Source organism: Papaver somniferum, chromosome 8, assembly GCF_003573695.1.
Source record: "Papaver somniferum cultivar HN1 chromosome 8, ASM357369v1, whole genome shotgun sequence".
Lineage (NCBI taxonomy): Eukaryota > Viridiplantae > Streptophyta > Magnoliopsida > Ranunculales > Papaveraceae > Papaver > Papaver somniferum.
In genome coordinates this window covers 79,773,989-79,846,077 of record NC_039365.1, presented here as the reverse complement: position 1 = coordinate 79,846,077, position 72,089 = coordinate 79,773,989, and the positions used below count along the sequence as shown (strand labels likewise).

The 72,089-nt window shown below is 36.3% G+C and overlaps 3 protein-coding genes and 1 long non-coding RNA gene across 8 annotated transcripts; 1 reads left to right on the top strand and 3 right to left on the bottom strand.

The window, feature by feature from the left end:
- Positions 1–23,298: 23,298 nt before the first annotated feature.
- LOC113305692 lies at positions 23,299–25,698 on the bottom strand. Its single transcript, XM_026554707.1, has 4 exons — positions 25,143–25,698; positions 24,910–25,047; positions 24,030–24,486; positions 23,299–23,627 (listed from the first exon to the last, which is right to left on the bottom strand). Exons 1-4 carry the CDS (start codon positions 25,659–25,661, stop codon positions 23,299–23,301), a joined length of 1,443 nt encoding a protein of 480 aa, XP_026410492.1. The 5' UTR covers positions 25,662–25,698.
- Positions 25,699–25,847: 149 nt separating this feature from the next.
- On the bottom strand, positions 25,848–27,299 carry LOC113301551. Its single transcript, XR_003336370.1, has 4 exons — positions 27,253–27,299; positions 27,088–27,153; positions 26,877–26,955; positions 25,848–25,876 (listed from the first exon to the last, which is right to left on the bottom strand). It is a non-coding gene; the product is annotated as an uncharacterized LOC113301551 (long non-coding RNA).
- Positions 27,300–29,813: 2,514 nt separating this feature from the next.
- Positions 29,814–38,371, top strand: LOC113301728 (phytochrome-interacting ankyrin-repeat protein 2-like). Of its 5 annotated transcripts, XM_026550526.1 has the most exons (5): positions 29,814–30,511; positions 31,620–31,655; positions 31,762–31,878; positions 31,970–32,267; positions 32,381–34,166. In XM_026550526.1, exons 3-5 carry the CDS (start codon positions 31,790–31,792, stop codon positions 32,516–32,518), a joined length of 525 nt encoding a protein of 174 aa, XP_026406311.1. In that variant the 5' UTR covers positions 29,814–30,511; positions 31,620–31,655; positions 31,762–31,789; the 3' UTR covers positions 32,519–34,166. The 5 variants fall into 5 exon arrangements, with proteins under 5 accessions (XP_026406311.1, XP_026406310.1, XP_026406309.1 ...); XM_026550525.1 differs by lacking the exon at positions 31,620–31,655; XM_026550524.1 differs by lacking the exons at positions 31,620–31,655; positions 31,762–31,878; positions 31,970–32,267; positions 32,381–34,166 and adding exons at positions 36,505–36,676; positions 37,904–38,371 and having other exon boundaries at positions 29,875–30,511.
- Positions 38,372–41,083: 2,712 nt separating this feature from the next.
- On the bottom strand, positions 41,084–45,231 carry LOC113301727 (mediator of RNA polymerase II transcription subunit 15-like). The gene is made up of 2 exons (XM_026550523.1): positions 44,762–45,231; positions 41,084–42,145 (listed from the first exon to the last, which is right to left on the bottom strand). The coding sequence occupies exons 1-2, from the start codon at positions 45,229–45,231 to the stop codon at positions 41,500–41,502; spliced, it is 1,116 nt and encodes a 371-aa protein (XP_026406308.1). The 3' UTR covers positions 41,084–41,499.
- Between the last annotated feature and the right edge of the window lie 26,858 nt (positions 45,232–72,089).

Here is a 72,089-nt window from a genome sequence, read left to right as displayed (position 1 = left end):
TTGCTATCTCAGGCTTGTTTGTCAAGTTTAGGTGATCAAAACTATAAGTCTTGATTTCTAGTCTACTTATAGCTATGTCTCTGGATTAGGATAGAATGTGTTGTTGAGCTTTAGACTTCACGGAGTTCATCAATTGAAGACAAAGATCTACTGAGGAGAGCTCGGAGGAACTTCATCAACAAAAGATACGTGGAGACTAAAACTTATCTATCACTCAGAAGTCTATTCTATTTTATCTCCTATTGAGACTAAGTCGTATAGTTGTATAGACTTTTACATTATACACATTTGATATTTCGAGCCGAGTTTAACTCGCTTATCTATTTCTCGAAATATGTGTTGGAAGATTTTTGCTTTATCTGCGTTCATCACTATTCTTGACGAGTTTAGTTGGAAACATTTTATTTGTTGGAAACTAAATAATAAGTCAAAAGATAATTATGTAAAAATTGCCTTGAAACATCCTACATGATTTGTGTGAGATAGTCATTTGATGTAGATTCGGAATGTTTCGTATTTTTTATTCGACCACTTGAAAATTACTTATAAGCTAATAGTTTGTGTGAGACAGTTATTTTCGTCTTCTAAGGATGTTCCAATGATTGAAATGAGAGTTTAGAACAATTAACCATTGTATGGATATAGCACAGTATGCATACCAGTATGCAAACTGTAGTGGTATTATTCAGGTCCAGGAACCAAGTTTGCGTACCAGTATACGAACGGTTTCACCTGAGTTAGATCTGGGACGAAAATATGCATACCAGTTTACGGAACTTAAGTTTGTGTACCCGTTTGCAAACTGAGTTGGTTAAAGTTCTAAAATCAGTTCAGTATGATTTTATACCCATGAACAAATATATTTATAAATTAAGGAATGCAATCTTTGCAAACCGTGGCTAAATGTTCATGAATTGATTATCTTGAATCAATCCGATTTTGTTTCAATTGTGTCTTGTATACTTCTATGAGAATATAAACAATTTAACAACTCTATGAGTAACACAATTAGATTCATTTGATTATAATTTGATCTATAAGTGTTAGATGAATGTGGTTAATACAAAAGTGTTCATATGGCTAACTTCGGTTAACTATTGTTGATCCAACTCAATATACATGTTTAGGTACGGTAAACCGTATCTAAATGAAGGTATATTTCGTTTGTGTGTAACAAGCTAAGACTATCTAACGATGGAGAGATATTTATTTGGTTTTAAGCAAACTTAGCTTGAATCTTAAATCAAGTTTTCATATAACGGTGAATATTGATTGCTTTGTTTCTAAGCTATCAAACCCTGATTTAAGGACTATATAAGGGAGAACTCTAGCAACTGGAAAACCTAATCCCCACACTTCTGTGTGATACTAGTTGCGTACTAGAGTCGATTCTCCTTTAACCTAGGTTTTTCCTAAAATAATTATAGGTTAACGACTTGAAGACTTCATTGGTATTCTGAAGCCAGACCCAATTATTTTCTATGTAGTTGCGTGTTCTGATCTTACTTGTTCTATCGCATTGAGTTCTATCTTCTCTAAGATTTTCTTGAGATTTATCTCCGATAGGTAAGATATAAAAAGTAATCACAAAGCTCTTCGTCTCATTCTTTGTGATTCCACAATAACTTGTTCTACTAATATATAGTTAAGTTATAGTGAGGTGATTGATATTTCTAGGTTGTTCTTCGGGAATATAAGACTGAATTATCAATTGGTTCATGTTCACCTTGATTTATCAAAAGACGGAACAAAACTTCATAGGTATTTCCGTGGGAGACAGATTTATCTATCAGAATAGACTTTTATGAGTGAGACATATTTTTTTATAAAGTCTTCGACTTTGGGTCTTAGCAACTCTTATTTGTGGGTGAGATCAGCTAAGGGAATTAAGTGCGTAGAGTCCTGCTGGGATTCATAGGCGTAAGGAACACGACTGTAACTTAATCGGTGTCAGACTTGGTCAGGGCTCAACTACATTCCAGTCTGAAGTTAACTTGTAGTAGGCTAGTGTCTGTAGCGGATTAATACAATGTGGTGTTCAAATCTGGACTAGGTCCCGAGGTTTTTATGCATTTGCAGTTTCCTCGTTAACAAAACTTCTGGCGTCTGTGTTATTTCTTTTCCGCATTATATTTGTTTATATAATTGAAATATCACAGGTTGTGCGTAGTTCAATCAATTGGTAAATCCAAACTTTGGTTGATGATTGAAATTGATTGGCACTTAAACATTTGTCTTTGGTACCATTCAAGTTATTTATCATATCAATCAGTCTCACAGATCTCTATCTGTTCGATTGCAGATTGTATCGAGAAATTGAGATATAACTCTTGGATATATTTCCTTGATTGATTCTGAATATCTAGTTGATTCTCTTGGAATATATTGGAGTTAGTCCATAAAGATTGCCGAAAGAAATATTGGGCGTGGTTGTTAGACCCCCGTTATTAAATCCTTATGACTATTTCTCGATTACGTTTTTTTTGTCTATTAAGAGAGATAAGTCAATAAATATACAAGGATTGATTCGCGAAATCAAAAAAAAAAAGGGGAGGGGAGTAGAAAAAAAAATCTTATTGCTCAGTAAATAGATATAGGTGCGTGATAATGTCTTGTGAATTGAGAAGGAGGCACAAAGTAAAGAGAGGAGAAGGAAGAACTTCTATTAATATGTAGAATACAAGGAATTATATCTCTGTTTATATAGGAAACATGGAAACCCTAATGTAAGACACAAGGGCATCGTAATAAATAAACATGGTTTATAACAATTTCGAATTATTACATTTCATTATGTCATTGTAGTTTTAACATGGCTGAGTTCGTAGAAAACCAACAAGTAGCTAAAAAATAAAGATCAGTTATCCAAGAAATCATGATAATGAGCTTTAAAATAGTCGTTTTTTTTTGATAACTCTTCCAGTAGTCGAGACAATCATAAAATTCTTAAAGCGAACAGTGAAACAATGTTCCGCAACAAGCTAAAGAAATCAATGAAAGATGTAATAGTTACAATTAGTGTAATTTAAATATAATTATTAGTTATGTTAAATTTAATGAAATGTATAACCAGTTTGGATTTGAGTATATCAAACTAAGATAATTTCCATCAATAATAAATAAAAGAACAATTACATCAAATATTTAAATCAAATTACATGTATTATACTACTGATTTTTCGTACTTCCAAAAATCCATTTCTTTAGGTTTTCTGGTTCATGAGTAGTTTTCAACATAACAAAGAACTCACCAGTTTAAGTCTGAGGTGATGGTAGAAAACAATAAGAATCATCTCCAAACCTTTGAAAAGGAATCCGAGCTACAAATGGTTGAAATACTGATGCAATTATAGCAAACAGGATATAAAAAATAGATTGCCTAAATGTTTTAATGTTCAAGCCACCACCAGGAGTTTGTACCTGAGCTTCTGACATGTTCAAGAAACTAACATGAGTTTGTATCTCACTTATTTTCATGTCGATGCCTCAATCACTTGGTGCTAGTTGAGTCTCTTGCACTATATTTGGAGTAGTTAGACAACTTCGTTGACTCCATAACTTCTTTGAGTGCCAATATCAGAGTTGAAACCTCCACCTCCATGACTTGAACCTACACCACCATGGCTTGCAACTACAAACCAAGACTTGTACATATCACACTTTTGTACTCGTCAATGGATTAATACGACATTGACAGGTGTTTACTTATTCAACACAGTGATTGAATCCTCTGAACCACGATACATTTTTACCATCATCATTCTGACCAGGCTTTCAATTATCGGATCATACTTATAAATGATTGGAAAAATAACGGTGTTATTGTGAAGTTCAGGTTTACAAACATTAAAGTACCTATACCACCAATACCGAAAACAATAACATTGTTGCTTTATTATATTTACCATTTCAAAAACTAAATTGAAAATAAATAAAATAATGAAAATGATTTTATGGTTCTTACCTCCAACATCCCCAAAATCCATAATTCAGGCTTGTTTCAGAGCCTAAGCATTTACCGAGGGTGATGTAAAGGTCAACCAAAATTGCAGACCCAGTCATATTTTGATGCTCGCACTAAATTTTCTACTGTCGAAGAAAACCAAGCAATGTCCTGGAGATAACATTTGGAAACAAGCATTGGCCTGGTAAGTACAACATAAGGACACGTTCAAGCTCATCATAATGCTCAGGGAATAAGTAATCTCTATTCGGTTCCATGTTTTCTTCTACTTTCGTAAAATAACGTCGGATTGGGGTATAGTAAAACTAATCGGGGGTAAGGCAATAAAACAAAATAGGATCATTTAGAAGTAAAACCCAAACCTTCTTAACAATATAATTTTTGAAATGACTAATTCAGCCTTATTTTAAGACCAATCTTACTTAATTATAATTAATCTTGTTTAATTACGAGATGATAATTGTTATTTTTTATTTTTATTTTATTTAGCTTTTTATTTAATATATATTTTTTTTAATTTAGCAACCGTCATGATCCTAAGATATTGACCATGACGATTGATTTGGTGTATTGTTGTTGACCATGACAATTGTTTTGGTGTCATCATGGTATTGTTGTTGGCCATAACGAATATTATAAAAGTCATCATGGTTGAAATAACAAACTTTTAAGCATCAAATTCTCTAAAAAAATATATCATAAAAAGTCTACATGGTTGAAATTTAGGACCTTAACGACTGTTAAGAAAAAAACTTTACCCATTCTAGTTGAAATATTAAAAGAGTCGTCCTAGTTCTAAGAAATCCATCATGACAATTGTTCTTGTGTCGTCATGATATTGCTACTAGACAATGATGATTGTTCCAAAATAGTCAAGGTTAACTTATAAACCATGACGAATTCTCAAGCATCAAATCTTTAGGGAAAAAATTGTAAAAGATACATGATTGAAATTTATAACCATGATGATAGTTGTGGTAAAAACTTGAACCATTCAACTTGATATATTGAAAGAGTCGCCATGGTTCTTAAATATTGACCATGACGATTGTTTTCATGTCGTTATAATATTATTATTAAATCGTGATGACTATTGCAAAAATCGTTACGCTAAACTAATATACAGTGACGACTTTTTACTAGAAAAGAGGAAATGTTTTAAAAAAGTAAAACAAAATTTAAAATAAATAAATAAAATATAAAATAAAATAATGAACGAAACATGTTGCAAACTTAGGATAGAGGAGTACTGAACTAACTCTATCACTTTTAGACACCTCTTAGCGCACCATTTTGGTTGGGAATAAAATTCATTGCCCACAATTGGTTTTAGTATATCCCAATCCTCCTGGTGTAGAACTCAAAGTAAACAACAACACATAACAAACCCTTAGTGCATTACATGAAGGGGAAGGATCGGCTCACAGCCCCTAGTATGACAGAGTCATCATAAAATGATACAACTATTGGATTTCTCCACTACTAAATTAAACAAAACACACACGGGTTAGAATTAAACAAAACACACACGGGTTAATTAACTTTATCCATGACCTGTTTTCAATGGTGAATTATCTTCTCTCTTCTACTACTAAATCATTTGCCCGACTTTTCCTCTCTCGATTTATCCTTCTTCTTTGTTGCGTTCTAATCAAATCTGCGAAGCAGGTTTGGATCTATGCTAGTGATATAATTTTCGCTGGATTAAGAGAATATATATACCTGATGAAGCGAGATTTTGAAAGCTTGTGCTGGATTACCTTAGCATACTGATAGACATATTTTTGTGTCTGAATTGTCCTCAATGTCTCTATTGTTAGTGCTCGATTTTTGTACTAATTATGGTGTTTTATGTGTGTGCAGGTATTTTTACCCGATAAACATTTTTGGAAAAATCGGCTCGAAAAATTATGCGGAACACCCCCCGGAGGATATTTTCTATGCGGACTCTCAGATTGGATAAGGGGCACCCAGTTACTAAGGGGCATCCCAGGGCGCCACCTGCTATTCGCACCCCAGGTCTCGGATAAGGGGCACTCATCTTCAACATTTGAAACCAGATTTTGGCGGGAAAAGCGCACAGTTTACTACCAGAGTAGGGTTCGAGTTTTGGGCCATTTCTGAAGAGATTCAATCGCTCTTTTTGATTTGGATTAACTTCTTAGGCCTATACAGAGAAGGTATGTCCGAGAAATCTGGGTTGAATAATCGGGTTTTGGATTAAACAGGGAAGAGAGATACTCGGGGTTGGTTGGTGGTATTTCTGGCAATTGGGAGAAGATAATTCTCGCAGGATTTGCATCCATCAGGTTTGGAAAAAATGGGAAACATTTGACATGTTTGAGAGCTACAAAAGGAACCAAAATCTTCATATTTTTGGTCATTATTCAAAACAGAGAAGGCAATATTCTCGGGATTTTCTCGAGTTGTTTTGTGGAAGTTACGTGGATATTTATTCCCTGCAAGAGTTCTACTCATTCTAGGAAGTGTATGACACGTGTTTGAAGAGTTTTTGATGCATGGGAATCACCAGCAGATGCGTGCAGAGAAAAAAAGAAGGAAATATTTCACATAAATGGCAGGGGAGTAAAAGAGGATTATTCTTGAGTTAACTACGAGATTCGACGGTGCTACTGGGTATAAAAAGGATCCTGAGGAGTCATAGATGGCCACAGAGAGTTTGGGGAGATTATAGAGCATCACAGAGTCGAGAAAATCAAGTTGCAGAATCACCATTTCTGCTGCTGTGAAGAACACGAAGAACAAAAGACCCACAGAGACAGTCGTTTATCAACAGTGACAACGACAGAGGGGTGAGGGTCGTATGTTACATCATCAGTGACAGTTTACATATATCGTTCTCTGTAACAGTTCGGTTTGTAACACTTATAACTGTTACAAACCCGGTTTTTAATAGTTTTTCTCCATTTCATCTTTGTAAACACCCTTTGATCAATAAAAATGAATTTTGAGTGTGTTTCCAACATGATGATGAGCTAATTCTCCCACAACCAAGGCAAAGAGGAAGTTATTCACGCATGAATAGGGTAACTATTTCATTTTCTCTAATTTTTAATTATAATTCACTTAATCACTGCTTTTGCAGAGTTTTCAAATGTTTATATAATTTTCTTAATTACCTGTGATTCAATTTGATAGATTATACTTTGTTTAATCAATTGATAGTCCATGCTTGGGGAATACAATTAATATTTGAGAATATGTTTGATTATTTGTGAATTAAGAAATAAGGGACTTGAAAGATAATTAGAGTTTTGGATTATTTGCCATAATTTATTCATGTGTGATAGTGGAATCAGTGTCTTGGTTATTCCTAATAATCTTGAATTAAGTTTTGTTTGTTTTTAAATTTCATTAAATCTAAAATCTTTTGCTTTCACAAGTCTCAACGAACTTTTTACTACAACTCAATTGAAAATCACATCAACTTTTGGCGCCGCCGACGTGGATTTGTCTTTAGACTAGAGTTTTTAGATTTATTTTTTTTTAGTTTTTTTTATTTATTTTTGTTCTACTTTACGTTTTTGGGTTTTTGTCTTTTTACTACAGATTCTGGAATTTGGAGCGAAAGAAAAATTTTCCAAAGCTTTTGGTGAATACTTAAAGATTTAGAGTTAAAGACAAAGCGAAAAGAGCGAAATAAATAAAAAATAAATAAAAAAGAGAGAGAGAGACATTTTTTTTAGATTATCTTTTTCTTTCGCACTATATTTTTGGACTGTGGACTTTGGGACTTTATTTTTTTTATTTTTTAAACCCTACGGAAGGGTGGTTTAATTATAAACTGTTTGCAGAGAAGGACGACGATTACGATATCGCCTCGGCCCCTCGGGTTCGTACATGACATAGGAGTCGTGACCCGAGTCGACTTCAGCGGTTCATCCCCCGTCTGGTACGGGAGGTAAGTTTGTCGAAACACTCGCGAATACTCTGTCAGCGAGTTACTGTATTCCTCGCGTTTGCATATATGCCGAGGATTTGAAAACGGATGCTTTAATTTCCTAGTAAAGGGCAAGGACTGGCCATACAAGATAAGGGTTCAGATTTCTTCACCGTTCCCTTCTTGCCCGTCTTAGGAAAACGAAACCAAACGCGAACCTAAGCCTAAAATTTGACTAAAACGAGACCTATAGGGTAACGAGCTTAATAGGAAAGTCATTCAAAAAATATTGGTTATTCTTTTAAGCATGCTTAAAAGTTCATGATGGTTTCTGTGAGTTGAATACGCCGCCTTGTAACGCCGGTAAGGCCTTGGGTATCAAAGCTCCAATGAGATTCCCTCGTCTCGATTCAACTTACTTAAACTCAGATTGATTCCATAGGGGTTCGCTTAAATTGTAACGAATTCCTTTTCGAAGTATTAGAAGCTGATCTAGAAACAATCTAAGTGGAGCCATCATGCTTCTTGTTTGCTATGGTGGAGCCAGCCTTGTTTGTGTTTGCATAGAACTTCCCTTCCTTTTAGGATTTCTTTTTTTTTCTTTTTTTTTTCTAGTGTATGTCCAAGGTTATTAAAGAGCGGGCTTGGAAAAGAAACACTCTAGGTCGTTTGATTAGTAGTTCTTCTTGTGAAGGCGGGGAGCTCAAAGACTCTTCTTTTGAGAGCCCTGTCTTTGGAAATTTCAGCTTTGAAAACTTGACAATTAGTGAAGAAAGTACTCCTAGTCCTTTGGTAGTGCCAGAAATGGCAACTTTGAAAGCTTTATTAAACCCAAATAGGACCTCTCGTCCATCTTTTATCAAGTTAGCTGAAACCGAGGAAAATTATGAACTCAAACCTGGGACTTTACAGATGCTCCCAATATTTTTAGGAAAAGAGAATGAGAATCCCTATTTTCATGTTAGGTAATTTGAGAAAGTTTGTAGCACTCTGAAAATTAAAAACCTTAGTGATGATGCATTGAAACTTAGGTTATTCCTCCTTTCTTTAAAAGATAAAGCCAAATCTTTGCTGTATAGTTTGGCTTCTGAGTCAATTGAAACCTATGACCAACTTACATCTGCCTTTATACATAAGTTTTTCTCAAGGCACAAAACATCGTCTATTAGGAAACAAATCTGTACTTTTGCTCAACAAGAGGAAGAATATTTATATAGGTATTTAGAAAGGTTCAATGACTTAATATCTCAATGTCCTCATCATGGTTTAGAGATGGTTAGGTTAGTTCAGATCCACTACGAGGGTTTAGATTATTCAACAACAACCATGGTTGAGTCTTTATGCACAAGTGGGTTTGAGAATAAAACTATTGATGAGGCAATGACATTTTTGAATGAAATCGCCGATAAGACCCAACAATGGGAAAATAGTAGGGAACCACAGAAAACAATTCTTCTAAGTAGAGGAAATGTCAACAAGGTAGAAGGATTTTATGAGTCAGATGCTAAAATAGCATCCATAGCCAAAAGGTTAGAATCCTTAGAATTAGGTCATTCTAGTGGTAATAATGGTAGAATAGAGCATTCTTGGGAAGGCCATACTGTTGAGGAGCAATCCAACGTTCTTTATAACAACACTAGATTCGGTAACCGTCAGAAGTTTGACCTACATTCAGAAACCTATAACCCTGGCTGGAGAAACCATCCCAACCTTTCTTGGTCTGAGGGCCAGAATCAAGGTCAGTCTAGTAACTCTCAGGTTCCCCAAGGTTTTGGCTATACTAAGAATCCTTCAGCTCCGACACAGTTTCAGAACCCTTACGATAAGAAGATTATGAGTTTAGAAGAGTTTCTTGCTTTGTTAACTCGTAACATTGTGCAGTTTCAGCAATCTGTCGCTCAAGGTTTAGAAGAAAATAAGAGAATATGTCAGGCTAACTCTCAGGCTATTTCCGAGTTGAAAACCCAGGTTAGTCAGATAAATGAGTCTTTAAGATAAAGAGGTAAGTTTCCTATTCAAACTCAACCCAACTATAGAGGAATTAATGAAATAGGTGAAAGACCGTCTGAACATGTATGCTATTAAAACCCTTAGGAGTGGTAGAGTGATAGACAACAAGGTTTCCATGCCTGATAGTGAACATGTTGTAGTTCACCCTTCTGAACCAGAAACTGAGGAGACTGATAGAGTCTCTAAAGAGACCAATGAGGGTCATATTGAGCCCGGCTTTGTTCCTAGAGCCATGTTCCCCCAGCTGCTAGTTCCAACTAAGAGGGAGTCCAAATTTAATGATATATTGGAGGTTTTTAAGCAGGTTACTATCAACCTCCCATTGTTAGATGCGATTAAGCAGATTCCCGCTTATGCTAAGTTTCTTAAGGATATATGTAAGCGAAAGCGAAAACTTAGTGTCCAGAAGAAAGCCTTCCTAGATAGTCATGTGAGTTCTATTATTCAGAATACCACTACTCTTAAGTATAAAGACCCAGGGTCCCCTACTATTTCTTGCACAATAGGTAAATACCGTGTCGAGAAATATTTGCTTGACTTAGGAGCCAGTGTGAACTTACTTCCATACCATGTGTACCTTAAGCTAGGACTTGGTGAGATGAAACCTACCCAGATGACACTTCAGTTAGCTGATAGGTCCGTTAAAATTCCTCGTGGTGTGATCGAGGATGTTTTTATAGAGGTCGACAAGTTTATATATCCTATGGATTTTGTTATCCTAGATACCCAACCTTTCCCTGACCCAGAGAACCACATACCAGTGATTTTAGGTCGCCCGTTTTTAGCTATATCCAATGCGATCATAAACTATCGAAACGGTATTATGAATTTGTCTTTTGGTAATATGACTATTGAGCTGAACATTTTTAATATTAGTAAGCTACCCTCTGAATTATATGACTCGAACATAGAAGAGGTGAACATGATGGGAACATTAGTCGAGGAGTCATTACCAAACACTTTGTTAGAAGATCCATTAGAAAAATGCCTAGCTCACTTTGGGATTGATTTTGATGATGATAATGTGATTAATGAGGTGAATGCTTTGTTAGACTCAACCCCTTTGTTAGACACTAATAATGGATGGAAACCTAAGTTCGAACCACTACCAGTTTTTAAGTCTACCCTAGTTCATTCGTTAGAAGAGCCTCCTAAGTTGGACCTAAAACCATTACCAGATACCCTGAAATATGTGTTTTTAGGCCCTTCTGAGACTTTACCTGTGATTGTAGCATCCGACTTGGATAGTGATCAGGAAAGTAGGCTAGTAACCGTCCTTCAGAACAACAAGGAAGCGTTAGGGTGGACCATAGCAAACATTAAGGGTATAAACCCTACTGATTGTATGCATCATACCTATTTAGAGAGTGACATCAAACCTTATAGGGAGATGCAACGTCGACTGAACCCTAATATGAAAGAAGTAGTTCGAACCGAGGTTCTTAAGATGTTAGATGCATGCATTATCTACCCCATTTCAGACATTAAGTGGGTCATCCCCGTTCAGGTTGTTCCCAAGAAATCCGGTATCACTGTAGTCCAGAATGAGAATAATGAGTTAATCCCAACCCGGGTGACCACGGGTTGGCGTGTCTGTATTGACTATAGAAAATTGAAAAAGGTCACTAGGAAGGACCACTTTCCCCTTCCCTTCATCGACCAAATGCTAGAGAGATTAGCTGGACATAGCCATTATTGCTTTTTAGATGGATACTTCGGTTATAATCAGGTTGTTATTACCCCAGAAGACCAAGAGAAAACCACTTTTACCTGTCCCTTTGGTACCTTTGCGTATAGACGCATGCCTTTCGGGCTATGTAATGCCCCTGCGACCTTTCAGCGTTGTATGTTGAGCATATTTTCTGAAATGGTATAACGGTTCTTAGAGGTCTTTATGGATGATTTTTCAATGTTTGGTTCGTCTTTCGATGAGTGCTTGCATCATTTGTCACTAGTTTTGACTATGTGTAAGGAAAAGAATTTAGTGCTTAATTGGGAGAAATGTCATTTCATGGTTCGTTCAGGAATTTTTCTAGGGCATATCGTATCTTCGAAGGGTATAGAGGTAGATAGAGCCAAAGTTGACCTTATTAAAACTTTACAGGTCCCAAAAACCGTAAGAGATATTAGGTCATTCTTAGGGCATACAGGTTTTTATCGTCGATTCATTAAGGATTTTAGCTTGATTTATAGACCTCTTTGCAATTTGCTTGCAAAAGACGTTAAGTTTGTCTTCAATGATGCTTGTTTAGAGGATTTTGAGAAGCTTAAGACTTTACTCACTACCGCCCCCCATAGTCCAGGCACCCAACTGGAACCTACCCTTTGAGATCATGTGTGATGCTTCAGATTATGCTATTGGTGTTGTGCTAGGTCAGCGAGAAAATAAGTTACTTCATGTGATTTACTATGCTAGCAAAACTTTGAATGATGCCCAGTTGAACTATACCACTACGGAGAAGGAACTATTAGCCATTGTGTTTTCCTTATACAAGTTTAGACCTTATCTCTTAGGTTCTAAGATCGTAATATATACTGATCATGCTGCTTTGAAATATCTTCTGTCTAAGAAGGATACGAAACCTAGATTGATCAGGTGGATCCTTTTGTTGCAAGAGTTTTCTCCAGACATTAGAGACAAAAAGGGTGCCGAAAATGTAGTAGCAGACCACTTGTCTAGGCTAGTTGTTGATTCCCCTGATGATCCCCTTCCTATAAGGGAAAACTTTCCTGATGAAAAACTGTTGTTTGTTACCCAATTATCTTGGTATGCGAATATAGTGAATTATCTTGCTACTGGTTGAATGCCCCATCTTGGGGTAAACAAGATCGTTCTAGGTTTTTAGCCGAGGTTAAGCACTTCTTTTGGGATGATCCTTATTTATTTAAGTATTGTCCCGACCAGATTATTAGGAGATGTATACCTGAGAGTGACCAGTCCAGTATTATTTCCTTTTGTCATGATCATGCTTGTGGGGGTCACTTTAGTGCTAAGAAGACTGTTGTTAAGATATTGCATTGTGGATTCTATTGGCCTTCGTTGTTTAAAGACTCCCACAGTTACTATGTTACTTGTGAACGTTGCCAGAAATTAGGAACCATTTCCCATAGGAACATGATGTCCTTGAACCCTATTTTAGTTGTTGAGGTCTTTGATGTGTGGGGTATTGACTTTATGGGTCCATTTCCTAATTCTTTTGGTAACTTATACATCCTTGTCACTGTAGACTATGTCTCTAAGTGGATTGAGGCAGTTGCGTGTAAGACTAATGACCATAGGGTTGTGATTGATTTCTTGAAAGATAATATACTTACACGTTTTGGTACACCGCGAGCTATAATTAGTGATGTAGGTTCGCACTTTTGTAATGGACCTTTTAGGATTTTGATGAAGAAATATGGTATTACACATAAGCTAGCTACCCCATATCATCCACAGACTAGTGGTCAGGTAGAGGTTTCCAACAGGGAGATAAAACGTATATTAGAGAAAACAGTTAATCCTAATCGGAAAGACTGGTCGTCTAGGCTTACTGATGCCTTATGGGCTTATCGTACTGCGTTTAAGACCCCCATTGGAATGTCACCTTATCGAATTCTGTATGGAAAAGCATGTCACTTACCTGTTGAGTTAGAACATAGAGCATATTGGGCTGTTAAGCAGCTAAATTTTTCACTAGACAAGGCAGGAGCCCATAGGAAACTCCAGCTCAATGAGTTGGAAGAAATTCGTAGAGACGCATACGGTAGTGCTAAGGAGTATAAGAACAAAATTAAACTTGTGCATGATAAGAATATTTTAAGAAAGTCATTTTCTTCAGGTCAAAAAGTTCTTTTGTATGATACCCGCTTGCATCTTTTTCCCGGGAAGTTACGTTCTCAGTGGGCGGGTTCTTTTATTGTTTGCATTGTCTTTCCTCATGGAGCTGTTGAGATCGAGACACCAAATGGTAGTAGTTCTTCGAAGGTTAACGGTCAGAGATTGAAACCCTTTTTAGAGCCCTTTCCTACAGGTGATGTTGAGGAGGTCCCTCTGGAGGACCCTGTTTACCCTTGATTGAAAATCGAGGCGATTGTATGTTGTATATTAGTTTTTGATTTCTTTCTTCACCCAGGTACTATCTTTCCGACTTCTCTCTTTACTGATTCCTCATGTTACCTTACTTTTTTGTATTGCTCTTTCATTAGAAACATTGAGGACAATGTTAGATTTAAGTTTGGGGGTGGGGAAGAAACTTTTTGTTAGCTTTTAGTTGCATAAATAAACTTATGTGTGTGTAGGTATTTTTGGATAAACATTTTTGGAAAAATCGGCTCGAAAAATTATGCGGAACACCCCACGAAGGATATTTCCTATGCGGACTCTCAGATTGGATAAGTGGCACCCAGTTACTAAGGGGCATCCCAGGGTGCCACCTGCTATTCGCACCCCAGGTCTCGGATAAGGGGCACTCATCTTCAACATTTGAAACCAGATTTTGGCAGGAAAAGTGCACAGTTTACTACCAGAGTAGGGTTCGAGTTTTGGGCCATTTCTGAAGAGATTCAATCGTTGTTTTTGATTTGGATTAACTTCTTAGGCCTATACAGAGAAGGTATGTTCGTTGGATTCGAGAAATCTGGGTTGAATAATCGAGTTTTGGATTAAACAGGGAAGAGAGATACTCGGGGTTGGTTGGTGGTATTTCTGGCAATTGGGAGAAGATAATTCTCGCAGGATTTGCATCCATCAGGTTTGGAAAGAATGGGAAACAGTTGACGTGTTTGAGAGCTAAAAAAGGAACCAAAATCTTCATATTTTCGGTCATTATTCAAAACAGAGAAGGCAATATTCTCGGGATTTTCTCGAGTTGTTTTGTGGAAGTTACGTGGATATTTATTCCCTGCAAGAGTTCTACTCATTCTAGGAAGTGTATGACACGTGTTTGAAGAGTTTTTGATGCATGGGAATCACCAGCAGATGCGTGCAGAGAAAAAAAGAAGGAAATATTTCACATAAATGGCAGGGGAGTAAAAGAGGATTATTCTTGAGTTAACTACGAGATTCGATGTGTGCTACTGGGTATAAAAAGGATCTGAGGAGTCATAGATGGCCACAGAGAGTTTGGGGGGAGATTATAGAGCATCACAGAGTCGAGAAAATCAAGTTGCAGAATCACCATTTCTGCTGCTGTGAAGAACACGAAGAACAAAGACCCACAGAGACAGTCGTTTATCAACAGTGACAACGACAGAGGGGTGAGGGTCGTATGTTACATCTCAGTGACAGTTTACATATATCGTTCTCTGTAACAGTTCGGTTTGTAACACTTATAACTGTTACAAACCCGGTTTTTAATAGTTTTTCTCCATTTCATCTTTGTAAACACCCTTTGATCAATAAAAATGAATTTTGAGTGTGTTTCCAACATGATGATGAGCTAATTCTCCCACAACCAAGGCAAAGAGGAAGCTATTCACGCATGAATAGGGTAACTATTTCATTTTCTCTAATTTTTAATTATAATTCACTCAATCACTGCTTTTGCAGAGTTTTTAAATGTTTACATAATTTTCTTAATTACCTGTGATTCAATTTGATAGATTATACTTTGTTTAATCAATTGATAGTCTATGCTTGGGGAATACAATTAATATTTGAGAATATGTTTGATTATTTGTGAATTAAGAAATAAGGGACTTGAAAGATAATTAGAGTTTTGGATTATTTTCCATAATTTATTCATGTGTGATAGTGGAATCAGTGTCTTGGTTATTCCTAATAATCTTGAATTAAGTTTTGTTTGTTTTTAAATTTCATTAAATCTAAAATATTTTGCTTTCACAAGTCTCAACGAACTTTTTACTACAACTCAATTGAAAATCACATCACATGCTAGACCAAATAAGGAATTTGGTGTAATTGATGATTGAAGATGCTGTTTCTGGTAATGATTACATCGAATTTGAAGAAAATTAAGGTATAAAATTTGACCGGCATACCCGTGCAATTAGGAACTCCCAAATGCTGGATTTCTATAAACACAAAAATAGGGAAGACCAGTAAATCAAAAAATAAAAGTTGCAACAAACTAATTGAAGATCGGGGTAGTAAAGTGTTGATGATTATGAACCAAATTGTTTATCTGAGACATTATACTCTCAAATCACAAAAACCTACAATGACAATCCCTAAAATGAAACCTAGAAAAGAAACTGAAACCAAAGATCTTGAATGCAAAATAATTAACTCAAATTAATTTCTTCTGGGTTTTGTTATCTTTTGTTGTTAAAAAGTGGAAGAAACCACGAGAATGAGATCAGGCAAAGTAAAAAATAATCAACATGTAGAACGGGTCATGATAAAGTTGATAAATCTAAATTTTTTATGTTTAGATCTCAGCCATTCGTAATGGAGAAATCCAATGGTTATACGACTTTGTGATGACTGTCCTACAAGAGGATGTGAGCCGATCCTACCCCTACATGAAACTCGGAAGTTTTGTGGCATAAACTTGCGATAATTAAAACACAAAAAAAGAAAAGTGAAAAATACTAGAACCCCCTACTATATGGGTTCAACCATATACAAGCCCCACAAAATGGATCTTACACCCTCAACTCCACACTTTCCGTTTTTGATATTTCTAGGCCCAGAATTTTTTTTTTTGGGGCCTGGTTTTCAATTTTCCCGGATTGCTGACGTCATCAGGATTTTTAATAAAAGTAGTTAGAAATACCGAAATTAACCTTCCCTATTTATAGACGTTTTATACCTACCAGAAACTGAAAAACCAAATCAGATTCAGCTCTTTCTTCTCCGCTCTCGTTCAGAGAAACAGAATTGGAGATTTTTCTTCAGACGAATTCGTGAATTTTATAGTTTCATACTGATTTTCGTTAATTTGATAGAAGAAAACAGAAGAAAAGAAGAAGAACAACCAACAAGAAGAGAAGAAGAAGAAAACGAATTTCTCTCAATCGTTGAGGTGTACTCGTCTGTTTTTCAGATCTGACGAGGATAGTGAGCTGCATTGCATGAACAACAATAGGTTGTTCGTTTTTAGCTTTTCTGTTGCTTGATTACATAGTTTTCTCATCGATTTTTGAATCTCGATCTTCTACTGATTACGATTTTTGTTCTGTTCGAATTGTTGAGTCTGAGAAGAGGGAAGAAGACAGACGTTGGAATACTAAATCAAAATAGGTACGAATTGTGATTTTGATTTAGTTTCAAATTCAATTGATTTGATTTTACCGTTTCGATCTATTTTTGTCACTTTTGATATACACATGTTTTGTTATTGCTACACATGTTGTTTGATACTGAGAGAGGAACAAAATAAACATTGTTTCAGAAGAAAGAAAAAACAAAATCTAGGTAAGAATTTTATGTTGTTTTTGATTTCAGATCTGTTTTCAATTTTTTTTTTTGAATATTTTGTTGTTTTCATGTGCGATCTGTTAATTTGTTGTTTTATTTTTTGTTGATATGAGAGAAGTATGAAGAAACAATTTTGTTTCAAAAAAACAACTTCAAATTGATTTGTATACATGCTGTTTTTTTTTGTTACAGTATGTGTAACTTGAGGTTACACATATATATCATGTTGTATTTTAAGCATGCTTAAAGAAGATGCAGATGTTTTTTAGTTGCAGCATGTGTAAATTTATTTTACACATATATATCCTCTTTGTATTTTTAAGCATGTGTGAGGAAGATGCAGATGTTTTTTTAGTTACAACATGTGTAATTTTAGTTTACACATATATATCCTGTTGTATTTTAAGAATGTGTAAGTTGAAGTTACATATATATGTCCTGTAACATGTTTTATTTGTAAACAATTGTATCATCTGTATCTTTTACTTATATTTAGCTTGCCGCATAGAATATACTTCTCACGAGGGGGCAACGCCCCCGAGTGAATTGCGTTCGTTTTCAAATTTTGATATTCTTATTGTGTATTTGATATTTTCAGGTTGTCATGGCTGTTGTTAGTTGCGCTGCTGTTAGTTGCATTGCTGTTGTTCGCTACTTTTCTGATTTCATTACCCTGCGTGTTAATACTGATATCAAACTTGATGAGTTTAAGGAACAAGTTTGCAAGGAATGGAAGCAGTATACTCCACTTGGTATTACTTTCTTCTTTCGAGAAAGTGGGAAAGATTTTCCGCTTGACTGTGATTTTTCTTTGCAAGCTCTTATATCTATCACAAATAGTAAACAGAAGACCAGTGTTGATATTTTCTTGCAAAATGTTCCTCGTGTGGCCTCTTCCTCTAGCTCTAGGGCAGATTCTTCTATTTCTAATGGGTCTAGTAGTACGTCTTCGTCCACAAACAATCTTACTGTTGCAATGTATTTGGAAGATAAAAGTAAGCCAGCGAAACCTTTGTTATCGGATGGTTGGCCCAAGGTTCTTGGTGATATTGGCCATGTGTTTGTTGAAGGAGTTAAGCAAGTCAGGGTTGCTTTTACCAAGTATCGTCTTCGCACTGGTTTCCAAATGATTGTAACTCACAATGAGCGTTCTAGGTTCACGGCTAAGTGTGCAGATCAAAAATGCGGCTGGAAATTCCATGCAGCTTCTATCGATGAAAGGAACGAAATGTTTCAGGTAGGTTTTCCGTGTTCTGTCATCTAATGCTTAGCATATGTTATGTTTTGTTACAGTATGTGTAACTTTGGTTTACACATGATGTTTTTGGCACCATATTGTGTTTTGGTTGAATTGTTTATATTTTGTATGAATCTCTTCAGGTCAGGTCTTATAACCCTGAGCACATTTGTGGTGCTGGTGGACGCAACTTGAACCAAACTTACTCCACCAGCTTCTCGTCTAGTTTGATTGAGGAAGAAGTTCGCAAAAATCCTCACAAGAAGCCCAAGCAAATTGCTGCTGATTTCCAGACCAACTATGGGATCAACATGGAGTACTACCAGGCATATAATGCTAGGGAAAAGGTTTATGATACGATTTATGGCGACGATGTCAAGTCCTACTCGCACTTGGTATGGTATATTGATGCTATAAGGGAAACCAACCCTGGTAGTGTGATAAAGTTTGAACGTGAAAATAAACAGTTCCAGCGGATTTTCATCGCATTTGCTGCATGCATCAAAGGGTACCGGTTTTGTCGTCCAATGGTATACTTGGATACTACTTTCCTGACTGGTACATTCAAAGGTTGCTTGATGGCAGCTACTGGGATCAATGGTGGTAAAGGTATGTTTTTTCTATGTGTTTTTTTTTTATGAACAACTTCAGTTGACAAATAACTAACAGTTACACATGTGTAACTCTCAGTTACACATTACTTTACTCAGTGTGTAACTAAGAAAACAGCATCTGTAACCTTAAGTTACAAATTTGTTTTAGCATGTGTAACCTTAAGTTACATATTTGTTTTAGCATGTGTGAAACTTATTATTCTTTCGATTCTGCACAATTTTTTTGTAGGATTTTCCCCCTTGCTTTTGCACTAGTCGATTCTGAGACGATCGACAACTGGGAGTGGTTTTTAAGGAATTTGAAAGAAGTTGTTGGTGATGGGAGGCCAATCACCTTCCTTTCGGATCGCCATGAAGGACTCTTGCAAGGTGTTCCACTTGTTTATCCAGATGGGTTCCACAGCTTCTGCTACTATCATTTGACGAAGAATATACCCATCACTGCAACAGATCCTAGGTACTCACTTGTGATGGACCATTTCCGAGAGGCGACATACGCACTCTCACCTGAAAACCATGCGAAAGCCATACAGAAGATTAGAGATTTGAACTGCGATTGGGTGGCTGATTACATCGAGACAATCCCACCTGAAGCATATGCGAATGCCTATTTCAAAGGTTGTCGGTATGGACGAACATCTAGTACTCTAGCAGAATCAGTCAATAGCTGGGTTCTGGTTCACAAGAAGATGCCTGCATCTGCTCTTCTTGATCAGGTTAATTGAGTGTGTGTGTGTTTTGTTGTTTTGTTGTCTTTTTATTTCATGTTTTGTCACTTTATGCATTGATGAGTTTTTTTCTCCTTTTCAGATTAGGAGGAAAATAATGTGTTTGATGGCGGAGCGTCGTGAAATTGGTGCTAATATGATGACTCCATTAACCCCTGAGTATGAAGAAAAGCTTGTGGCTCTTCAAGATGAAGGTTTGGCTTGGGAAGTATTGGTTGCTAGTCCTACCGTGTTTGAAGTTATTAGTGAAAGGTCTCACATGGTGGACCTCGAACACGAGACTTGCACCTGTCAAAGGTTTGGTTTCTTATGCTTTTTTCTTCTCTTTGTATGTTCTTTTTTTTAAGAATGTGTATATCCACTTTACATTAGATATATGCATGTGTTAATAATAGTTACAAATTTATTTTATATGTGTAACTTAAAGATACACATCCTGTACATGCACCTGTAGCTAGCTAATTTTGAGTGTTTTATGATTTGTATGTGCAACTAACTGATTTTTGATTTGTTTTTTGTTTTCTTCCAGGTGGCGCGTATATGGTTTTCCTTGTGCTCATGCTCTTGCAGCCATACGCAAGATTAAACGTGAGGCTATTGATTTCATTTCACCGTATTTTACAAGCGACTATTTTAGGAAGACTTATATGCATGCCATCCAGCCGATTCCCAACTACAACAGGCCTGTTGAATATCATCCAGACGACACCGTCAACCCACCTACCGTGAAGAAGCATCCAGGTAGACCACCAGGGAAAAGGATTATAAGTAAACACGAGAAGAAGGTGAAGAGGAAAGTTCATTGCAGCAACTGCAAGGAAACAGGTCACAACAAGGCAGGTTGCAGGAATCCTCGGAAGTTCACACCCCACTAGCTTGAACCAAATCAGATTCATTTCTGCAACTAATGATTTGATTGTTATTTATCTTTGATTATTTGTTTTTTTAATTTTCTTCATGTTGGTTTTCATGGACCAAACGTTTTTATTTTTCTTCAACGTTGATTATGTGTAAGGATGATTCATTCAGATTTTGTCAGTTCACAGTTGAAATGCGTTTTATTCTATTTTTGATTTATTGTATACGTCTGATCAGTGGTCAAATGCTTTCGTAACTTTTGTTTACACTCAAATATATGGATGTGTAACCGGAAGTCACACTGCTGTGATTGCATGTGTAACATTAGCTTACACATGATAAATGCTGGTGTAACTTTATTTTGATTTATTGGACAATCCGATCAATGGCTTGTGTAACTTCAGTTTACACTCAAATATATGGATGTGTAACATTAGCTTACACATGATAAATGTATATGTAAACTCAGGTTACACTTTCTGCATCAAATTAAGATGTGTAGTTACTTAACCTGTTGCATACTTTCTGAAACCTGTACACACAGCAGTAGTAGTTCTAACAAGATAAAAGTTTTTAATTCAAAGAATTTCAACCCAAAAATATTTTTCAAAACTAAGAACTGCTAAAATCTACTAACTGACGAAATTTAAAAGTTTCTAACAACATATTTTCCAAGTCTAACATCTGTTTGTGGCTAACAACATATTTGCGAGTATAGAATTTTTTCTAATCCTAATGACTGCTTTACACATCTCTAGATGGATCCGAAAGAATCTTGTATAGCATGCTTCCTCTCATGCGGTTCAGCTTGTCAGTCCACCATAGCATCATAGTTGAGGTTAATTTTTTGTCAAGTGGTTTATTCTTCATCCTGATCTTCATGTAATTGCATACACATGGAAGACAGTCAGGAATTGTACCTTGTGGGGGCGCATTGAGATTCTTGGCATTTTCATTCATCCCAAGAGCAAAAGGACAGCGGAGTCTGAGTTCTGTAGTAATTGCAAATGCATATTTCTTGGCTTGAAGAAGGTGTTCACCCTTGAGTTCCTTAACGTTTGACGAGTTCATGTAGGACCAAGGATTAGAGCTCCTCAAGTCATACTCCAGCAGTGTGTAGTGTGTGTTGTTGTTGCACATTGGGGCGAAAAGTCTGATTGCATCGTTCTTGTACTTGACATACTCCTTCGCAAGCTTCGGAATCCAAAATTTCTTGAATTCTTCGTAATCCTTCAAGTAAGAGATCTGCAAAAACCATTTGGAATGTCAAACTCACATTTTTAATCAAAAGTTACAAATGAACAAGTGATTATGTAAACAGAAGTTACACACAAGGCCTTGGGTTTTACACTGGAAAAAAAATCTTGAGTATGTTATCATAATCTTACAACATATACTACACATTATAAATGCAATAAGATTTTAAATATATCGAAGTACTTACGTATGCTTTTGGCGACAGGAATATCGCCTTGTCATACTTGCTGTTAGAGTTCATCTTCGTCCTCAATCTGCTAATGTAGAAGTTGATGAATTCTGACTACAAGAAGGATTCTTTCTTTGTAAGCTGTATCATTAGTTCTCCAGATATATCAAACAGCTCGCTACCATCTTCTTTGAGTTCCATCCAAGTAATGTCTCTGCATTACAAAGAAGTAAACTATTATCAATCAAGATAACAGAATCAAGTAGTAAAATACAACAATCAATAACAGAATCAAGCCTACTTGGAGTCAAGATACTTACGTTTTCGGATGAGTATTGAAATATTCAAGCACTTTATTCTTTTTCTCGCCTTCCAGCCTTTCGATAACTTCTGAACCTTTCACATCGTTTCTCATTGTTCCATCATCTTCTTCAGCAACCTCAGCCATTCTATCTTCTTCTACTTCTGGAACTGCGGCCATTTCTTCTTCATTAGCTGTCTTCTTAATCCTCTTTGAATTTCTTTGATATTGTTTCAGATCTTGTGTTGGGATTTTTCTATTCCTCAACACACGTTGTTGTATTAATGATGGTTGCCTTTCTCTTATTGTATTCGCAGCTTCCTTTAGTAACTCTCCTGCAGGTTTTGGAGTTTTTTCTAATCCAAGGCTAAAAACGTTTTCCTGCGTTGTAGCTGCGCAAACAAATATAGGCAGAATCTCAGTAAAATTAGCACATGTATGTAACTTAAAGTTACACAAGCCAAAATAATAATGTACTGTATGTAACCTCAAGCTACACATGCCTTTTACAATGTGTAACTTGAAGTTACACTTCCATTACAAACAAAACACACTGTATGTAACCCCAAGCTACACATGCCTTTTACAATGTGTAACTTGAAGTTACACTTCCATTACAAACAAAACATAGAACGGAAGAGTGGTTACCAGTTGAGGTAGGTTCTGCATTCTCCGTCACTGCGGGTCCATGTTCAGTTTTGTTAATGTTGCTGACGATCTCATCTATCATTTCACTCACTTCAACATTCGTCATATCATCAGGGTTAGCTCCTAGTTGCACCAACCTGTAGGTCTGAGCATTGTCAGGCTGTGTTTGCGGTGTTGTAGCAGTTATCACCATGGAGTCCTCAAACTGTGTTGAAGCAGAACTGTCATCAAAAGTTCCAGGTGTATCCTCATTGACTTTGCTGAGTAACATCATCACCTACGGCTTTTGCAGCTACATCATCACCTGCCCCATCCACAACTCCACCATCTGCAGCTTTCTTCTGTGCCTCATCCGTAACAGGTGTCTCTTCAACATCTTTCTTCTGCTCCTCATCAACATTATTTGTAGGAGTGGGCTTTTGCTTTGCGACAGGCCTTTTCTTTGGTGGAGTCTTGCAAGTTGTCACACTCTTCATACTCGAACTATATGTCCTGAGTGGTCTTTTGTGCCCCTCTGCAGCAGTTTGAGCTTGCAGAATTGTTGGCGTATTTCCAGCTGCAAGGCTCATACATGGAACTGCACAAGTATTGAAACGAGAATTAGGATGATGATGATGTTAAATTTTTTTAATAAAATTTCAAGAAGAATATATCATGTGTAATCGACTGGCTTGGATAACTAATATGTGTAACTTCATGTTACACATGAATATGGCATGGATACCTAGTGTAACATGGAGTTACACATGCATCTAACTAGTGTAACCAGAAGTTACACATGCATGTGGCATGTGTAACTAGGGATTACACATCCATATGATCAGTTTACTCAACATTTATTAAGTCTAATCAAGTTAAACAAGCAAGTTAAAAATGAACAAGTAAAATATGAAATTAAAAAGGTTCAAAGACCTTAGTGTCAACTAATTGGGTACCTCATCAAGTTAAAGAAGCATATTAAAAATGAACAACTACTTACATTCTTCATTGAAGGAAGTTTCCGCATCATCTTTCTCTTTCTCTTGCTCAGTACTTCCATCTCCTTGTTGCTCTGTCTCAACTAATTGTAACTCTTCTTCTTCATGCTCAGTAGCTCCATGCTCAGTACCTCCATGTACATCATCTTCATGTTGCATAAACTCTTCCTGGGTCACTTTGTAAGGATCAATACCCATTGCTTGCATAATTTGGCAACTAAATTTGTGAACCTTGAATTCCGCTGTTCCTGAAAGGTCCCCTTCTGATATCCCTTCTCTTGCAATTGCATACACTGCTTTAAGCATTGCTTGCTTTTCTTGCAGTTGCTCTTTCAGATGGCTATTCTCAATAGTTTGCGCTTTCAGCCAACTTTGCAGGTCGTCCTTGCTGGGTACCACGGTTGATATACCCAGCTGCTTCTCAAGCTGTGAAAACTCAGCCACAAAGCTAGGAGTTGGCTGCAATTAACAGATGAACATTCTAAATATACATTTTTCGGTTGTATGTGTAACTTAAAGTTACATAAGCACATTTTATATGTGTAACCTATAGTTACATAAGCACATTAGCTATATCTAATGTAAAGTGGATATGTGTAACTAAAGGTTACACATATATCTAATGTAAAGTGGATATACATATAAAATGTGTAACCTATAGTTACATAAGCACAGGATATATATACAAACAGGATATATGTTACATAACCTATAGTTGCATTCACTTGTGTTATCTTTTGCATGTGTAAGTATAAATTACACAAGCACATTTAAATGTGTAACTTATAGCTACACATGACAATTTTGATTACATCAAAGTTTTATCTAAATTACATTACCATAAATTTACAAAACCTAAACCAACTGACATATAACACTTACCGAAAACTGTGTCATGTCTGTTTTCCAAATGTAATCAGAAATCTGGTATATATCCCATCTCCCAACCCTCGGGATATCTTCCTCGTGGTTCTCAACTTTCGGGATTAATCCTGCTGGCGTGTGTTCAGCAAACAATAACTGCAACATATAAATTTTAATTAGTCGATTGAACAAAAATATCCATCACGTAACACTAAAACTGCTGGAATAGAAATTACACACAAGCTTTTTACCAGTAGGTATTGCACACAAGCCTTCACATTTGACAAACAACTAAGATTAGTATGAATCTCTTCAAACAAGTGCTCGTGTATTAAATCAGGCCACGACACCTTGAGCACCGTATCATAAGTTTCAACGATACTAAGATATTTCGCGTTCACTCCATTGGCATTTTTGTCGCCAAAAAACAATACACAGCAAAGATAAAGACCTATCAGGCAAACTAGATCCTTTTCATCAACTTTCTTTCTTTTCCCACTTTTTCTCCTTTTTGCCATAAGTTGTTTTATCTTCTCTAAAATGTTCGTCTTAGTCACCGTCGTCTGATGCTTTGTAGATTTGATATCGGTGAAGTATTTGCTGTATAAAACATTGTCAGTCAAATCACTAGGACAATAGTACTTTAACAGCTTCTGACCCTTTCTGCTTCCAATCCTCTGCATGCAAAATATACCAGCCAGCTTTGCCGGTGTAGACTCTATAATCTTATCATCAGCAAACTTGAATGAACATGGTGTCTCACAATCCATGTCAAAGCAGTTCAAGAGCTTCAAGACGCCGTGTTTGTTGGTAGTTATCTGTCTTGTTGTAGTTGGTACAGTTGTATCATAGTCATCGTAATACATCATTACGAGTTCTCCGTAAGCAGCTCTCCTAAGATATCTACGAGCCCTATCAGTCAGTCCTATAGGCTTTATCACCTTTACTAAATCCTTTACTGCATTCAACGACTGCCTTAGGTTTCCTGTACACAAAAATAGCATGAGTCAGTATGTTGTGTACTTATCAAATACACTCGTTTTTAACTACAAAATGAAAATCATGTTACAAACTATGTGTATTTGCCAAGTACACAAACTGAATCATTCTATTCTGTGTTGTGTAACCTTAACTTACATGCATATGAAGGTTTAAAGGGGTCATTTTTTTATGTCCAACTATAATTTACAAACACAATACAGTCATAGGTTATATTTTTGCATGTGTAACTTTTAGTTATCTAGGCAATTGCCAAATCAGTTATGTTATTATGCATGTGTAACTTAAGGTTACACAGTCAATTGGCAAGTCAGTGATTAGATTTTCAATGTGTATCTTATAGTTACACAGCCACTTTGCAAGTCATTGGTAACATCTTGAATGTGTAACTCACAGTTAAGATGTGCAACTACAAGTTACACAGCCACTTCTGCAAGGCTCATTTGTATGTGTAACTACAAGTTACACACTCAATATACAAACCACAACATAGTGGTGAGATTTTGAATGTGTAACTTAAAGTTACACATGCCCTTGTTTGCGTAGTTATACATTCAAAAGCATCACTTACATTAGAAACTTTTAAATTTCTTCAGTTAGTAGATTTTAACTACAAGTTACACACTCAATCCTAGACATTCTACAAGGTGTAACTTTAACTTACACATGCATATTAATGAGTAACTTTAATTTACACAACCAATTTTCTATGTGTAACTACAAGTTACACATCCTAAACACAACCAATTTTTTATGTGCAACTACTAGTTACACATCCCTAGGCAAGTCAGTGGTGACAAGCTCACTTGGTATGTGTAACTATAAGTTACACAATCAATATACAAACCACAACACAGTCAGTGGTTACATTTTGAGTGTGTAACTTATAGTTACACATGTCCTTGTCTGTGTAATTACATATTCACAAGCATTATATGAGAAATAAACATGAGACCATGACAACAATAGTTTTCACAACTTAGTACCTGTAATTGTATCATCTTTTCTAGGGGGATTCATTTTTCCTTTCACCATTTTTATTCCAAAAGAAATTTGATTCTGAATCTGCAGTTGATGTAGTAATAAAATCAAGTTAGTTGATTGCAATTCAACTTAGAGTTTCTAGGGTTTTCAAACAGTAACATCTCAGAAATGAAATCCACTAAATCAATCAGTTATATCACATCCATGACTTACCTTTGTTTCTATTTAATCAGTTATTTCATGGATTTTATGCACAAACGATTGTTCTCCTTCTCCGATCTGTAAAATTATCAGTCAGAATGAGTTAGTTCAGAAATTTTCGACCCACGAATCAGTAACAACAGGAATCAAAACTAACAGCTTCAAATCAAAACTTACCTAGTGATTAATCGTCGGAGTATTTCATCAACAGGAAAGTAACAACGACGATTTAGGTTTTGAATCTGAAACTGAATCTGAAACTGTTTCTTTTGATTTTTTTTGGTTTTTGAATCTGAAACTTTTTCGATCTGTTTCTCTGATTTAGGGGTTAGCAAATGATGAATAGTTTTTGATCTCGATCTTTGTTTTGGAACAGATTTCAGGAAGATTTCTTGATTTTTTCGGTTTTTTTCTAGATTTCTTTCTGTTTCAGGTGAGTGAGATTTGTTTTCTCTCTCCTTGGAAATGAAATAATGGCGTCTGAACGAGAGAAAGGTAGGTGACGCCTCTTATATACTTGAGGCTAATTTAGTCTTTTCGCTTTTATTAAATTTATTTTTTAATTCAGGGCCTACTAATAAAACTCTTTTATCTAGGGGCCTCATATTATGGGTTATCCATGGGTTGGGCCTGAGCCTAATTTTCCCAAAAGAAAATTTATCGAAAAGCAACCAACTATACCAAGACGGAGCAAGCATAAAGCAAACAAAGTAATTAACCTTAAAACAAGCAACTATACCAGGGGAGGAGCAAGCATAGTGAATATGGGTCTGTAGTGTACCATGTCTAGCTGGCTCCCAAACTCAATTGTTGTTGCGTTAGGCGTGTTTTTGGCAGGAAAATAAAAAGGTTTCAAAGCTTGCAGGGCTTAATTGGGGCCCAAAAAAATAATTAGGGGTCCCTAGTTACAGGACGAAAAAGGTCATGAAATAGTAATTGATGGTTATCCCTTATCCCAAATTTTTTTAAATGGCTAAATTACCCCAAATCATTAATGGTAATTAAGTTAATTAATTATTAATTAGTTTAGTTAAATTAAAATCAGATTTAGGGATAAAATTTTGATACAAGAAAAATTGTGTTTTTGTTTGTGGAGAGGAATAAGTTGAGTTTTTGGGGGGAAAATTTAGGCTTATTTGAAATGAGTGATTCCAGTGGAGGAATCATATTGCTCAAAATGAAGGAACCAATCCTCAAAATGAAGAACCCGAAGCTCAAAACAATCAGGTAAACTTCCTATACTCTTCAAATTGTATGAATGATGCTCCAAGTGGTCGATTCATGTACACTATGCAACTACTCAAAGTGAGGGTCGTTAAGTCGAGAGGGTAATAAACGAACGACTCTAAGGAGTCGTCAATTACTTGACACAACCTTTGACGACTCAAACCTGCAACTTTTGCAGGCTATGAAAAATCGTCAACCAAGTGTGATATAATTGACGACTCCAGCTAGTTAGGTCACATAGAGTTGTTAACTTAATATGTTTAGAACCCAAACGACTGTAAAACTTTTTACTCTCTGAAGATGTTACTCTTAGGGTCGTTAATTTGGCATTCCTATATACTGACGACCCTAGCGAGCCATTTCATAGATTAATGAGAGTCGTCATTTCCCACATGTATAAATAGTAACCACTCTTTCACTTAAACGACTTCAAAATTTTATAAATCTCATAGTATAGTCGTCATTTCATAGATCAAGGGTCGGCGGGCAAAATTTATAAAACCAAACGGCCCTTCAACATCGTTAGCGACTTCAAAAATTTGAAATGACGACCCTTCAACATAGTTAACGATTACAACCATTTGACATGACGATCCTTCCTATTTTTTGAACAAAGAACAAATTTTGTATCCTATAGAGTCGTTAGTTTCATAAAGGGGTCGTCAAACAAAGAATCGTTAATGCTTTAGAAATATATTGACTACCCTATCACTATTTGGGACAGAGAGGTGGTTCTGCATAAGACAGAGTCGCTCTATTTAAAAAGGGTCGTCGAGAAGAATCGTTAGCGATTTAGAAATTCCTGTACGACACTATACTAGGGCAGAAAACCAGGTTTTGGGTCGTTATCTACTACACTCTAATGGTTAACGATTTTTCATCAATTCAACATGCATATCAAAAATCGTTAAGTAATAAAAAATCGTGGTTAACGACCCTGGAATTGTAACTGCAATTTTGCAGTTGAAAACCTAATTTTTCAATCAACAAATCAAATTAAACGCAAACCCAGATTAGAGTAGGGGGTTTTAGTTCTCGTACGATGATGAATCAGTGAGAATTTTTTTTCTCAGAAGTCGTTAATGGAATGAGAGACAGAGGGAGGGAGGGAGCGGAGGAGAAGAAGAAGAATGGGAGGAGAAGAAGTTTTGATTGAAATGAAGATTGGGGGCCTAGGTTAGCGGTTAATGAGATTTTTAGGGTAGTTATTAGAGAAGGCTAAATTGGTATTTTCACCAACATTTTGAAAGCCCTCTATCTTTAATGGGGTGGGTATAAATTAGATGAGGCCCCTAATTATTTTCCATGGCCCCAATTAAGCCATGTTATTTTGTACCCCTAGCATGTAGAGGAAATTCTTCCGCACCTGATCTATACTCGTAATAACTTGTGTGGAGCATATGATGGCCGCATAAACTTGGGCAGAGTTGGGTATGTTCGATACTTCAATTCTCAAATGACTTCTTGGATCGGTTATGATTAACCAATTCATTTCGCTGGGTTCTGGAATCTGGACCGAACTATTGTCTATCAATACGGGCTTGATTTTTGGCCCGCTGAGTCGACTCGCGAGTATTATATCCTACATAAGAAGTTGCCGCCCGTATTGATAGAGAGGATTGGTTTCATCAAATTTAGGGTTTCATTTTTCATTTTCCATGTTCCCTTCAATATCTTCCCCAATTCTTTCTGAAAATCCGCCAATTTAGGGTTTTTTTCGCGGTGTCAGCTCCTTTTTCATCTAGGGTTTCTCTCGTACTATTATTGCTGTAATTTTCTTTCAATTATGATTATATTTTATCAATTCTCCTGCCTTTTTGTTCATTCAATTTCTCAAAATCTCCGTGCTTTTGGTCCTGGTTTGAATCCTGTTGCACCTTACGGCATGGGCAACCATTCTTTTGGTTCCCGTTAAATTTCTTTTTTTCATTTTGAAATTTGATATTTTAGTTTCGTTGTCTGAAGAAAATATTGTCTTCTGTTTTCTCGGATTGTTTAGTTTGTACCGTTTTTTTTCTTTTTTTTTCTTTTTGCTGAAACTAAAGCTTGGTTTATAAGACCCTGGATGGAAATGATGCTGAGTGAACCGCTAGATCGTTCACTTCGGCGAAACTTGTCGTTTAGACGTTCTTTTAAATCTGCTGTTGGTAGGGATGATAGAGGTTGGACTTTGCTTCACATTGGTGCTCGAAAAGGTGATCTAAAGGAGGTAGCTTTTTATTTTCTCTCTCTAACTTGAGTTTTCTGGAATATTTGTTTTATCCAGTCATTCTACTGGACGATTTATGATTTAATGTACAACCTATACTTCAATAAAAATACCCCAAATACTGGAATTTTGTCTAATGAAATCTAATATCTCTGGTTTTGGAGCTGCATTAAGGTTACTAGAACACTTATTTCTTAGATGGATGTTTAATAGTGGACAACTTAATCTTCTTCTCTTTGCCTCTATTCGTCTTAAGATACTTGTTTAATCTACCAGATGACCGTGCAGTGCTGGAGAAAGGGACCTAATCAAAATGTCAAACCTTTACAGTTCTACCTAATGAAAATAATTGGAAAATTGTTGGTTTACAAGATAGATTAAGGATCCTGGATTCCTGGTAATGGTGAATACTAATAAGTGACACATCCTACAAGGCGCCCGATTAATTTATATTGAACACTGTCGCATTGAAACTTTTAGTTCTATTAACTAAACTAATTCAGCTTATTCCGACTGAACTTTTAGGACCGTATCATCAAAGTATCTTGGCATCCACGTTTTGCAAGATACTCACTCGTTACTGCCACTCACAGATTATGTTAAGAGGAGACCATTTTAACCAATTTTCACAAACAATGCTTGTACCTTCTTTTTTTTTCTTTTGGATTATATGCAGAAGTAGGCCTGGTCTGGACACTCACTTTCATTTTTAGGCCACTTTTTTATTTCTTGCAAAACTAGTCAAGTTAAACGGATTCCATCCACTTTAACCATCTCGGTCAATTTATCGCGTTGACTTGTCAATATCTCGCCAAAATATCATATAGGGATATCTCATGGATGTGGTAAGATTACTGAAATAACCTTTTTGTACGTGCGTCACTGCTTTAGTGATTCTCGTCCATTTCTTCCTTCTTCTCTCTGGTTCTTCTAAATCAATTTTTTCTTCTGCTAAAATCAAGAGATAACTTAGGGGTTTTTTTTTCTAATCAAACCTAATTAACATTAATGGTGGATGTTTAGAAGAGATTTACATTTATTCCACCTGCAATGGTGTTTTCACAATAGGGAAATTCTTATACGGAATTCGTCTTCCTATCAATTTCAGTCTCCTCGTATCTTTCTTCTTCCTTGTATTAACTGGGTATGTAAATCAGTCAAAACCCCTTTTCTTCAAATTTGTCAAATTTCATGAATTGATTGTGATTTCAGCAAAACCCATTATTCAATTTTGTTAATTTCATGACCAGGGTATTTGGGAACCAGCTGTTGTTCTTAATGGGGATTGGATATACAAATCCAACATATGCTGCTGTTGTTCAACCTGCAATCCCTGTGTTTACTTTTGTTTTAGTAGCTTTCATGGGGTACTCTCAAATTTCATCCTCCATTTGTTCATTTCAACTTTTTTCCTCTTTTCCTTGCATTTGGGTGACTGGGGAGATTGAATTTTTGCAGCACCGAAAAAGTGAATCTGATGAAAATTGGAGGTCAACTCAAGGTTGGGGGCACAATAGTATGTGTTTCTGGAGCTATACTAATGGTTTTGTTCAAGGGACCATCTATATTTGGAGAGGATGTCACTGAATTGTTGCACGGAGCAGCGACGGCGAATGATTTAATTGCCGGGGCACAACCAGAACCTGCTGGAGGGTTGATTTCGGGTTTGTTGGGTATTGGTCTTACCAAGTTTCACATTGGGATGCTCTGCTTGATTGGGAACTGCTTTTGTATGGCTGTTTATCTATCCTTCCAGGTATTTAGATGTTTCACAATGGGATGTTCTGTTTGATTGTGGTAATGGTTTGCTTAGATGAACTAGTAGGTGGTATTCTCACGAACTGAAAATGGAACACAACTTGTTCACAGAATTTCCTGAATGACGAGAACACAGAATGGAACAGGAGAGTGGATGGAGACATCTGTTGTATACTTGAGAGCAGCAGGTGGTATTCGCGTTCAATTGGGGGAGGCATTTCTATGGGAATTCGAATAGGAGGAAGATAAGAAGTTTTGGAGGTAATTAAAGGAGATCTGTGGCATGAAAATAAATGGGTTCTTGCATTTGAATGAACATGGAATTTGGTGTTTGTGTGGTGAAAATTGTGTTAGAAGGCAGCAGAGAAGTGAGAGTTTTGTGGTTATGTTGATGAATAAGAAGATGGGTTGCTCTAATTGAGTTTGAAACCATAAGACTTGTTGATTTCAGAAGGATGTTTGATTGATTGTTAGTGCAGAGAAAGATAGCGTTCGCTGCAGAAAGGGTGGTTCATGTCGAATACAAGCTGAGAAAGGGGTTTCAATTGTGGTTGTTATGAATTTATTACAGAATTAGAGTGAAATGGTTGTTGTGGAGGTTGAGATCGATGGGATCTGTGTTGCGGAGGTTGAGATTCAGAAGAGGTTGTGTAATTTAAGAACCAAAATTGAGACAGAGATGAAGAAGTGGAAGTTGGGTTTCAATTGAATTGAGAGATCGAAAAGGTGTTGGTTGTTTGACCTTGAAGTTAAGAGAAGGATGTGCTGTAAGAGAGCTGTAATGATGTTGATGTGAAATAGGTGATGGTAGAATTGATTTGAGTCCGTTGTTGTTGTTCCGAGCAGTATCTGAGAGAGGGTTATGTTGCTCAGAAATGTGGAGAGCTGATGGTTTGAGAGAGAGAATGGTTGTTACAGAGGAGCTGGAGGCACTTGTGGAACTGGAGAGTGGTTGAGGTACTGTGTTAATTGAATGAGTGCAGTTTATAGTGAATTGGTGGGTAAGTTTGATGGCTGAAGGGATGAGCAGGTGGAGTTGTTGATGCAGTGCTGCAGGAGTTGCTGCTGTGTGCATCACCGATTTCAGCTAAAATTGCAGGTATATTGCAGCTGCAGGAATTGATATTAAAAGGCTGGTTGATGTTGGAGTTGTGCTGCAGAGAAGTCACAACCGGTGGTAAATGGGTTTGTGTGTTGCGTCAGAGAATGTCAGATCTAAGAACATGGAACAAGCAAGAATTGGCTTTTGTTGTTACAGGAAAGTCTGTGGAGAATAGTTGTCTTGTGTTATTGAATTGAGTAGGAAGACAGAGATTATCGTGCTGGGATGGTCGAAAGAACAGAAGCAGTTGAAGTGCTGCAATGTACAAGTAGTAGCAGGTGGTGTTGCTAGGTGTAGCTGGGAGAACAAATGGTGCTATGAGTCTGAGATGGAATTGCAGGGAGCAGGTGTTAGCAGTGATGTTGCTAGGTGTAGCTGGGAGAACAAATGACAGGGAAATGGTCGTGATTACAGTACATACATGGGTTGAACTGAAACCGTTCCCCGATTTAAATCAGTGACACGGACTCAAATCATCGATTCAAAGGACTTCAAAGGAGGAATTGAGCTAAATGAATGATATAACATTAAATCAGTGATACAAAGGATTTTTAGGTCTTTTTAGTTACACCTAACGGTGCTAACTTTCCATCCATCACTTTTGGTCAAAACTTGCCTACTCTAGCAATAAATAAAAAAATAGCCTAGATTTGAAAAGCACCAAAAATAGAGGCCTATTTTTATAAAAAGTCCTATTCTTTTTCTCTTGAAGCATGCTTGTACATTCTATTTCTTGTAAACTAGATTGTGGAAACCCGCAATGTGCATGCAAAGATAAAAATGTTGGCAGGGGTAGATCATGTGGATAAATAAGTTACTACTGAGTAATTAAACCCAGTTACAAATCACATAGTAATAAAACTAATTAAAAATTAATGAATATTCACAAAGTTATAATGCCAGTAAGTGTTCGGAGAAATTCGCAACCGTAAATGCTTGAGTGTTATTCAGTTTGGTTAAATGTAAATTCGGTTTTGGATTTGGTAAACAATTTGTAATTCATAAATAATTCGCAATGGCGCTAATTTGTTAATTGCTTTTCCTTTACGAATTCAGCCAGCTTATAAAATTTGGTATATCTTAAATACCATAATCACAATTAATTGTGTACTACTGTATAATGAATCTTCATTAAGAAGAAGTCATTATATAATGAATAAATGCCTACCATTTTGATTCAGTAATATCTGACCTTCAAAAACAGATAACGGAGAACCTTATACATCAAATCTGTGCATGTCTCGTTGATTTACCTCACTACACCTACCTAAGTCCTAACCCTTTTGTATTATCCACACGTGGCCAATTTACTTTTAAGGCCAGGGATATTTTCGTAACCTTCATTTGGAGAACCTAAAACTGTTTCTTCGCTTCCTCATGCGGAAGTTTGTCTGTTTCGTCATCTCTCGATCCTTTCCTTATTCCTGCAGTAGAAGTACATATAGGCCGTGTTTGGGAGCTTTGACTACGTAAAGTTTAGCTAGGGAATTTTTTTCTCTAACTTGAGCAGAATTATCTCAAGATGTATTAATAAAGATGATATTTGTTTTTCCGTTATATCCATCACGGGTTTATCATGTATTATGTTTGTCCCTCCATATTTTAAATATGTATTTTTATAAAATAATTATGTATTATGGATAAAATTATCGGAGAAAAAAATAAAAACATAACAATAAAGTTAAAAAAATTGAAAATATTTTGATTAATTAAAATAACTACCTCTATAACCGTCTAACCCAGGCAAGGATATTGGTATCCTCACTAATTTAGAGAATAACATAACCTTGCTTTTTTAGCTTCCTAAAATCAAGGAAGATTTAGTTGTTCATATCCTAGACTAGAATTAGAACAAGACAAACATAATTTAAATGTACTTCCTTAATAGCCCAACCTAGGATAGGCATTTCCAATGGGCCAAACACGACCATAAAATTGGGAGGAAACTCCAAAAATTATCTTTTCCTCCCATTTCAACTGTAGCATTCAAAATATCTCCTTTCTTCGATCAAACTTATCAATTTTAACGATTATGTTTCACTGATTAAATTTGATAGGTATTTAAATATTATTGATTGCAAAACTAAGAGAGATTGTTATTGAAATGAAGAAGGTGTTCTTTTGTAATATTTTGAGAAAATTAGTTAAAACTCTGGTCTTTGATTGTTAAAGATAGGATTTGTTGTTTTGGTTATGATTCGTGTATTTTGCTTATTGATATTGAGTGGTTACTTGTGATATTTGGTAAAAGAGTTTGATTTTCGGTTAATAAATCTTTTGAACAATTAGAAGTTCGAATTATGGATGTTGGAAAGAAAGAATAAGAAGTTTCAAAGATAAGGACAGTCTTCTGTTAGTTTGAAATTTTGGAAGGAAAATGGGTGGTTGAGTGGTTCACTCTCGAACTTGCCCAGAACAAATTTCATTTGTGGGAATGATTTTGGTTCTAATTTCGGATCCAGTAGTTAGTATTTATTTCTTGAGAACTTTTATTTGTTTTGTGAAGTAAAACGCTTTACTTCGATCAATTCAATGGTTTAGGATAGAACTGAAAATTGAACTTTAATTTTGGACTAGAATGATTGAGAAATTGATCGATTCCAATCGATTCAATGGATTTTTTGAAGAATCTTCAACTGGTAATTTGTTTATTTGATTGTATCTGAAGGATAATTTTCATCAATTTGATTGATTATCTAAAATTTCATCTTAATTTCATGAAAATGATGAAACCAAAAAACTGATTTTCATTTGGCTGGACATTCCTTGTGACGGACATGCTGCAGATTTCCCATCACATAGAAGGCCTCCCTTTGGGTCTGCCAATTAAGTATTCACTTCTTCTGGCTCATGCCCCAGTTTAAAGAGCACAGTAGAAATTTATGCCATGTCTCTTTTTACACACTAGATTTTTCATTTTCATTACCTCTCGTCGGTATTTAAATATCCTTTTTATGCTTGTGGGATTTGTTTTCCTTGGAAGATAGGGTTTTTATCTTATTTATTCCAAAACTCGAATAAGGCAATACCGTCTGATTGATTCTTTTGTCTCTGCATTTGGTGCAAAACCTGGCTTTTAGACTATGAGTGTGTTGTACTGATTATCTATATTCTTATCATATTTCTTTCACGGGTGAAGCGACTATTGGATGAAGGAATGGATGTCAATACCCCTGCATGGGGCGCTAAAGCACAAGGTGCGACCCCTCTCCACCTTGCGGCTCAGGGTGGGCATGTCAAAGTTATGGATGAATTGCTTGAGCGTGGAGCTGACATTGATGCGAGAATGAAGGGTGCATGTGGTTGTAAGTATATCGAAACCTCTATCTAAGGCTGTGGCAAATGTCGCAAGTAGATCATTCTTGAAGTTTAAGGCCCTCCTACTTGAACAACCGTCCAACAATGGTTGTTCAAATTTTGACCTTACCTTAAAGATTGTTTTATAATGTGTATAGATTCTTATAAAGGATAGATGCAACACCTACTTGGCTAAAATGGTTGCCTAGAAAATTTTTGTCCTTGATTTAATAGAACTTTTCTTTCTTTCTTCATCTTTTATCGTTTCCTTTTACTGATATTCAGTATTGCATTTTAGCCATTCTGCAACTCTGTATTTTGACAAGAGTATAAGATGTCGATGATGTCTGGCTAGACATCAGTTAATGTTGGGATCCAAATTTAGTTTCAGCCTTCAACTAAGATTCAGCCCCCATACGGGCCATACCCTACGACCTACAGGCTAAAATCTTGTGGTCAATGAACCACATAATGGTCTTGTTTAACAATTAGTTGGCAAGACTAATATTTTTAATTTTTTAGGATCGCTTCATAAAAACTCAAGGATTATTTTGTTTTAATTTGACTTAAAACTTGGTTATGAACATCTGTTGGTTGTTCTGACCATCCAAAAGCATATGCACATAAGTGATTTCCACATTTTTTGCTCTTTTTGCACTTCGGGTTTTACTTGCGGGGGTTATTGATTAGTTGGTTAGAACGTAACTTTTTTTTTTTCCCGGATCTGTTTTTGCAAATTCGAAAGATTATCTTGTTTTAATTGATTTTAACATTGCTTATGAAAGTTCGTTGGCTGTTCATGACCATCCAAAAGCAACAAATGCGATTTTCACATTCCTTTTTTCTCTTTGCTCTTTGGAGGTCGTATTTTCTTGTTTTTTCAACACTTGGGGAATATATTTCGTGTTTATTGATTATTTGGCTTGATTTTACCCTTTTAAAATCTTTTTATGCAAATTCCAGGATTATTTTGTTTTAATTTGGTTGAGACCTCTTTTATAAACATCTGTTGGTTGTTTTGGACGATCCAAAAGCATATGTACAGAAATGGATTACCACATTTTTTTTTGTTTTCTTTGTATTGTGTGGTTATATTTTCTTGTTATGTCAGCTAAATATGACATGTGTCGCTGTACTATGTTGATGCTCAAATTTTGTGTGCTTGCTTCTTTACTAATTTAAATGTGGGATTCATTGTGTTGCTGTACTGTCGGCACCTTTTCATGTCAAACCAGGGACTCCTCTGCACATTGCAGCAAAAGAAAGAAACAGAGAAGCGGTGACCTTTCTGATAGAGAACGGGGCATTCTTGCCAGAAGACATTAATGACAGCAGGTTCAATCCTCCCCTTCATTACTGTCCTGGTCTTGACTTTGCTTATGAGGAAGCAGAGCGACTTAGAAATGGAAATCTGTTATCAGTTGATATTCCTGAAATTCCAGAGACCTAAAAAACTCAAACTACGATTTCTTCTACTTTTTAGACGACTTATGTGCTCAAATCCTGTCAGTAACCTTCCATATGGTAAACTTTCTCTCACGTGGTGGCTTGCCTCGACGGTTGATGTTGAAAATGTGTTTTTTTTTCTTCCAGATGCTAAGTATCAAGGGATATGATAGTATTTTGTATTTATGTAATACTGAGGTGTATGAAGTCATCTGTTTATTGTTACATATTTATTCTTTGATGGCCATATTCAGCGACTCAAGAGTGTTTCAATTTTCTCGTCTTCCATCATCCATTCGGTCTCTTAGTCCGTGAAATTTGATATTTAATTTTCTGTGCAGATGTTCATATTCTTTTCCCCCAGTGAATATGAAGTGTCCAGTTTTTTTTTAAGGGCTCAAGTGGCCAAAGATGAGGGGACGTGTTTTTCTTTTAAGAGAGTTAAAAGATGATTTTCTTTTATTAATATGAAAAATTAAAATACAACTTGGACTGTTCGACCAGGTGAAATACAAGGTTCAAACCAGAAAAATACCACCCAGCTGCCCCCAAATCCCCAAACAACAATGACAACCACTGAAAACAATTGTCCCATCTCCCATCCTAAACCTTTAACTATTTCTGTTTTTTCTTCTGGTCCTTGTGGATAGAACTAATATATCGCCAATAGCATTCACAACTGGCACTCAAACTTTATCAGTAATACATTTGGGAAAATGAAATCCTGCCTAAAGCGTGTTACCAGGTGATCTACCATCCGTAATCCATCGAGCATCAGCAGAACAACAACAACCATACCGGTAGGATGGGACGACTCTAACATAGACCGGGTTAAGATCAATACTAATGGAGCGGCCAGAGGATATACGAGAATCGCAGGCGCAGGCTTCATTTGCAGGGATTCAGAAATGAAAGTTGTGATGGCGTTAGCACTCCCTTTAGGCATAACCACTGCCCTGGTAACCGAGACACGGGCCATGCTCATGGCATCCAGAACTGCAATAGAAAGGAACTGACCAAAAGTTCTATTCGAAACGGATTAAAAAAAAACTACTTGGTTTCATAATCACTCTTCCTGAACCACCATGGTACATGGCTGAAATGATTAAGGAAATCAAGCAAAGGATGTCCATTACAACTACGGAAAAGGAAACCAACCAACAGACGGTATGGTTTATAATACAGCAGATGGCAGGCAAGTGGAAAATTTTTCAACATGGGACCACATAACAGCTTCCTTTCTTAATCAAATTGGAAAAAAAGAAGAAAGATAAATGCGGTAGGTCATCCCAATTAGTGGCACGTTCCCCAAGTGAGAGTCACTGCCTTACACCAAGCCTCCCAATAATACAGATTAGGCACGTAACCTCGTTTGTCCTTGCCCGACACCTTCCTATCCTAGTTAGTAATTCGGGATTCGGCAAACGTACGGAACGTCAAACGTACGAGTATTATACGGTTTTGTAAAATTCAGATTCGGTCCAAAATTCGGTCAACGGGACGTGATTCGTCATTAATTCGGAACGGCATACGTACGTGTATAATTCGATTTATAAATGTGAGTTCGGCTCTGAAAATTCGGTATCTATATATAACAAATAATTTGTATTTATAAGGTCATAGACCAATTTTTATGCATATGTGTGAGTTATTTAAGGAAAAAATAAACTCAATATGATGATATTAATAATATATACAACATTAGTTATCCAAAAGGACGTCGTATAGTGGTTTAGATGCTTGGTTAGTGAGTTTGAGATCTCTCTCACCTTCAAATCTCTTCAGTCGGTTTTGTTTCATAAAAATTACAACACGTCTAATATTCGGTCGTGTATGTTCGGGAGCCAGTAAAGCCCAAAAAGTGGAGTCTTTGAAAAGTAAAAGCTAAAGAATTTATGGCGAAGTAAGCGGACGTATCATTCGGGATACGTAAAATTCGTGAACGATTCGCGAATAATCCGGGAATGCCACATAATACGCGACTTGGGTTCGGAGTTGCAAACGTACGCGAATAAGACGGTAAAATTCGTGATACGGAAAAATTCGCGAATGATTCGCGAATCATTCGCGAACTTACTAACTAGGCTTCCTATTAGTCCAAAACCTAGTTAGCAATTCGGGATTCGGCAAACGTACGGAACGGCAAACGTACGAGTATTATACGGTTTTGTAAAATTCAAATTCGGTCCAAAATTCGGTCAACGGGACGTGATTCGTCATTAATTCGGAACGGCATACGTACGTGTATAATTCGATTTGTAAATGTGAGTTCAGCTCTGAAAATTCGGTATCTATATATAACAAATAATTTGTATTTATAAGGTCATAGACCAATTTTTATGCATGTGTGAGTTATTTAAGGAAAAAATAAACTCAATATGATGATATTAATAATATATACAACATTGGTTATCCAAGAGGACGTCGTATGGTGGTTTAGATGCTTGGTTAGTGAGTTTGAGATCTCTCTCACCTTCACCTTCAAATTTGTTCAGTCATTTTTGTTTCATAAAAATTACAACACGTCTAATATTCGGTCGTGTATGCTCGGGAGGCAGTAAAGCCCAAAAAATGGAGTCTTTGAAAAGTAAAAGCTAAAGAATTTATGGCGAATTAAGCGGACGTATCATTCGGGATACGTAAAATTCGTGAACGATTCGCGAATAATCCGGGATGCGTACGGTAAAATTCGTGATACGGAAAAATTCGCGAATGATTCGTGAATCATTCGCGAACTTACTAACTAGGGTCCAAAGTAGTCGCAGACCAAATTAGCTTCTTCCCAACTGCCTCAGCAAAGATTCGGCGGCTGCAATTTTTTGCGACTGTAGTTACCCACAATCACCAGAAGACATGTACAGTACTAGAGAGCGCACCGAACCCACAACGCCTCTTTATACACGATGATTTGGCACAACCAAACACAACTAATTTGGGATATTAAAGCAAACATTTACGGAGTACATAAGAAACCCGAACTAACAAGACCCTCGAATATGCATATTGTTGTTACTGCGTACATGTGCCAGAGAAACATAGAACAAAAATACAGGGCTTGAAATGTTTTTACCCGACATGTTTTAAAAATGACATCAAATCCACCCCTTAATGGTGAAAATGGATAAATTAACAATTAAGGCTCCAACTTCAAACATGGAAATCACCCTAGGAACCATTGTTTAAATTTAAAGAGCCACAGGAACCTACAATCACATCCATACATACAGATACATCAATTAATCTACAATCAAGAATTTGGAGCTCTGTTAATGATGACCAAAGTCACTCTACTCATCCTGCACCTTTTCCTTAGAACTGATTAAAATAGATTTTGTTATGCTCCATTTTAATTTTTGAGAACTTCACATCTGATTTCTAAGCTTAATTACCTAGTATTCAAATCAAATTCTCCTACTTCCCTCCATTCATCCTGGATTCCGGTGTCCCCATTTTCAGGCTCATTTTCGTCATTCAGAAAATCTTCTGATGGTTCATCATCCTCTCTGTGCGTACTACCCCAACCATGAATCATCTCATCCATGTGGCCTACTTGTTCATGCCCTGACATCTCATGCCCCACTGAACCTTCATCAGCTTGAGAACCAACAGCACTCCCTCTCATTGGTGCACGAGCAAGCATTTCCGCATGAGTTTGTGCTTCAACACGGGCATGCTCTGCTTGAACCATGGCTGCCATTCGCATTTTAGCTTCTGCAGCATCTCGACTGGCTTTCTCTCTGGATTCAATCTCAGCCCTTAGCTCCAACAGAGCATGTTTCTCATCTTGTAGAAGGGCTTGCTCTAACATCAATCTCTCTTCAGACCGAAACTCCCCTAGACTTCGCTTACGAGATATTATATTGAAGGCCAGGACTTGTTTCTCGAAAGTAGATGTAAATTCTGATACTTTACTTGCAATGTTGTGGTCCCATTGCTGGGAGCGGGAGGGCATCTGACCTGTTGTATCAGAATCAAGGATCCTATCATCCTCTTCAGCTTCATAGTCTGCCACCACGTGGTAAGGCAGTAGCCTGCAAATATTCATAAGAGGCGTAAACAAATAAATTAATTGGAGAAAAGCAGAGAGAAAAGAGAGAAAACAACCGAGGAAAACACTGTCACAGTGAGGTTACTTTAGCAAGTACAAAAGTTTTTGATCGTCTATTCATGAGCTAATATAATGATGATCAACCATAAATTTGTTTGGACCCTACTTTGACTAATACATCATGGTTGCAGTTCACATACAATTGCACTTGCACCATCAAAATATTCGTTCACAACAAGGCGTACAGGTTAAACCTGAGTGGCTCTTAGCCAGGGTTTAATACCCACTACAGCATCCAAACATTTAAAGCCAAGTAACCTAATTTTAAACTCGTGCTAGAGCTTCATGCACTTTAAGAAAAATAACGTTGTTCCAGCCCTACTGTATCCCTCAAGGCATATCAATTAGGAACAGATTATTGTCCAACCAGCGTATAAACGAAAGAACCTTCAAGCGAACTAGTTGCTTTACTCCATTGAACTCCATTTATTCCATCAGGTAGCAAAGAATCTAAATAGAAAGCATCACAGCTGACGGCAACCAAAACATTCCAGTAGAAACATAATGTTCACTTCTGATATACAAAAAGCTATACCTTGACGAACCTCTCAGGCTTTCAGCCAGAGGAAGAGGATCCGGGGAGGAGATGCTAAACTGCTCATAAACCTGTTTTTCTATTTCATGGTGGAAAAATGGCTATATACATAATCGACGCAATGCATGCATTCCCATGCTGCCTGGAAGAGGATAAATACATATATACATGTATCCTACTAGAATTAATTCTTGAGGAGTCCCTTCCAATTTCTAGAGTTGTGTACTCCTACAAAGAGTAGATAACGGCATATCTTGAACAGACCACTTCATCTAACTTAGCAACCTACCACCAAACTTCGGTTCAGGCACACTACTAAGAATATCTTCCCCATAAATCTCAAGGAAAACAAATTTCAGTTTACATTAACTACGAAACAATACCAAAACCTCTGTTTGAATAATAAGTAACAACAATACCAAATCCTCTGTTTGAATAATAAGTAACAGCTTCGTATAGAGGTGCAATTTGAGACACGCTACAGAGACCTTACCTAAAGAGTAAGTGATGGAATGGATTCATAATCATTGAGGAAACTAGTTTCAACTCTTTATTATATCTTCCATACTACATCAGTTCGGTTTCACAGGTAACGTTGAACATCCCTTGAAAAATGTTCAAAAACCCAAATTACGAGTGTAGAACTCCGAGAAGAGATGTCAATGTTGGGACTGAATGAAATCAAACAAACTAACTCTCAATTGATATTGAAAAATCTGGCCCACATCAGGTTAGACTAGAACAGCAACAACAAGATGATAATCCATTATATTCTCCAAGGTTCAAAAACACCCACTTCATGGAGACTCGGCTGAACTACCACCAATATTGGCTTCATTACTTCTTTTACCCCCCATCTTTGGTCAGTCCATCAAGGATATAAATTTCTCATTACCTAATTTTCACATAAGCCTTACATATTCCCTATGAAAAAGAACTGCCAAAATATCCTCATTCCTCTTGTGTATAATGAAAAGAAAATGAAAAATAAAGAGAATGGAAGCAATCAGTGTTTGAAAAGCAAAATACAGACTGCTGAAACACCCAAGGTACCAAAAAGTCTCAAAACTGCAAAGCCTTAAACTCTTACCAACAACACTCCAAAAGATTACATAACTCATCAAGCTCCTTTATTTTCAGTGAAGTGGTTAAAACCGCAATTCCAACTCTATTGAAATGCAGTATCTATTCTAGTATACCCTGCCCTGTTCCTCACTCAAAATATATTATTGTAAACAAGACAAACAAAGAAACAAGGTCGAGCTTATACAAAATGATATCAAGTCCTTGTTGCCACAGGTATATGTTATTAAATCATCTAAGAAAGAGGCAAATTTGGAATTCTAGGCACCAATTTAGAGATATATATGAGCAAAAGACAGGAAACTGAGATCTTAATTTATTTTGCGCCAGACTCCGGAAGAATATTAAGTAACAACTTGATGAGCATTGAATGAACAAATGATCAGTCAACCTAGATATTAGAAAAAGAACGATTGTTTGATGCTGTGTATATCCTATGAGCAACCTGTGTTTGACACTTAGTAAACCGCAGGTTTGCACTCAACAATCCATATTCAGTTTCCTCTTTCTTCCTTTTTTGCTATAAACTAAAATTACAAATTTATTTCTTAGTTTTGTTTGGTTCTGTGATGTAAGACAGTAAATACCAAAAAAGATTGGTTTAAAGGAGGCAATGATGATCATTGTTATGATCTATGGGTGTTAAGAATGGAAATACCTAATTATTTTGTCCTGATCAATATGCCAGACCTAAAATATTGTTGGAAAGTTACAAGCTTGGTAATAATGTACAACTAATTGAGGCCTATTTGGTACCTATGTTCCAGAAATTCACTTTCCCTCCATGTTTTATATCAAGTAATTCAACACTGAGCCGTGGATTTCACTTTGAAATCAGAAATCAATTACAAACAAGACACATTAACATAAAAAAGTTCGAATCTTGGATAAAACCCTAAAAGGAGAAGAAGAAACCCAAACCTTTCACATGCATCTTCAAGGGAAGAAAAGGGGCGTTTGATATCAGGGTGACACACCCGCCAAGCATCCTGATAAGCCATTTCTAGTTCTGCTTGTTGCCCTTGTCTACTTACTACTTTTTGCTGCTGCTGTTGCAGATTAACATTGACATTCAAATTAGGGTTAGGGTTTGAACCCTGTTGTTGTATTTGCTGCTGCTGTTGCTGTTGCTGCTGAAGATTAATTGAACGTTGTTGCTGTTGCTGCTGCTGCTGTTGAAGACTTCCTAATGGTCTTAAATGAGCATCAATGTTTGATGGAAATCGAGAAATAGCTTGATTTTGATTTGAGAATTGATTTTGTTGTTGTAATTGTTGTTGATAATGTTGATAAAGAAGCTGTTGTTTATGCATCTTCATTAGTTGTTGTTGGTGCTGCTGCTGTTGCTGTTGTTGAGCCGGACTATTACTATTATTTGCTGCTTCTTCCATTTCCCCCCCCCCCCCCCCCCCCCCCCCCTCTCTCTCTCTCTCACACACACACAGACACTACTTTCTCTCTCTTCTATTCCCTTCTCTTTCACTCTCTCCTTTACTTTTTTTTCTAAGGCGTGTTTAACTGCTTGCTGTACATTATTATTGGCTGAGTGCTATGTCCGGTGAGCGAAGGGTATCATGGTAATAATCCAATTTGTAAGGCGTAGCGTTTGCTTTTTTGCCAACTCCTTTCCCTTGGCTAGAGTCCGATGTTTTTTATTTTGAGTCAGATTTGGCTCGCGATCTGACTCTGATTCAGACTCATTTGAATCAGGGAATAAAATATCCTTGATTTATGGAACCAAGTCACTGATTCGCATATTTTTGAGTCAGATGTGACTTAAAAAACAAACATATTAAGTCAAATTCAGATGAGTCATGTGATATCAACTAAATCTCGACGAGTCAGAATCAGATAACTCGGATGAGTCAGGAAAAACAAACAAGATGTTAATCTCCACGGTCCATGACTAACACACCAAGTATTTTCATTTGTTCTATTTATTTTTACTACTTGTTAAGCAATTTGGTACGACTAGGCCTACTAAATTATATGAGGTCATCATATGATAACAGAGGGATAATGTTGTAGTCAAATAAAAAACTTTTTGTCCAACTATATTTGTTAATGACCAAAAAGTTCTTAATTAATTAACTCGTTGAACTGGGGTATTCCAACCTGATTGAGGTATACATAAATTTAAATGGATTTAGAAGGAAAGTCGAGGGGAGTTAAAAATTGTAAAGTTACAAAATTACCTTTAAAGATTCTAATTAAAACTAACACATTGGTAATATCAATTTTATATCATCTTCTTCTTCCTACTATATCCTAACGTCCTCTCCATCCCTCTCCATTATTTTTATCGTTTCCAAACGAAAGAAAACTCGTCGATTAATTTGTCATAATCGTGGATTGGAAAATTTCATCGTCGATTAATCTTCAGACATGCAGAAGCATATGAAATACAATATAGAAAACCTAATCGTGATGATCCTAAGATTGGAAAGACTATGCAACAATACAAATGGGAAAGAAAAAAGTAAGTAGGTGAAGAAGAAATCTATGAAAGTGAAGAAACTGAAGAAATGACGAAATTGAGAGAGTAAGCGATTACATAAAACCAATCCAGTATTGTTTAAATGTCGAATTAGATATGAAAAATCGAAATTGTTGAATCGCAATTATGTGGTTGTCAAGGTATCTCTTTGTCTACCTCGACGACTTTTCATGTTTACTTTTAGTCGTCATCTTCCTGAGATGAATATCATGACAAATTTTCATCTCTGAAAGTAATATTCGCAGGGTCGTCATAGTATTCATTCGAAAACCTTGACGACTAGGACTAGTCGTCAGGTTATGAAAATCTAAATCATGTTGACTAATGATTGTCTAAAACTTGTTTTTCTTGTGTTTCATTTTGTAGTTAGTCATCAAGGTTTTGAAAATCTAGCTTGCCGACTAGGTTATGGCCATTACTTTGATACATTTTCGACCCTGATGACCAACAACTGCCAAAATCCAATGTTTCTTGTGTCCATTGTTGCTATTAGTCGTCATGCTTGTGAAACTATAACCTTGACGACTAGTAAATTAGCTAGTGTTTGTGGGTAAAAACGATCTGCTGGTTTTCTGGTAAAAAATGGTGGAGGATGCAAGTGCTCGATAAAGCAAATGCTCAAAGTAGCAAATCGCCTGAACCTTTAAACAAATGTACTGCACGATAGTACTTTGACTTCAAGAGACTAATCTGTAGAACCCTGGCCTAAACCAAGACAATGCCCGCTCCATGTTCAATTCGGCCACAAGAGTAGGAAGAGAAGGGTCGGTATGTAGGGAAGGAAGCTGAGAATGTGTGAATATCAATGGAGATTGAGCGATTGATGATGTGATGTATTGAACTGCTTTAAAGATGATTCTCTGTGTAGACGAGAGAAATATTCTGAAAGTATTTGATAATTGATTGTATATTGAGTCTTATGTTCTTATCAAGTTATAGGTTCCGGAACCTATTTATTGCAGCACATCGATTTCCTGTAAGTGGTGACAGTTGAAGGAAGTGAAAGAATGGGAAAGTGGGATAACATGACAAAACCACTTTAACTTTCCGTGGAAGACTTAGTTGATTGACCATCCACTATTCCACTTTTTCCTTTAACTGCCATCACGACTTATCACAACTCTCATCGTGGATGTGCCACACATCGCACATGTTGTAGGCCGCCAGACCAAAACCCTAGTAATATCCCCCCATGTGACATGAATTGATGTTTCATGTGAAAGTATGCTTTGCAGATGTATTTTATATGGTCAATCTTTGACCTAGTTAGACTATGAGTCTTAATCGATGATAAAAACACAAAGGATACCAAATACACCCTACTTTTTCGTTCGAAAACCTGTATAGACAAAACTTAACACAATTTCAAGAAGACCAACTTAATGATCCTTGACAATATGTATAGAGTTAATATCTCAACCTCTACTCGATCAGTATGTATATAGACACAAGGTACGTGAACCTGATTGTTAAGAAGAGTACTTGGATGATCTCAAAAATCAATATCCAATATCAATCTAGTCGTATCCAAATAATTCATTCGGAATTCTGCCAAGTAGTTAAACTTGTTATCTATCTTTTAAGATACGAATTCTACAAGAGACTAGTCTCGTAACCGATTATAATTGAGAGGAATTATCCACGTAGATTGAATACGTATAAACCTGTGATCCAATTATAAAGATAAAAAACATAATTGTGAATGGGAAAAACATAAGACACCAGAAATTTTGTTTACGAGGAAACCACAATAGCAGAAAAACCTCGGGACCTCGTCAATATTGAATACTACACTGTATTAAGCCACTACAGACACTATCCTACTATCATACTTCGGACTGGAATTTAGTTGAGACTGAATCCACCCTCCAAGCGTTCAATTACAGTCGCGCTTTTTACGTCTCTTGAACCTCGCAAGGTTCTACGCACTTGATTCCCTTAGCTGACGTCTTATACAGCCTAAGAGTTACTTCAGCCGAAGTGAAGACTTTTGATACCAATCTTCCTATAGAAGATAAGACTATTTGATTTACGTTTAGATCAAAGATCAAGGTGTGGAAATTTGTTTGCAATAGCAAGCTATCAAACCTCACAAATTGCGACTCCTGAAGAACATCCTAGATTCTTAACCACCTATCAAGAAAAATCGTCGAAAGATCAACTAAGATCAGTCTTTAGATATCTATCTTGAGGAATCACAAAGTCAAAGACGAAGAAACTTTGTGACTACTATGTATCTTGCCTGAAAGAGATTACGAAAACCTTGATAATAGAAAATCAAGATCAGGATTCACGAACTATCAAGGTAAAGATAGTCGGACCCGGCTTTACGAATCCCCATGCGAAGTTTTTTTAGTCGTAGACCTAAAAGGTCAATAGAGGCGACTCTATAATCAACTAGGACATAAAGTCTCAGGGATTAATTTACCCAGTTGACAGAGATACTCTTGAAAACACTGGGGGTACCAAAATACACCACCAACTTTTTTGTAGGCAATCTGTATGGACAAACTCAATACAACTCCGAGAGTTAAAACTCAATCAAGGAAATTGTCTAGAGTTATATATCTTTCTCTCTCTTCTGATTAGAACGTTTATATAATTGAATCCGTGAACCTAATTACAAAGAGAGTTCTTGGATGGTACCAAAGACCAATGTCCAAGGATCAATCAAGTCTTATCCAACAAACTAGGTTGGACCTATCTACTGTGATTGATCAATGCACAACCTGTGATATTTCAATTATAAAGATAACCAATATAATACGGAAAAAAAAAACACAGACACCAGAAATTTTGTTAACGAGGAAACCGCAAATGTAGAAAAACCCAGGGACCTAGTCCAAATTGAACACCAAACTGTATTAAGCCACTACAGACACTAGCCTAATACCAATTAACTTCGGTATGAAATGTAGTTGAGCTCTAAAAGGAAATTTACCGATTAAGGTACAATCACGCTCCTTATGCCTCTTGAATCCCAGCAGGATTCTGCGCAATTGATTCCCTTAGATGATGTCACACCAACTAAGAGTTGCTTCAACTGAATTGAAGACTTTAAACCAAATATGCCTCCCACAGATTAAGCCTACAATTTATTTCCTGATTACGATCGATACGGATGATCAAACCAAAGGTAAGATCAAAGTGATGGAAATAAATTGCAACTTGACAAAGTCTAGCTATCCTTAAAACCCAGAATTGTGCAACCCGAAGTGCGGCCTAGATTATTATTCACCTCACAAGTATAAAACTTCTGGAATCACAAAGTTGAGACGAATAGAATTTTGTGATTTCTATCTATTTTGTTCAAGTGATAAATCAACAATCGAACAAGATCAGGATACTCAAGTTATCAAGATAAAAGATAACTGGACCTGGATTCACGAATCCCAATGAAGTCTTTGATATTCGCTAAACCCTAAAAGGGTTTCTAGAGAGGACAAATCTAGGTACAACTAAGACACACCTAAAAGTAGTGTCAGGATTCAAATATCCCAGTTACCAAGAGTTCCCCTTATATAGACATATAAAGCCTATGTTTCTTTAGGTTTAAGTTAAGATAGCTTTGGAACCAAGCAAACAATATTCACTGTTAGATGAAAACTTTGAACCTTATTCGCATAAACAGGATATACACTCTGGTTAGGTAAACTGTAATCGAACCGTGTACAAAGACTATATTCAACATGGTTAGCCGAAACTTGTAGGTTTGAACTTAAAAGCTTAACACTCATTTTCATGTTACACAAAGACATTAATCTTGAGTCACAATCATGTGATCAAATGAGTTTATTGTTTATATAAAGAATTGACCAAATGCAAATCATCTCACAGAAATAATTTAATCGCAATTGAATCATAATCGACATAGTTGGTAAATGTACAAAGTACAAATATATGAGTCATTTGTGAATCGGCTGAGTCATGGTACGCGAACCGGTTTGCAAACTTATAAGCAAAACCGAGTTCCGGAGTTGACAGAACTTTTTCAGTTCACGTACCGGTTTACAAACTTTGGTGCAAAACTAAGTTCTGGAGTTGACAGAACTTTTTCAGTTTGGAAACCTTAAGACTTTACCGGTTCCAGAGTTCACAGAACCTTTTCATTTTGCTTATAGGCATAAAATACGTCCAATTTATTATCTATTGTTAATGTTTTCTTTGCGATTTTTCTTGTAAATTATGTATTTTACGCGTGTTTTGAGTTTTATAGGTACTCTGGAGTCATACGAAGGAAAAGTGAAAAAAATCATCTTAAATTGAGCAAAAAGGGGAAAATGGAGATTTCATAAGCAAGTACTAATGGCTGTCGAGCCAAGGTTAAAGGTCGACTAGCTGAAATTCCTACAGAAGGACTAAATATAGGCCACCTGAGGTTAAGGGGCTGCCATCTGGGTAGCCCTTATCAAGGTGATCGGGTGTTAAATCTTGCCCCAATTTATAACCTAACCTAAAATTGAGAGATTTCTCATTCTCTCATTCTGTTTCACCTGAAATAAACAAGAAGAAATAAAAGCAGCAGTCGCAGCTGTATTTCCGAGAGATCTAAAAGGGGATCTGGTGTTGAATTAAGAAGAAAATGATGATTTTTGCTGACGAATTAAGAAGAAGTAGAGGATATTGAAGGGAGTTGATACTGATGTGGTTCCAAGAAATCAACAGAGATGGAACTAAGAGAGAGCCCGTGGAATAGAAGATGCGTAGGATTTGCTGTAAATCCGTGTTTGGTCAAGAACAAAATAGTTAGGGTTTTCTTTTGAGGATTATAATGCTCTAGAGAATCAAAGCTAATATTTTCATAGGAAGCGTCCCCACTTCCTCATTCAAATAGGTGAGTTTCTATAAGGAGTGTTATTGCTACACCCCGCTTCAGTCTTAAATTGAAACTATATAACTCATTAAGACTTCTTAAAAGTCATCCTTCACATGCAGTCACACTATCACATCTACACCATAGGGAAGGGACAGAGAATGAAATTCTCTGATAGTGTTTACCTTTACCCACCACAAATTAGTTGTCTCATTCGAAAGCTTGATATTAGGATCTCCAGTCAGCAAGGTTGAGTATCCTTCATGGAAAGTTTAATTTATGAGCTTAAAGCCACATCCCCCTCGATGCATTTTTAACTATCTCTTTGTATAAATCATGAGGTCTGAAATAATTAAAGATGGTCATTGTCAAGGGACCGGAGATGGAGAAGAAGACTCAGAAGCCATGGGATATGAGTTATCAATTGAGGTCTGAAATAGATGGAATTAGAGATTGAATCTGAGATCAGAGATGGGTTTGTGGTGTTGGTTAAGATCCACAGAAGATGTTGAGAGATGGGTTATATGGAAGAAGATGAATATGATGCTGGAGAGGAGATGGGTCTTATTATGACTCAACTCAGGTTCTGTAGTTGTGATGAAGGAATTGAAGGATATGCAGTGGTGGATGGAGGCAATAGAATCGGAGAATATTTTCATGGGTTTGAGGTTGTATTTGGTGGATTGAGATTGGTATGGGTTTCTACCGTAATTGGTAAGGTTCTGATCGAGAAATTGAAACGGATTGAACTCCTGCAGATTGAATTGAAGTTGTTGATCCTCTACGGAGAAGAAAGGATGGGTTAGTGCTGCAGTGAAGAATGGGTTGAAATGCTTAGATGAATGTTAGAATTGTGCAGGAAAGAATGGTCTGAATTTCGCATGGAATAGTCGGAGAAATAAACGGAACTCTGTCGGATTTTCATACCAACGAGTTAACTCAGTGAGTTCGTTAACCGCTCCAGCTATGTAACTCAGTTGAGTAAGACCGAGTAAGACAACTGACTTGGCTGATTCACTCTCTCTGCCTTGACCCAGTAGACTGGCGCAGATCATTAGTCTGACAGTTAAATGTAACGGAGCTGTTACGGAATATTCGTTGACAGAGAAGAATAACACGGCGACCAGCAGTGACTTTCTGGCCGGATTCCGGTGATCCCTGGATTGTTCCGGCGACCCAAATTTACATATTTTTGTGTGAGTTTTTCTCATGGGTATGAAGACTTAGATGTGGAGTTTCACTTGAAATTGAATGTGGAAAAGAAGAGGAGGAATTTTACAAAGACAAGGACTTGGAAATTGAACGGGAAAGGGATCCTAATCCTAAGAAGATTGCAAGCAAATTGAATCCTTTGAATAGAGAAGTTCTCTACTTTACTCTACACTCTTTACACCTCTACACACACTACACTTTGGTTTTATTTTCTTTTAGTTTATTTTTTGAACTCCAAACCATGAGTAGCTAATTTAATTATTGATTGAGGATGAATTCCTAGTTCTTGACATGTTTTGAGTTTTGTTTTAAATTTAATTTGAAGTTTTCACATGATTATCGTTTGTTTTTACTAATATGAGTGTTTATGGTTGTTTGATAGGTTGTTTAGAGTGCAAGATAAATCGATTTGTTAACTTAATCTAAAGCTAGGGGATAAGTAATCGTTTCTTAACTTTTTACACAAGTAGAAAACACGAGACCTTGCAGAGGGATTCTGTGGAGCAATTGTGTATGAAAACAACGCTAGAATGTGGACCGAGCGAACCGAGTTCAACTACTAGTATCAAACCTAAATTCATAAATCTTAATGCGTTCTTTTGAATTACATCTTGTAAGCGAACCTCAAGGTGGTTCTTTGGAATAGAATCTGATAACTAAGCAGGCCTGCTATGAAACGAGGAATTTTGGGGTTAGCTATGAACTTGTTAACCTACGGTTGGTGATTATCTGTGACTAATCAAAAATGGAAAAGAACATAACTTGAATCATTGTTTTGCAACGAAGAACGATTACTTGATTTTATTTCTCTTATTGATTTTAATTTAACATTTTAAATTTCTTTGTTTATTTATTTTGCTTTATAAAATCTAAAACCAAAATCCCCCTTTTTGTGACATTATAAGACAATTAAAACCTCTTGCTCCTCGTGGGAACGAAATTGACTACACTATATTACTTGTTAATTAAGTGGAAAAATATTCACTAATTTGTTGTGGTTACGACACGCATCAAATTTTGCCGCCGCTGCCGGAGAGCAGCAGAGCAGCTTTAGTTGTTTTTCTTTTCGTTTTATTTTTTAGATTTTATTTTAGTTTCTAACTTTCTTTTATAGAATTTTCATTTCAGGTACCAGTTTTCTATGTATGGTGAAAGAGCAAGCATACCACAACAATCAATACAGTTTTCAACCTCAACACTATGGAAACTTACAACCATCCTTAGGATACAATCAAAACGAATATGTTAGATATGATCAATTTCCTGCATAACCTTATGGGTACTCTCATGCATATCAACAACCTTATGATGGGTATGTAAGTAAGCAACCACAAGGATGGGAGGATAGTTACGCTTTTGATCAGAAATTCTCTAGTTTTGCAAACAGATGTGTACTATGTTGGGGGAGCTTAAACAAAATATGCAAGAATCACTACAAAATTAATAACCTTATGACGGGTATGTAAGTGAGCAAGCACATGGATGGGAGGATAGTTATGCTTTTGATCAGAAATTTTCTAGTTTTGTAGATTCTTTCAATACCAAGATGCAAGAACTTCAACAACAAAACGAGGAGTCACATCGAGAAATTCAAAGGAATTCAAAGAAATTATACGAACAAATTTCTCAACTCGGTAAAAATACGGATGAGGAAGAAGTATGTCCTCAAAACAAAAACAATTTTGAAATTCCTATGGACAACAAAGAATATTTTGAAGAAGAGTAACCTCTTGAATTCTTTGTGACAATAAGGAAGTTATTCCGACTCCGGATCATAATAACGATCCGTCGCCTATTCAAAAGGAGAGCCTTGGTATGACCAAACCATTGTTATAAACGATGTAACATACTCGAATGCACATCAACGTTATAAAGAATATCCGGATTACAATGTTTTTAGGCCAGTTGATTTGCAAGTAGTAGTCCCGGTTATACCTTCACGGGAGACTCATTGTCCTAAGATTTACACCGAAGAATATTTTATGAGAGAGGAATTTGATTCAGATGATGAGAGTGTTGAAGATATAGTGATTGAGAATGAAACCAAATTGAATGCATTCGTGGAAGACCCAATTGAACTTGCTAATGATTTTAATGATGCCAATACTTTGGTAAAGGTAGAAAATAACGGATAATGGTTGCAAGATTTGATAGAGGACCACGATATACAAGAGGTAAGTAATCCACTAGAGTTCTCCAAGGATAAAGAGGATTTCGTAATACAAGAGTTTTTGCAAGGTTTGTCTAACCCTTTGCATATTGATTCTTCTCCTTACCGCTTATTGGTTTGAATGTGTGTGCTTTAAAAGTATTTTTGAATGACTTTGTTTCTAGATATCCGCCATTGGAAACGCTTGATGCTAACAATATGCAGGTTTTCCAAGAGGAATACATGGAAAGTCCCAAATTTTATGTTTTCTATACACTTTTGTGTGTAGACAAGACTAAGTGTGGGGGAAATTTCTAGCGAGCGATAACATCATTATTATTTTCTTGTGCTAACATTTGTATGGATTTGTTATTTGCAAAACAGGTACTATAGGTTGTTAGAGCACTGCTCGGTCGAACTCGCATGCATTGCTACCTCAAGCATGTTTTTCAATGTTAGTGATCAAAACTATAAGTCTGGATTTCTAGTCAACTACAGCTAAGTTTCGGACTAGGATAGGAAGTATATTTGAGCTCAAGAACTCCATGGTGATCATCATACAAGACGAAGAACTACTCAAGGAACTGGTGAAACTTCATCGACTAAAAGGTATGTGGAGACTTGAACTTATCTATCACTCAAAAGTCTATCTACTTTATCTCCTATCTTGAGACAAAATTCGTTTTTCTATATAGACTTTGATTATACATATTTGCTATTTCGAGCCGAGTTTATCTCGCTTATCTATTTCTCGAAATATGTGTTGGTAAGTGTATGGGCTGTCGTAGGCCCAAAAAATTAATAAATATATTTCCCACTAATTAACTGGTAATATAGCGGTAGTAAGAGATCGTTCCCACAGAGAGCTGTGTAATTGATAGGTAATTTGTATTAGCAAAATAAAGTAAATAACAAAGGAGGTTTTGTTGTGAGATAAATAGAAAGACAATAAAGAAAAGAGATGATTAAGGAATCCTTCGGCGTTACCAAGCGATAGCAGGATTAGAATACTTATCTATCTTCCGTTAGAACCGTTCATCACCAGCCGTAGAATAGCAGGTACGCTTTTCTATCCCCAAAACTCCTTGTATCACCGGATAACAGGTACGCTTAGTCACCGGGTTCTATCTAACTGAGCCGCCTTGAGGTACGCTTACAAGGTATAACTCAATCGAACGCTTTAGGGTTTGTGAATTTAGGTTTGATCCAACAGTTAAACTCAGTACTATCGGTTCACTTACTGGTGTTGTTTCCACACACAAGTGCTTTACAGAATCCCTCGGCAATGTCTCATGTTTTCTACTTGTGTAGGAGATGCACGAAAATTACGGATCGCTCAACTCATTACTAGCAATAGATTGATTAATAAACTAATCTAGCGTGCACTCCAAACCAATCTAAGAATCAATCATAAACCCTATATATAATGAAAACAAACGATGATGATTAAAACCTCAAATATATTTGTATTATTAATAAAGCTTCACTCGTAGAACATTGAATTCATCCTTAATCAACAAAGGATTTAGCTACTCATATTACAAAGAAGATGAATAACGGTGGTTTCCCCCGAAAGGGGTAAACCCTAGGTTTTGATGTAGAACTTGTGATATTAGATTCTATTCTTTTACATAATCTAATACCTTTTTATAGGTTTACATTGCTTGGTCTCCAAGTATTTAGTTCGGTTCAAGAATCCGACCCGAAATAACGAAACCAAACGTGCCCTTATGCTTTCCAAGGTGAGCATAAACGTTTTCCACTTGCTACGTACGCGAACCCAGTCCGTGAGCTTCAAAATCCAGCAGATATTTTCGGAATTAAAGTATGAAACCCGTCCGCGAGCTTTACTGTCTTCGGTATTTGATAAAAACTGTTTTGGTCACAACTTCTTCATCCGAACTCGGAATGACCTCATTCTTTTTAAATTCTTTTTATCTTTCAATTATCTTCAATATGGTGATGATAAATCCTTAATTTGAATGAGTTAAGATCGGTCTTTGGCCTGTCTCTTGATTTTGAGCGTTTTGCTCCTTTTCGTCGCACTTCTTCCACTTCTCTTGGACTTGGGCACTTGGATACTTGGAATGCTTCTCTTCTTAACTATTTTCAGCACTTTGTAGCTCCTTTTTGGATGATTCACCTAATAGAGACAAATGATAGAAATCAAGAATAATAATACGAATACTTGCAAGAATAATAGCTAAAACAAGTATGGAATGGATACTAAAATCATATGAATTATGCACTAATCAAATTTCCTCACACTTAGATTTAGCTAGTCCTCGAGCAAACTAAATAAAACTAATCCTAAATACAGCAACTCCCTGTCGTGAGGATATGGTTACTCTTAGCATGAATAACAGGCCTTTAAACCCCTAGGTGTCCCTAGTGGACGAGTTATAGTCTCGTGAGGGCTTACAAGAGGTATACCCACAAAACCTACTCCAATCTCTCGCCTTGGAAGAACCACTAAGGATAGACACAAAGCAAAATGCCAAATAATTAGCTTGCATATGTTCTTTAGTTGCAAACATCCCACATACATCCCAATCATCACACATTAGCAATTACTTAGTGTGACATTCAACCTGATTGCAAAACTCTACTAAGATAGTCATCGTACTTGTTGCAACATTTGTCACAACACCCGCATACTGAAATCACATGGATAGATAAGAAAATGGAAATAGAAAAGTGAAGTGTGCAAATGTTGACTTAAGTGAAAGATGTTACCCACAATACTTGTATGAATTTCATCAAAGGATCTTTATTTATAGCACAATAGTTGAGAGAAGCACCCATTTAACTAGACCACATGATTAGATACTCTAAGCGCATGTTTCCTTTTCAGCAAGTACATCATAGTTTCCTTGGATCCTGCGTTCCACGCTTGCTTAGGTGACGGTGACAGGGACAACGTTTCACACATACTGCTATCCAAGTGTCAAGAACCTCATCAATAGTCATTTTGACTTGCTATATAATGATGATATGGTTTTTGTTTTCATCGACTATGATTAGTCCGCAATTCCGGACCTATCATTTATTAGTGTCGATAAATGAAGAGGAGCCTTATATATATATATATATATATATATATATATATTATTTTCCTTTTCCTTTTTTTTTTTCTTCTTTTCGGCTCACTCTTTATGAGTGTAAGACAGTTTTCTTATGGGGCTTTTAAATACCCAACCAATGATTACCTTGCTACAACATCCATGGCAGTATCAGGATCCCACCAAATCACTTTAGAGAAACATATAACTGCAAAAATAAAAAGAAAGTGATTCGGTAATGATTAAATGTGAGTATGAATCTTTCAAATGACTACCATAGATTAGTTTCACATTCAATTATGAACGTATATACTTAAGGATTGAAATAAATGGAACTTAATCTATAGCCGTAAGAACTGTTTCAACCTTAAAAAGGTTTAGAGTGTCATTCTAATTAGCTCATAATTAACTCCAAAAGATGAAGTCTCAAGTATGCAAGAAATCAAAGAGTATTATTTATTATGTGTATATGCAAATAGTATATACTAAATGCTCCCCCACACTTAAACTCAACATTGTCCTCAATGTTCATAACCAAAAATTCTGATTTCTGACATAACATCCCTGAAAAACTCAAAAACTGTACTAATGGGTAGGGAACTAGCAAAAACATTCTAAACAAAAGTTGTTCGCCTATGTATTTTCTATAAGTTTTCAAAAGGGCACAGTGTTTAGATAAACAGTCTGACTTTTATAGCCTCCGGACTGACTGACATGCAATCTGAAAAAGTTCTGTAAAAATACCTAAACTCAAATGTCCAGGCTTATCGGTCCAACTTAACAGACTCCAAATTAAGATTTTCTTTTTGTAAAAGAAAGGTGAGTCTGTTCTATTTAAAAGTTGGGGTCAAGCACTCAAATCGGACTCCGTATGAAGTCTCGAGAGCTATTTTCGTGACAAACGCGCAGTCAGACTTTTCTGACGATAATTCGTCAAAACTTTCATTATAGATATAGGATTTTGTAAAATCTAAGATGGGAATGAAAGATACGATATGCAAAACTAAGAAAATTGAAAACAAAATGGATGGAGATACAAAACCGATGGGTTGGCTCCCACTCAGCGCTTGGTTTAACGTCGTCAACCCGACGTTATTATTATCGTCCGTATACCAAATCTGAAAATTTGGTAATTGAAATAACAGCTTCACAAGAAAATTAGAACAAAATATAAATATTGAAGCTATTACTTTATTGAATTTTTCCCCACAGTTAGTCCTTTCTACACTCGAAAGTGGATAGAGAACATAGAATTCGGGAACTTCAAAAGGTTTTTCATCTTGGTGAACCTGCACAATACTCGAATCAAACACATCAAGTGGTGGATACTTAGAAGCAAAATAATCCGTTAAAACTTTGGAAGCACACAACTACAATCCTAGGTGAGGTCTTTTCTTAAAAGTTGGATTAACAACTCTTTGAGAAGCTACTTCAATCGTATATAAAGGATCAATAGATATGGAATTAAGCAAAGGATTAGACAAACCTCGTTTCGGATCCTCATTCGTAATTAACAATGAATTATTTACCTCAAGTATGTCGTGGTCCTCTATCGAACTATTATTATCTAGCTCAATTGGGTCTTCCACAACTTCAATCAACTTGGTTCCATTCTCAATCTCCATCTCTTCAACAACCTCGTCATTGGAATTGGACTCCTCTCCTAAAACGTCTAGTTCATTGATGCAACTCCTAATTTCTTCGTTTGAGTACGTTACACCATTTATAACAATAGATATGCCATACCCAATCTCCTCCTTTTGAATAGGAGAGGGATCGTTATTATGATCCGGAGTCGGAATAATTGTATCATTGTTACAAGAACTTTCCAAAGGTTGCTCATCTTCATCAGAATCTTCGTCAACCTCATCATCTTCCATATCCCAACGGTGTTGAAGTTCGGTTCGTATGGCTCTATCAATTTCTTGAAGAGTCTCTTCTGATGCTCCAGATTTTTCTATCTGCTCGTATTACGTAAAAAGTTTTCTGAGATTAACACGCCTAGTCCGTATCTCTTCTTTTGGAAAGAGTAAAGGAAAAGCACGATAAAGAGGAGTAGGTGTTAATTCAGTATCATAACTGCCTTTCGTATTCACATTACTAGAAAATAATTTACCAGAAGCATAACTATCCTTCCATCCTCGTGATTGTTCACTTACATGCCCGTCATAAAGTTGTTGACATGTATGAGAATATCCATAAGGTTCCGTGGGATATTGATCATAGCCAAAATATTGGTTTTGATTATACCCATAGGATGGTTGGTAGTTGTCATACGAATGAGATTGAAAACCATATTGATTACCACTGTTGTATGTGTAATCTTGTGCTTACTACATGTTATTTCCGTAAGGAAACATGACGACTCACAAGACCAAGAAAAGCAAACAAAAATCTATTAAAAACAAATATAAAAACAAACAAAAAATCTAAACAAATAACAAATCAATTAGCAACTGCTCCCCAGCAGCAGTGCCAAAATTTGTATGGGATGTCGTAGGCTCAACAAATTAATAAATATATTTTCCACTAATTAACTGGTAATATAGAGGTAGTAAGAGATCGTTCCCACAGAGAGCTATGTAATTGATAGGTTATTTGTATTAGCAAAATAAAGTAAATAACAAAGGGGGTTTTGTTGTGAGATAAATATAAAGACAATAAAGAAAATAGATGATTAAGGAATCCTTCGCCGTTACCAAGCGATAGAAGGATTATAATACTTATCTATCTTCCGTTAGAATCATTCATCACCAGCCGTAGAATAGCAGGTACGCTTTGCTATCCCCAAAACTCCTTGTATCACCGGATAACAGGTACGCTTAGTCACCGGGTTCTATCTAACTGAACCGCCTTGAGGTACGCTTACAAGGTTTAACTCAATCGAACGCTTTAGGGTTTGTGAATTTAGGTTTGATCCATCAGTTAAACTCAGTACTATCGGTTCACTTACTGGTGTTGTTTCTACACACAAGTGCTTTACAGAATCCCTCGGCAAGGTCTCATGTTTTCTACTTGTGTAGGAGATGCACGAAAATTACGGATTGCTCAACTCATTACTAGCAATAGATTGATTAATAAAATAATCTAGTGTGCACTCCAAACCAATCTAAGAATCAATCATAAACCCTAGATATAATGAAAACAAACGATGATGATTAAAACCTCAAATATATTTGTATTATTAATAAAGCTTCACTCGTAGAACATTGAATTCATCCTTAATCAACAAAGGATTTAGCTACTCATATTACAAAGAAGATGAATAACGGTGGTTTCCCCCTAAAGGGGTAAACCCTAGGTTTTGATGTAGAACTTGTGATATTAGATTCGATTCTTTTACATAATCTAATACCTTTTTATAGGTTTACATTGCTTGGTCTCCAAGTATTTAGTTCGGTTCAAGAATCCGACCCGAAATAACGAAACCAAACGTGCCCTTAGGCTTTCCAAGGTGAGCATAAACGTTTTCCACTTGCTAAGTACGCGAACCCAGTCCGTGAGCTTCAAAATCCAGCAGATATTTTCGGAATTAAAGTATGAAACCCGTCCGCGAGCTTTACTGTCTTCGGTATTTGATAAAAACTGTTTTGGTCACAACTTCTTCATCCGAACTCGGAATGACCTCATTCTTTTTAAATTCTTTTTATCTTTCAATTCTCTTCAATATGGTGATGATAAATCCTTAATTTGAATGAGTTAAGATCGGTCTTTGGCCTGTCTCTTGATTTTGAGCGTTTTGCTCCTTTTCGTCGCACTTCTTCCACTTCTCTTGGACTTGGGCACTTGGATACTTGGAATGCTTCTCTTCTTAACTATTTTCAGCACTTTGTAGGTCCTTTTTGGATGATTCACCTAATAGAGACAAATGAGAGAAAACAAGAATAATAATACGAATACTTGCAAGAATAATAGCTAAAACAAGTATGGAATGGATACTAAAATCATATGAATTATGATCTTATCAGTAAACTTTCGCTTTGGCAAAATTCATCTTTACCTAGTGACGAAAGTCATGTTAAGTTTCAATCACTTGAAAATGGCTTTAACGAAAAATGGTTTGTGAATAACAACTATATAACGTCCTCTAAGAATGTTTCAATGATTGAAATGAGAGTTTAGATTGTGTAACCAATGTTGGATATAAGCATTGTGTGGAAACACATATATGTATAAGTCCTTATTCCTTGAACCAAAGTATGAGTACTTTGTTGATCAGGAAAAATGAAACAAGAGTCTGCGAACTCAGTCCGCGAACCCAGTCGGCGAACTGTCAGAGGTTCTCATCCCGAGAAAATCTGCTGGAGTTTGTAAACTCCTTCCGGGTACTTAAGTCCGCGAACTCAGTCCGCGTACTTGAGTTGGTTATTTCCATGGACGATTATTTGTCAACTTATACTTATATAAACTAAGGAATGCAATTTGAAAACCGTGGCTATAAAGTTCATGAATCAATTCGAGTGAATCAAATTGTTTTTGCTTCGATTGTGTCTTGTATACTTCTATAAGATGTAAGCAATTGAACAACTCTCTAACTAGTTTATTTGAGTCATTTGAACTAGTTATGGTGAAGAAGAATATGGTTGATATGAAAGTGCTCATATGGCTAACCATTTGGTTAACTATTGTTGAACCAACAAACGTACATATTTGGGTACGGTTACACAAACCTAAAACGTGCATTTCATGTGTGTATAACAAGATAAGTTTTCGATCTAATAGTTGAAATATATTAGCTTGAATCTAATCAAGTTTTCATCTAACGGTGAATATTGAATGCTTTGTTACCAAGCTAACATTGATTGCAAACCCTGATTTGAAAGACTATATAAGGGAGAAATCTAGCAACTGGGAAACCTAAACCCCACACCTCCTGTGTGATACTAGTTGTATAATCTAGAGTCGATTTTCCTTTAACCTTAGGTTTCTTCGAGACCCTGTAGGTTAACGACTTGAAGACTTCATTGGGATTGTGAAGCTAGACCGATACTACTTTCTCGTAGTTATGTGATATGATCTTGTTGTTTCTATCGTACGAGTACAATCGTAAAGATTGGCTTGAGATTGGTATCTACGATAGGAAAGATATAAAAGTAATCACAAACATCTTCGTCTCATCGTTTGTGATTCCACAATATCTTCTTTCGCTGCGTCGATTAAGATTATTGTGAGGTGATTGATAATACTGAGTTGTTCTTCGGGAATGTAAGTCTTGTTTATTAATTGGGTCTTGTTCACCTTGATTTATCAAAAGACGAAACAAAACTCGTAGGTATTTCTGTGGGAGACAGATTTATCTATTACCGTATATTTTTCTGTATGATACAGATTTGTTTATTAAAGTCTTCGACTTTGGGTCGTAGCAACTCTTAGTTGTGGGTGAGATCAGCTAAGGGAATCAAGTGCGTAGTATCCTGCTGGGATCAGAGATGTAGGAGCATAACTATACCTTGGATCAGTATGAGATTGATTAGGGATCAACTACAGTCCAGACTGAAGTTAGTTTGTAGTAGTCTAGTGTCTGTAGTGTCTTAATACAGTGTGTGTTCAATCTGGACTAGGTCCCAGGGTTTTTTTGCATTTGCGGTTTCCTTGTTAACGAAACTTCTGGTGTTTGTGTTATTTCTTTTCCGCATTATATTTTGTTATATAATTGAAATATCAAAGGTTGTGCGTTTGCATCAATCAATTAGAATATCCAACATTTGGTTGTTGATTTGCATTGGTTGATATTTGAACATTGGTCTTTGGTATCGTTCAAGTGATTTCTCTTGTATTCAATTAGACTCGCAGATTTCTATTTGCTTGAGTAAGAATTGAATCGAGAAAGAGAGATATAACTCTTTGATATTCTTTATTAAGATTGAGTCTAGTTGATTCTCTTGAAAGTATATTGGATTTAGTCCATACAAATTGCTAATCTAAATATTGGGTGTGGTTGTTGTACCCCCGCTTTTTCAATTGGTATCAGAGCAGGCAAACACATTAAGGACCTTATAAGTCTGTGTTTGTAGTGATCTGACTCTATGGACAAGAGTACTATCTCTGATAAACGCGTCACCAGAAATAAAAGTTTTGTCTCGACTGTATTTATTAAAGAGAAATATTCTTCAATCTCAAATATATACGAACCTAGTGTTCTGGCGAGACAGACAGACACTGACATGTGTTGTTCCGATTACCCTTCGAAAGAGTCTATCTCTATTAATGAAAGGGAAACAGCTGAAGAGAGTGAAATGATTCTAAATCTTGTTAGAATTCAAGCTGATAGATTTATTCGGTTGAAGAACCATGTCAATGTCCTGCTTGGTGTAGTAAGAGACTGCAATTCCCAAAACGCTGAAGATCATTCTTCACGTATCCTACTTGAGGCAAGTATTGAAAAGGATGTTTTGGAAATTGAACATCGCTTGAATAAACTCTTTATTCAAGGTCGTGTCAAAAATTCCTCTATACCATCGACTTCTATGAAAACCAAAGCTCCAGGTCCAGAAGTAAAAACAATACTCTCTTCTAGTGGAAAAGATGTGCCTATAGTGTCTTTTGATAAAAAATGTTGCACATCACATGGAAGGAAGAAATCACCACATATTGTTAAGACAGTACTTTCTAATGATCAGAAAGTATGTCCTTTTTGTGATTCAAAAGGGCCTGTCAAGCAAAAGAGAAACTCTAAGTTGAATAACAATTCCTTTGTTCGACTTCAACCCACCTTTGACTTAATCTTCAAAGGAGTAACTGACTTTCGTATGTCTAAACCAATTGGTTTCAGTACTTACCCTGTGTATCCTATCAGGAAAGTCAGTTCTATGAGTTCCTCAAATGTTCTGATTCAGAACAGATGTCTTAACAGCCTAAGAGAAGGTCTGGATTTTTCCATATTCAACAAGGGAGTTAATCATACATTTGATGTGAACAAGGTATCAGGAAAAAAGGGAAAAAATGATGATATGAGAAATAACCTAAAGGACTTTAAAGGTTATAACAAAATTTTCAACAAGTTTTCAACTTCCTCTAGCCGATATTCTTCAGGGAATCAATTCTATGAGTCATATTTTTATAAGGGTAAATTTTATGACAACCTTTCACATCATAATGGTTTTTCTCCAACATTTCGCAAGGACAAGGATAACCAAAAACAATATTCATTTAATGAGATAATGGCTCATACTTGTGTTAAGTAATCACAGGGTTGAAATCTCACTTACGAAAATCCTAGCTGAGTGAGAAATGATTAGGTTTACTTATTGGCAAAGTGACACTGATTATCTAGCTAATTTCTTATCGTTCTTAGATGGATTATCAGGTAACACTTTTACATGAGTATTTTCTTGTAGATTCCTCCGTGTTTGATTGTTTTTAGTTTTTGGCTTTATGCCTTCAAACTTGTTTTTGAAAAGAAAAAGTATGGGCTTTTTCAATCAACAAGATGTTGAGTAAACAATCTTCACAAACAACCTTTTTGGAAGGAGCTTTGTGGACCCTCTTCTTACGGGTACACGTACGGTTTTAGGATTTTATAACAAACCAATCTTGTAAATCCTAAGTCTCTCGAAACTTGTTTATATATTTATTCTATTGAGTTGAGTTATCTCACTCTAGGCTTATTTTTATCAATGGCTTATTCTTCCGGCTCTTGGGATTTGCCTGAAGACTTCGTTAATAATGCGGTATATTTCGAATTCGATAAAGAGAAGGGGACCTTTGTTGAAGTTGAAGGATCTATTCCTCAATATCCTGATTCCTACTCGGATATTGATGAGGTTGAAGAGATTTCAGCTGAAGTGGTTCTCGATTTTCTCAAAAACTTTGAGGATGCAAAGCAGCAACTTGTTGATACAATGAAGTGTCTTGATATGGTAAGAACTGAGTTGAAAAAGGTTAATTATGACCTTGTTCTCATGAAAACTCATGTTAAAGAACTTCTCAATGAGGATATCCACTCCGAAGATGTTGTGGATCTTGTCAATCACAAGATCAAAGACCTCAAGACTCGTGAGGATCCCGAACCGTCTATTTGACCCAAGTTCGTGTTCGACGTTGGCATAAAAGTCCACTTTGTTTATTAGCTTGTTGATTTTATTGTTTTCCTAGTAAATCTTCTATTGAGAATTTTATTTTCTTGTTTTATTTAGAAGAATAACTAGAGTTTAAAATAGCCATTATTGTGATTACACATAGCTATGTCCAACGTTTTCATCTTCATGTTTTTAGGTTTATTTGTTTAAATTCTAAAATTATTTGGAAGATGATTTTTGCAGTATTAATCTTTATGGTTTTATATATTGCAATATGTTATGGGATATGTGTGTTTGTGTCCGTGAACTGTGATTGTCCTATACCTTGTCAAAAGTTAAGTCTTTCGTAAGTCGATATGCATGTATTGATAAAAGAATGAATGAGCTTTTGACATCACAAAAGTTTGAAGCCTATTATGTCATTATTGATGGAAGATAGGATGAACTTTTGTTTATGAGGATTATGTCTATTGTATGACATTGTGTAAATGATGATGGAAAATAGAATGAATCCTTGTCTATTCCGCAGTATTGATCTTCCCTGATCCATGTTTTATGTATATACTGTGAGGCTCCGTAAGTTCACTTATGTTGAGCATGACCAATTAAATTGATCACACTCTTGTGGTAATTTAGTTGTGTATTCCGATTGAATTAATCATGGGTTTTCTTGTGTTTAATTTAATTGAGTATATTTGGATTCAAATTCATATTCATATGTGATTTGTTATGTCCAAAGAAATCCTTCTTTTCTTTATGAAATTAAGGTCGCTCTTGTAGTTATTTCGGGAATGACATATTACGGGGGAGAGTTCTTAATTGAACTCGTGCTTAATTGACAAATCATTGTGGGTTTACATACCTCTGATGATTTTTGAACAAGTTTGAGCTTGTTAGCTAATCGATTTGCTATTCGTTGAAGTTTATTGACGTATCTTATTTTGTGTTTGTAGTTGAAACACTTTGAGAGTTCATGACCTCTGAGAGAACAATAAGAGTACGTGAACATGGAAGATGTTCCAGACGCCCGAGATGTGTAAGCAGCTAGACACATAGTGGAACCTGAAAAATCAGAAAGAGAGTTTCCAGCAGAAACAGATGGATCCATTTTTTCTTCCAAAACAGTTGAGAATTCTTCTGAAAGAATATCAAGATCGATGTATGTATTGCTACAATTATCAAAATCAATATTTTCACAAAGAAGTGCAACACTTGACTTTTTGTCTTCATTAGAGTCATAGTTGTCAGACATTTCATCAAGAGTTGCATCTAGACCTTTGTTCCCAGTGTATTTTTTCCGATTTGGACACTCATTTGAAAAATGACCAAAACCTTTACACTTAAAGCACTGTGGCATATCCTCGTCATCAGTTTCATCAATATCCCTGTTTTTAGGAGGAACATGATAATGAGGCTTAACTGATGACCTAGGTTTATCTCTGAAGACCCGTTTACTTCTCTTTAAAAAAAAGATCTCTAAACTGTCTTGTGATCAGGGAGACTGACTTGTCAAGATCTTCATTTGATGAATCATCCTCAGAAATATCATCTTCAGAGATGCAAACACTCTTACTTTTATCAAGTAATTTAGTGTTCTTTTGTTCTTTGAAAGCAACATCCTTTCCAGATTTGGATGTATGCTCATGATCAAAGATCTTTAACTTCCCAACCATAGTATTTCTGGAAAGAGTTGCAAGGTTATTTCCTTTGACGATGGCATGCTTCTTAGAATCTTACCCAATGCAAAAGATGCATTAACAATTTCAGACACTTTGTGATTAAACTCATCAAATGAATCTTCATCTACCATACGAAGGTTTTCCCAATCAGAATTTAGGTTTTGAATCCTAGCTTCCCTTTCACAGGTATTCCCTTCAAATACGGTTTCTAAGATATCCCAAGCATCTTTAGACGTTGTGCAAGTAGTCACATGATGCTGGAGCTCTGGGGTAATGGCATGGATGATAGCATTTAATCCATCAGAATTGTGCAAGTAGACCAGCTTTTATTCTTTCGAAAAGGAATTCGTTACAATCTGAGCAAACCTCTCAGGAATCAATCCGAGTTAAAGTAAGTTGAATAAATACGAGGAAAGCTCAGTGGAGCTTTGATACCCAAGGCCTCACCGGCGTTACAAGGCGGCGTATTCAACTCACAGAAACCATCATGAAATTCAAAGTATGCTCAAAAGAGTGACCAATATTTTCCGAACGAATTTCCTAATAATCTCGTTACCCTATCGGTCTCGTTCTAGTCCAAATTTTAAGGCTTAGGTTCGCATAGGTTACGTGTTCCTAAGGCGGGCAAGAAGGAAACGGTGATAAAATCTGAGTCCTTATCTTGATTTGGCCAGGCCTTGCCCTTTACTAGAAAATTAAATCCGATTTCAGGTCCTCAACATATATGCATACGAAATCATCTAGTAAACTCGCTGACAGGGGATTCACGGGTGTTTAGAATTCTTACCTCCCGTTCCAGACGGGGGATGAACCGTTGAAGTCGACTCGGGCCATGACTCCTATGTCATGTACGAACCCGAGGGGCCGAGGCGATATCGTTATCGCCTTCCTTCTCTGCAAACAATTTATTTAAAACTACCCTTCCGTAGGGTTTTAAAAATAAAGTCCAACGTTCAATGTTCAATGTCCCGGCAACGGAACCAACAAAAAAAAAGATGTCCAAAAAAAAATATTACAAAAATAAAAACCTTAATTACAGTTTCTAAAAAAATAAAAATAAAATTATTTACAAAATCTTCTTCTTCACTCCTTTTGGATTTCTCTTTTCTTTTCTTTTTGGGCTTTTCCTTTCTTTTCAGCACTTTCTCTTTTCCTTTATCTTAGCTCCAAATCTGAAAGCACACAAAAATACCAAACCACGTAAAAAAGAACAAATAAAATAAAACCTAAAAACAAATCTATAAACAAATCCCCGACAACGGCGCCAAAATGATCTGATTTTTTTGATAGTGGTAAATAAGGTTGTCGTTCACTCGGACTTTGTTGGAATTGATTTTAGGCTTAAATATAAAACGTACTAAAAATAAGAAAATATATATACAAAATATTGTCACAGGATGAAGAATTTACTGGGACTCAGGGTTTCATTGTTTTTCATATTCAAGTGGTTCAGAAATTAATCCTAGGAAATTATAGCTCAAAATAAAAGAAATATTAACTCTATTCTTTGCCAAAGTAGATTTCATAAAACATTAGTTGTAAGTTGTGAGCATGACGCATCAAAATTAATTAAAACTAAGCATGCGACACCAGACAAAATAGCAAATAATTAATAGAAATCATAAAACAATTAAATTCAATGCAAATAGTTATAAAAGAATTAATCTAATTACCACATGGGTGAAAAACAACTTCCTCCGTCGTCCCAGTGATGGGTTTTATCTCTGCATGGTGAAAACACACTCAGAGGAGTTTTCCATTGCTCAAAAAGGTGTTCACAATAATGAAATAGGAAAAAAATAATAAAAGCCGGGTTGTAACACTTATATTTGTGACAAACTCAATTGTTACAGAGAACGATAACTATTAACTATCGCTGTCCCTGTAGCAAAACGACTGCTCCTGGGCGTCTTATGTTCTTCGTTCTCTCTTTCAATGGCAGCAGCATAGACAAGCTCTGCAACTCTAATTTCTCACCCTATTCCGTCTCCTAACTCTCCATCCCCTTCTCTGAATCCCCAGCACCCTATATATACTCACAGGATTAACATAACTCGAGTTTAATTCCCGTATCTTCTCCATTATTGTTTTTATTCTCCACGGGATAATTTCCTTTTCTGCGAAGATTTTATTCCTTCTTCAAGTGTCTGCTGATGTCGACACACACCCAACATGCTATGTTCACGTTCAGTTAGAGAAATACTCAATCCATCCACCGTATATATCACAATAAACACCGGAAAACAGAATTGAGAACCCGATATTCTTGTGGAACCTGTTTTACATCAAGCCGATAATCTAGCCTTTTTTTGACGAAACAAAACACATTACCATCCCTGTTTAATGGAAACAAGGTGATATCAATTAATACGGTCATTGAATATCAATAAATCCCCTCCAAATTATCTGCCAGAAGTTACGCGGCAATAAATTTTTGAACTGATAAACTCCTGCCACTTTTGTGTTTCCTGTGAAAAAGAAGCGGCGTCCCCCTATCCAGGTGTGGGGTGCGAGTAGCACTGGGATGCCCCATAGGAATTGGGTTTCCCCTTATCCAAAGTTGATAGTCCAAATAACATGCGCCCTCCGGGTGCCAAAATCAACTTTTCGAGCCGAATTTTCCAAAAATGTTTATTTCCCAAAAATGCCTACAAACACATAAAATACCAGAATTAGTACAAAATCGAGTGCCAACAATATATTGTATTGAGATCAAATTATACACAAAAATGTGTCTATCAAATACCCCCAAACTTATTATTTGCTAGTCCTCGAGAAAATTTATTCTAGAAAAGAAAATTCAAACTCACTAGGTGGCCTTAGTGACCGAGATATAGTCTCGGGAGGGTTTACAAGAGGTGTACCCACAAAACCATTACTCCATACCTTAGCTATCTACGCAGAACCTCGGAAGGCACTAAAGAATCTCCTTGGTTGGCATACAAACATTGACTATAGGAGGAAGTACCCTGATGCGAAATTCCAATTGTTGTACACGAGTTTGCACTCAACATACTATAATTTATATATAAGTGACAGAGCTCTACTCAGATAGTTTCTAGACATCATAACCGGAGTCAACCAATCACATGGAAAGATTAAGAACATGGATAAAGAGAAAAATAGATGGTTTAAAGTGAACGGTGTTTCCCATATCTGTCTGAAGGCCTCTGCCAATATGAACCTATCCTAATGGACTGAGATACCGGTTTCACTAATATCAACACAACTGGAAAATACAAGGGAACCAGTGGTCGATAAACCTAACTCTAGGTCAACACAACTGGCACATACAAGGGCACCAGTGGTCGACTTTATTGAATTTATTCCGGTTGGTCTGATGGTCTGGTCTCAATTTTTTTTTTGTTAACTCAATCTCTCTATTTCACCTAGAAATGGTAACAACTTGAAATCGTGTGCCCCACCAAATCACTTAAAAAATAAAAACAGAAGGATTAGGATTCAACGAGATATGGCGAAACTACCATGTTTTTTTTCAATTCTAACACCTACGATCTGTGCTTTTATGAATAGACTCTTTAGATGTTTCCATCTAATCAGATTGGTTCCTCAACTCCTACAACCAAGATGTTCCCATCCACTTAGATTGGTTAGTGCCAACCTTAATAAGCATAAATTTCTAGGCTCTGGAGTTTATTCATTTCAACTAAAAGTTTCTCCCATACCCCCAAACTTAAATCTAACATTGTCCTCAATGTTCTAAAGATAAAATTAAAAGCATGAACAAGGAGAAACTGTTACCACTTAAAGAAAAAGATTTATGGAAAGATATTACCGTGTTGCAAGAGCATGGGTTACTTCCCAAGAAGTGTTAAGTTTAAAATCTTCAGCCTGACTAAGAAAGGATTAGTCACCTTATAGAATCATAAATTAATAGCCGGAATAACTTCGGATCACCAAAACCAAATAGAGCTATCACAAGTAATAGGAATCTACAACATGCCAAGAAAGTTAACAAATAAAGCACACCCTTGTCTAGTTTCCTGTTTAAGACAACTACATCTAGATGTGGTTCAGGTTCTATAACTGGGTCTAGATAACATATTTTCCTGGGTTGCTTTTCCTCAAAAGTTAGATCCGAATGTTCAGGTTCTAGAGTCTGGAAAAACTCAAATAAAAACTTAGAAGCACATAATAATAACCTAAATAATTTCAGATTCTTAAAGTCAATCAAATTTGACTTACACAACTGACCACAAAGAGAGTGGTGGTCTTCCTTAAAAAAATATGTCGACCCTAATCTCCTAAAGTAATTAGGTTTAGTCTCGAAACTTAATATCTGACACATTTGAATTTCATAAGTTCCCACAATTGGAGAAAAAGTTTTTGGTGGGAAAACAAAGTCAATCGAGGTATCGTAGCTTGGGTTAACCACATCAACCAGAGGATGGGTTTCTAACAACTGAACTTCTTTCTGGACATCATTAGGTTCAGGAAAACGTGTATGAAGATAATCTTGTAGAATGGTTGAGGCATATATATTAAGTTCCAAGTGAGGGACCTTTGTAAGAGTTAAAGCACATGGAGAATAAAAATCACCCCCAAACTTAGAGTTTTCAGTGTCTCTATAAAGACTAGTCACAACTTCCCTAGTTTCAAGGTCATCAGATTCCTGAAAATGGTCAATTGATTCTTCTAAGTCAGGTACATCCTCACTTATCTCTACGATTTCATTTTGTTTTTCTAAGACTAATGTTTTTAAATCGCTAGATTGGAAAACAATATTCTCAGGATAAACCCGCTCCTCTAAACTATCATCGCCTTCGTAATCAAAAGGAAATACTACATCATCTAAGGA

Coding starts and splice junctions, on each gene's coding strand:
- LOC113301727 (XM_026550523.1), bottom strand. CDS start 45,231: ATGGAAGAAGCAGCAAATAATAGTAATAGTCCGGCTCAACAACAGCAA. Junction 42,146..44,761: donor CTTGAAGATGCATGTGAAAG/GTTTGGGTTTCT, acceptor GAATATTTGCAG/GCTACTGCCTTACCACGTGG.
- LOC113305692 (XM_026554707.1), bottom strand. CDS start 25,661: ATGGATTGTGAGACACCATGTTCATTCAAGTTTGCTGATGATAAGATT. Junction 25,048..25,142: donor CTTGTGTGCAATACCTACTG/GTAAAAAGCTTG, acceptor TATATGTTGCAG/TTATTGTTTGCTGAACACAC. Junction 23,628..24,029: donor AACTTCCTTCAATGAAGAAT/GTAAGTAGTTGT, acceptor ATACTTGTGCAG/TTCCATGTATGAGCCTTGCA.
- LOC113301728 (XM_026550524.1), top strand. CDS start 30,368: ATGGAAATGATGCTGAGTGAACCGCTAGATCGTTCACTTCGGCGAAAC. Junction 30,512..36,504: donor GAAAAGGTGATCTAAAGGAG/GTAGCTTTTTAT, acceptor TTTCTTTCACGG/GTGAAGCGACTATTGGATGA. Junction 36,677..37,903: donor AATGAAGGGTGCATGTGGTT/GTAAGTATATCG, acceptor ATGTCAAACCAG/GGACTCCTCTGCACATTGCA.